Consider the following 61,477-nt stretch of genomic DNA (forward strand, 5'->3'; position numbering starts at 1 on the left):
AAAACTTTGTTACAATCTGGAAACTGTTCCATATTATGAGTTGCTGAACAAGATTGAAATATAACTCGACAGACATTGCCCACTATCTATTCTATGCTCTGTGTTCAAGGGTCATTCTCAGTGGTGATCAGAAAACAGCTTGTATCAGGGATCAAATGGGGTCAGCAAGCAAGTCAAGAGACTTCATTAACCCATGTACTCCCTGTCTCTCCCAGGTTTGGTATCTTACAGTTTGTGTTCATGTCACAAAGTTTTCAATAAAATATTGCAATTTTTCTGTGCTTAGTTTTCCAGAATATTGAGAGGTACCCCCAGTTTCAAGAAAACATCATTAGAGTTGTGGGATATACTTGAACTGATATGCAGTTTGCACTAATACTTAACAGATCTCTTGGGGAAAATAACAAAAATAATCTAACAGGTGTTTTTTGTTTGTCTGTTTTTTATTTTCATAACTGGGGCCAGAGAAATAGTAGATTAGGAAGGGTCTTGAGTCTTAAACCTTATACACGGCTGACCTGGGTTCTATCTCTGTCATTCTACTGGGTCCCCCAAACACCTCTACTAGTGACCCCTGAGCACAGAGCCAGGAATTAGCCCTGATCGCTGAAGAGTATGGTCTCAATCCTCCCCCCACAAAATTAAATCAGTCACTAAAAAAAGTAAATTACTGTTAAACTAAAGGAAGAACTAGAAACACCAAGTACACACACAAACACACACACACATTTGCTTCTGCATACTTATAATGAACAGTTTAGTAATTTAGACTTCTGACTCAAGAAACATTTAAATGACATAGTTTTAAAGGTTTAGCCTTTTGGATCATTTTCAGCAGATTATTCTAACAAGCAATACAAAATAAATTATTTCAGTTCTGCTTTGAGGACTGGATTTGGGGTTCAGGATGGGAACATCCAAAATATGGTGGTTGGAAGATGTAATGGTGGTGGGGTTATGTGTAAGCAAATATTGTGAACATCTTTATAAAAAATGAAATTTAAAAAAAGACAAAAAAGACACATGTTTAGAAATGTGTTTCAGAATAGCTTCTAAATTTAGAGAATACAATCATTAGGAAATAAGCAGATGAATAGTTGTTTGATTTGGAAGGGGACATTCCCCCCTTATGAAGGCAGTATACCTAGGAGTATCTGATATTTACACCATTGTTGCTCTGTTCCTGCATTTGTGAGCCAAAATCTGATACAATGGTTTCAGCAGAAAAAGAGATAATGATTGGATATCTACACAATATGACAAAATGGAGCTCTTAATAGCCATTGGCAGTGAGGAACAGAGAACAGAGGCTCAAACAACCATTTTACTAATCAGCTGTGCTTCACGCATGCCAGACTTTAGATCAAATTCTAGGGACATGCTTAATATTTTCTTGAAATTATTTATTTGAAGGGAAAGGTTGGGCTACGTCTGGTTATGTTCTGGGCATACTCCCAGTTCTGTGCTCAGGAATCACTCTGGCAGTGTCTGGGGAACTGCACCTGCTGCCTGGATCCAATAGGTACTGGCCATCTGCAAGGCAAATGCCTTAATCCCTCTCCTGTCTCTCCGGCTTATGCATTTAAAAGACGTTTATTAATTTCCAAAGAAAATACACATGCCTTTTGTCAAATAAAGGGACTTATAGAACAGATGGCAGAATCTTGCATGCAGAGCATGGCAGGCTACTCGTGGTGCATTTGATATGCCAAAAACAGTAACAATAATGGGCCTCATTCCTCTGACCCTGAACACGACGGGGACGAATGAGACTTTACTGGTGCCCACTCCAGTAAATCAATGAGCATCAGAATGACAGTGATACAGTGATGCAACACATAATATCTTACATTGCCAATATCTTAAGAAAGTTTCAATTTTTCACTCTATCCTCTTAAAAAGTAGGATAGCGGAGTCTCAGTTTTACTCAGCAAATTTAAGTGGTACAAGTCAACTTTTCTCCCGTTCCTCTCTCAGCTCATATTTTAGGTGATCAATCAGATCCTAATTATGGTGCTTAAGCATTTCATATGAGTTGTATATAAGGACAAATTATTTTCATTTAATTGATTTTGTGTTATTTGCATTTAATTTAACTTTTTTTTGGTTTAACACAGTAGTTGGGCGCATTCGCCTTTCACTCGGCCAACCAGAGTTCGATTCCTCCACCCCTCTCGGAGAGCCCCGCTAGCTACCTAGAGTATTGAGCCCATGCGGCAGAGCCTGGCAAGATACCCGTGTGTATTGGATATGCCAGAAACAGTAACAATAAGTCTCTCAATGAGAGATGTTACTGGTGCCCGCTCAAACAAATCAATGAGCAACGGGATGACAGTGATACAGTGATACAGTGGTTCTTGGGCCATACAAAGCAGGGCTTACCCCTGAATCTGTGCTCAGAAATCACTCCTTATTTTCTTGGAAGACCATATGCGGTACAGGGGGTGGAACTCAGATCTACCACGTGTATGGCAAGCACGATGTCTGCAGTATTCTCTCCAGCACTAGTTATTCTTATTTTTCATCCTTGGAATATGCGTTATATATGTTTGAATGTCAGCAAATTTATTTCAAAATCAATATAGTTTAGACTGAGAGCTCAAATGTCTGGGTAAATGCCTCGCAGGGAGAAGGCTCTGGTTTGAACCCTGGCACACACATGGTTCCTGAACCCCACGCAGAAAGAGTCAAGAGTAATCCCAAGCATCATTGGGTATGGCCCCTACACTAGGGAAATAGTTTTCTAAAAGGCAATAGGACAATACGTCATTGTCATAAGTCATTTGGAAAATTCTCAGGAAAAGAAATTTGTTGCCTCATTTATTTTGTGAACTAGTTCAATACAAGTGGTGCACTTTGATAAAACTCATGATCTGTTCTGAACTGTCATCCAAGAATTCACTTTTCCAGACTTGAGTTCACAATTGCTGAGAGTTGCCTTAGATAAGAAAGCCGATGATTTCTCAGTGATACTGTTCTATTTGATAATTTATAACAAAATATTTGCTTTCAATATATTCATACCACTGAGGGAGACGGTGAATTTAAAAACAGATATGCAGGGGCTATAGATATAGTATAATAGGTAAGGCTATATCTCTGCATCTGGCTTATCAGGGTTCAATCCCTGGCTTCCTATTGGTTCCTGGAGCACCACTAGGAGCAATTCCTGAGTGCAGAGGCAGGAGTAAGACCTGATAAAAATCTGGGTGTGGCCCCCCAACAAACAAACTGACAAATAAAAGATATGCAGTAGCAGTATATAAAAAATTACTGAGTAGGAAACTTTTGCACAAATTTATCTCTCTTACACTGAACTGAAAATTTCTCACTGTTAAAATATTTTTTGAAATATCCCTTTCAAATATGTCAGTACACTAATGGAACTAATAGTACCTATAGCCGAAATGTCTCCTCTGTTTGCTGAAGCCATATTTTACCCATCTGTTCAATATCTCCACATGGATGTTTTACCAATTCCAACATCCGGTTCATTCTTGTTCAATCGTCAATACTTGAGAGACAGAAATTACTATAGTGTAAGAAAAGCAGATAGATCCATAGGTCAACATCCTAGGAAGATAATGGAATTGTCCCCCAAACCAACTTTGGGTTATTTCTGTCTTATTAAGAAAGTAAGGTAGAGAAATACAGGTATACTGAGCAATGCAGAAATAGTGCAAAGGACAGGGCATTTGCCTGGAATGGTCTCCTAAGCCCCCCCACGAGTAATCCTTGATTACTGCTGGGTGTGTTTCCCAAACCAAAAAGCTAGGTAGTGATTTGGGGGGATAAAAGGGGCTCATGCATCTAATTCTCCAACTGTCAGTTATTTGCCAAATCAACAGGCCTGACAGTTGTTTGCTTCTTATAAAACCTTGAGATAATGGAACATCTGCCTCCTTTAAAATCTTCATTGCAACTTTCAGGTGACATGGCAGCTGAACTTTACCATTTATCCATGACTAGACCAAATTTTTCATTGAATGTACAATAAACAAAGATATCCAAGGTCCAGGGTGGAGTGAGAGGTTATAAGAAGTATGTCTGTGGAGAATATGTTGGAATGTCCAGTGCTCACTCACTCACAACTCCCCACTCACAACTGCCTCTTTCTGTTTCTATGTTAATCACGCCATTGAATCTAGTCTGGCTACTTTTTCACAAATAGGGATGGTGTGTGTGAGTAGGGTTTTGAATGGAAGAAGTTGACATGATGAGAGATGATGAGTTGACACGAAGAGATTTTCGTCTCTTGCCATGGGGGAATTGAGCATCAGAGGCAGTTGTTTATCATGACAGTCTTCAATCTTCCCTGTTCTTTTTCTTATGCATGCAACATGCCAGACCGAGTGAAAACCCAGGATATCCCAAAAGGATTCCCATAAAGCTGAGGAGACCTAGTTTCAATATGCCTTCCAATCTGGATTGTGTCATGACTAGTATCTATGAAAATAGAATGGAGAGCTAGTTCTAGCCACCTGCAAATGGGGATGTGTGATGTTCCAATGTCTTTTGAAGCCAGCTGTCTTGTCTGACTTTTTTAGGTACTGGACTTTAAGTGAGAGGAAGCATTTATATAAGAACAGCAAAAAGTATTTACACAGACCCCTGCTGGTTCTGGTAAAATATACTGTAGTCTGTTCTATTATCTAGGACTACTTGAGCTAAGAAATATAAAGATTTCTGTACATTGGCAAGGAATTGTGGGTGGTCATATAAGCGATTGCCATAAAAGTTTCAGCTATCAACCCCTCCAAAAAAAGCAAAGTGTAATCACCAAAGTATATCCATCCTCCCTTCAAAATGCAAGTTTGGCAGGCAGAAATTTTAGAGAACTAGCCCAATGTCTTGATTCTTTTGCAGGGAAAGAGTAAATATGATGATTGATGTGTCCAGAAAACACACTTTTTCTCCATGAAAATTCAGAAGGAAGTTTTTGTCTAGTATTGAGAACCAGCCATAGTTCCCTGGGATAGCATTCATAGAGTGTATTGGGTCAAATGTAGTAGTTAGAGTATCTCAAGCTATTTCATTAATTATTCTTAACTACCAGCATTCCTCTCAATGTGGTTTAACAGTATGAATGTCTTATTTAGGATTTGGCAGAGTCCAATTAGTCCAAATTGTAAAAACTTTTCAGTATTTGTTGTATGTATTAAAAGTTTCTCTGTTCAAAGCCTTCACTTAGTTTGATAATTATTGGCACTACATTCCTAGCTTTTCTGGGATTATTCTGCCCGAATTGATCTACTCATTCTTTCATAAATATTCTGTAGTAATAGTTCCTTTTGTTGTTTTATGTCCTGAGTGAGTAGCGTTTGAAATCTGTTGATGAGACTGCTGCCTTTCATTGTACAACGTCCCTTGACTGTTTGATTTACTGAATGGACCACATCCCAGTACTGTAATAGGACATTCTTGCATATGAAAAAAAATGTGACTAAGGTGTCCATTCCACAATTGACATTCTAGAGGTTGCATGACCATCATTTGTAGTTTCTCCCTGTGACTTCAGCAACTTGAAGTCTTTCATTACTACTCTTTACTCTTTGCATTCAAAGAAGGGTAAGTAGAGCGAGTGTGCAATCACCAGGCTACTGGGAAGTCCTGCAGCTCTCTCTTGCTGCCTGTGTTCTGTGGTCTTGAGCCACTCCCCCACCTGGAACAATTGATGCCATGGGCCTACGAAGGAGGAAACGAGGGCCACTGGTTGGTGATCACTTGCTGTTTGTTCCATTCTCTCCATGTGGCTATTCCAATCGCCCTAAGTCCCTCATCCCTGTCTCCTCCTCTCTCCTTCACTCATCTCTCCACACTCCACTCGCCACCTTGATCTCTATCCAGTCTCTTTCAACTCACCACATTGCAGGTAGCCACCACACCTCATCTGGTAGCACAACTTACATATGAAAGTCCTTGTTCTGCTCAAGGGCAAAATTCCACTTAAGGATGTTTTTCCTCTCCTTAGTCCAATAACTTAATTAACATCTTAATTCTACTTCTTAATATCAGTTATTTAGTATGGACACAGTAAGAGATACTGTGCTTGTAGGGTGGCTCTTTTGGGGACATTTTACTACAGATCTCAGACTACAGTGCTCAGGTCAGATTAGTCTTTCCTAACCTTAGCAGGGTCTTAATCCAGCTGTTACTTTTTGGATCGTGACAGAATTTGTCCATGACCATGCGTTTAATTTATAGTTAAGTATTTTGACACTTTGGCCTGGCCCATTTCAATGCCAGGGTAGCATACATCTTGCCCTGGGTCCATCCAGTCCTCATCAAGACCCTGCTTTGTGGGATCTAGGAAGTAAGAGTAACTGAGGTTTAAGTCAAGAGAACAGATGCCCTGGAGTGAGTATCATTCAGAGTCAATTAACTTCCAAGTTACAAAAGCACAGCATTAACTGTCTTCTTATACTTATACAAAAAAGAACATTGCTCTGAATTAACTATGCAAAGGACTTAAGGTGAAGAGAAAAGCAATATTTACAAGTTAACAGACTCTGATTTGGAGATAAGGTGATTGACCAGTTGGGGAAGCAGACCACAAAGAAAGAGGCTACAGATAAACATAGAGGAATGGGAACACTGTGATGGGAGTAACCCAATAAACCTAAGCACCCTGTGGCAAGGCAGAAAGTACAAACCAATGTTATCGTACAGTTAGTGTCTATCAAGAATTCAATCACTCTGTTACCCACTGTCATTTTTACCCAGGTTTCCTATGAGGGTATTAAAATAGACCTGAATGGATCAAAGTGTTTCCGTGAGCTTCCCAATCCATCAACAAGTAAAGACACTGAACCGAAACCTGCCTCTTTTCTTTTCAACTTCTTTATACTATTTTCCCCTTGCTATTTGGGGTATTTCTTTCTCGCCATGCCTTTCTTCCCCAGAATATGTGTATTTGTCATTAAAAGGTCCTATATTCCCTGCCATTTTTGGTATCTGCCAACCCAATAAGATTGCAGTTGATAGCAGTCTTTCTCTTCTCTAACTCTGTAAACCGTAAAGACAATTGAGATATTCATTCCACTCCTCATTTCTATTTTGTTTTCTTTGAACATCAGATGCACTGTTTCTAATGAAAATACTATTTACCTTCTTAGTAGTCTTGAAAGCTTCTGGGTCAACATAAAGATAGACTTGATACATTTGAAATATTATTTCCCCCAATTCAGAGGGATCCTCATTTTTGTATTTTCACAAAATTGCTTTATATTTTTTAACTTCCTGTTTGGGAGTTCTTTTTTTGGGGGGGGGCATACTCTGTGATGTTCAGAGCTTACTCTTCGATCTTTGCTCACTCCTGGCAGGCTTAGCGGGGTACATGGATTACCAATGATATAACCTGAGTTGTTTGTTTAAAAGGCAAATGCCCTGGTCATTGCACTATTGCACTTTAGCCATTGCACTCTAGTTTCAAAGACCTTTTTTCCCTTAAAACTTGCCAAATGTCCTTCTTATAATAACCTACATGATTTGTTCACCATCACTGGGGTCTTGATTTGACTGTGCTAAAAGAACAACTCCCATGGGTTCCAGGGGTACTTGGGGATCTTCCTGTGGGAAGGATTGTACATTCTAATTAACTTGACTGATAATTAGACTCTCATTCCTGCCCATTAAATTATTCATCCTAGCCTTAATATTCCCAAAGCTCTGTTGGTATATGGCAAAAAAAGAGGTAAGTAAATCAATCATTCTTTGAGAGTTCTGATACTGTGGGCTTGAACTTCTTCAATTTAACAAGTCAGAGGGGCGGGGGCGAACATTTTGTAGGACCAATGATACCCAGCTGGTTGCCCTCAATACTTTGGTTTCCCATAAGCATCTGGTATGGAGGATATTGTGCTAACCCAGTGCGCATTCTATGGTCTGAAATAAATATGATTCCATGCCCAAGAACATTTCAAAATCTCCTACATATTGGGAAGCAAGCTCCCTATAACCACCCTCATATAGTGACAGGACTACTTAGGAGCAATATGGAAGGAAAACAAAACATTTGGACTTTCCATAGAAATTCTGTTATCACCATTTTGGGTGGAATACAATCAGGGTGAAAGGTCAGCACCCTTCTCTTTCCTGTATACCACTGAGCAAGGTATGACTCCATGATTAATCATTGCACAAAAACTTAAATATCATATTTCATCCCATTTCCAAATCGCTAACAAAACCATTTTAGGTACCAGACAGTAATTTACAGACACAGTTAGGAGCCACCTTTTCTCAAATCTTAATACATCAGCCAAGTATTGGTAGTATAAAATAATCTCCTTCTTAACCACATATCCATAATTCGATGGGAATGACTCATCTGGGATATGCGCCACTGTACTTTGAGATGATATTGAGATTGAATTCCAGAGCTTACATACAAAACAAGAAAGAGAAAACTTAAATATCAAACACAGCTCTTTGCAATGCAAATGATTCACATAATTCATTGGGTAAAAGAAAATAAATTAGAAGGGCAGAAAAATAGTACAGTGAATAAGGAGTTTACCTTAATTGAAAGTGCACAACTGAGCTGGCTGTGATCCCTGGCACCCAACTTGATCCCCTGAGCCAGGCAGGAGTGATTCCTGAGTTCAGAACCAGGAGTAAGTCCTGAACAAAGTTAGGTGTGCAGGAAGAAGAAATGACAAAGAGGGAGAAAGAAAGGGAGAAAGGGAGAAAGGGAGAAAGTAAGAAAGAAAGAAAGAAAGAAAGAAAGAAAGAAAAGAAAGAAAGAAAGAAAGAAAGAAAGAAAGAAAGAAAGAAAGAAAGAAAGAAAGAAAGAAAGAAAGAAAGAAAGAGAGAAAGAAAGAAGAGAAAGAAAGAGAGAAAGAAAGAAAGAGAAAGAAAGAAAGAAAGAAAGAAAGAAAGAAAGAAAGAAAGAAAGAAAGAAAGAAAGAAAGAAAGAAAGAGAGAGAGGAAGGAAGGAAGGAAGGAAGGAAGGAAGGAAGGAAGGAAGGAAGGAAGGAAGGAAGGAAGGAAGGAAGGAAGGAAGAAGAAGATAAGAGAGAGAGAAAGAAAGAAAGAAAGAAAGAAAGAAAGAAAGAAAGAAAGAAAGAAAGAAAGAAAGAAAGAAAGAAAGGAAGGAAGAAAGGAAGAAAGAAAGAAAGAAAGAAAGAAAGAAGGAAGGAAAGGGAAGGAAGGAAGGAAGGAAGGAAGGAAGGAAGGAAGGAAGGGAGGAAGGAAGGAAGGGAGGAAGGAAGGAAGGAAGGAAGGAAGGGAGGGAGGGAGGAAGGAAGGAAGGAAGGAAGAAAGAAGGAAAGGGAAGGAAGGAAGGAAAGAAGGAAGGAAGAAAGGAAGAAAGGTAGGAAGAAAGAAAGAAAGAGAGAAAAGGAAGGAAGGAAGGAAGGAAGGAAGGAGGAAGGAAGGAAGGAGGAAAGGTAGGAAGGAAGAAAGATAGAAAGGAAGGAAGGAAGGAAGGAAGGAAGAAGGAAAGGGAAGGAAGGAAGGAAGGAAGAAGGAGAAGGAAGGAAGGAAGGAAGGAAGGAAGGAGGAGGGAGGGAGGGAGGAGGGAGGGAGGGGAGGGAGGGAGGGAGGGAGAAAGGAAGAAAGAAGAGAAAGAAAGAAAGATAGAAAGAAGAGAAGGAGAGGAAGGAAGAAAGAAGAAGAAAGAAAGAAAGAAGAAAGATAGAAAAAGAAGAGAAAAGAAAGAAAGAAAGAAAGAAGAAAGAAAGAAGAAAGAAAGAAAGGAAGGAGGAAGGAAGGAAGGAGGGAGGAAGGAAGGAAAGGAGGGAGGGAGGAGGAGGGAGGAAGGAAGGAAAGAAGAAAGAAAGGTAAGAAAGGTACGAAGAAAGGAGAAGAAAGAAAGAAAGAAAGAAAGAAAGAAAGAAAGAAAGAAAGAAAGAAAGAAAGAAAGAAAGAAAGAAAGAAAGAAAGAAAGAAAGAAAGAAAGAAAGAAAGAAAGAAAGAAAGAAAGAAAGAGAGAGAATACGGAAAGAAATAAAAGAAGGAGGAAAGGAAGGAAGGAAGGAAGGAAGGAAGGAAGGAAGGAAGGAAGGAAGGAAGGAAGGAAGGAAGGAAAGAGGGAGGCAGGGAGACAGGGAAGCAGGGAGGCATGAAGGCAAGGAAAAAGAGAGGGAGTGAGGGAAGGAGGAAGAAAAGAAAGAATTGATAGGTCTTAATCATGGCCTACAGATACTTGATTGTTATAGATTTTACTTACAGCTTCATTTTCAGTTAAGCTTTCATGACTTTTGGCAGCCTTCTCCCACACCCCTTTGTTTTCAATACTCTTAACTCCTTTATGTTAATTTTTTAGCTATGAACTATTTTATCTAATTTTCAGAAGTTTGCTTCCTGTAGTTTAAGTCTTTGGTCAAATCTACTCATGATATTTAATATTTCTTTTGTATTTATGTCCTTAATGTCTATTGCTTTGTATTAGGTTTTATGCTATGCATTTGGAAAGCTGTGTCTAGTTTTGCTTACAGAGTTATATCTTTACTGCCAAGTCCAACATCTGCTACATAGTAGACATTGCTTATAAGTTTTGTTGAATGAAAGAAGTCTAATTAAAAGATCCCAGCTATTCATTCCATAATGAGATTTAAAGCAATCGTTTTGCTTTCTTTTCAAAATTTAGCTCATTGGACACCAAGAGAGAAGGGAAGAGCATGTGCATATATATAAGATTAATCAATAGATTTGGGTGTAAAGCTGTCTTTGAAAAAAAGTATGATAGAATTTTAAAGGGCAATCAGACAGGTGCTTGCTAACTTGGGAATTGAGAAATCCAAACATATATGGAAATATTTACAATTCCAACGGGAGTCAGTAGTTCTATTGAAGCTCGTAGACCAATTCTGTCCTTTAATAGACAGATGGAACATTTAAAGCACTGAATAATTTTCAGCAGCTTTTATCTACAACTTATTGGGCCCAGTCGTTAGTCAATAGGGAAAGAAATATTTGCTACTTTTTTGAAGGATAATTTTAGAAATGAGAATGCCAGTGTTTTATGAATGCAAATAGTTTGGTTGTTGCTCTAAAACAGTATCTAATTCTCCTTGAAGGGGAATTGCCATTTTCTATAGAGAATTTAAATGCACGGGATTAAAATATGCTGTGTCACTGGTACTTAAATCAATCTTCTTACTAATCCATCAAGGGAATTAACAACTAAAAATGAAATTGAATAAACCCAGACTCTGACCATCTGGGTGCACTTCTTGGGAATGGTCAATGTAGGAATGAATTTTGATGATCCAAACAAGATATTCCATAGTTTATATTAGCAGAAAATCTAGAGTAGCCTTCTGAATAATAAAAACCTTTCCAAATACAATTCTGCTGTACTTATATATTCTTTTACAGCATTCTGTTTAATTTGAAATGCCCATCAGGTGTCCAGCATCATTTTTAAAATAAGATACACTATTATGTTACTAAATGTGATTGTGGAGAATCAGTGATCTTAGTTTTGAGAGAAAATATAGACACTTATTATAATTGAATTATATTATCGTCCTCTTATAGATAGTAGCATTTATTCTCTCAATTAGAAGAAACATACAACTTAAAGCATTAAAGTATTCTGGGGATTCTTGAAGAATGAGTTGTTATGAATATTGATTATTTTGATAAAGAAGTTGTTAGCACATTTACAACCGACTTTGTAGAAATCTTGCAGAAGAGAAGAAGATTCTAATTAAAGAGGATATTAAGTTGAGGTGTAATTATGAAAATTGCTCTTATTAAAACATTATTATACTTAATACGGCACCTTTGTAAAGCATGACTTTAAATGTTGAAGTGGAAATAATTTCTCTTTATCATTCAAAATATTTTTATTTTTCATTTATTCATTTATGCTGAAATAAATATAGCAATTAGATGACACGTGAATCTATAACATAAAAAACATTTCTAGTCTTTAATTTGATGCTAGAGCTTAAATATCATTTAGCCTTTTAAATAGCTTTTTTTCCCAACTTTACTTGTATAAATATTTAGGTAGAAAAATATGTTTGAGAATTATTGTTATGTGGTCCACATGCCTAGTTCTGAGCACTTAAGTATAGAGAGCTGACCATAGTGAAACAGGAGAAACAAAGGAAAAATTAATAAAATTATTTTCAAAACAGCAGACACTGAAGTTCAGAATCTATAAGTTAAATCATTCAAATAGCGAATCATACGTTGACTAATGTTGCCCTTATTCAGGCTATAATAGATTCTCAAGCAGATTCTCTCCAGATATCAGACAGAATAATAGAGATGCTGATGGGATACTTGCCTTTTAAGAGGCCTGCCTGGATTTGATCCCTGGCATCTCATATGGTATCCTGAGTCTTTCAGGAGAGATTCCTGAGCTTAGAGTCACAAGTAACCCCTGAGGACCCCTAGATGTCCCCAAACCAAAAACAAGCACACAAAACATCTGAAGACATGTGGATGAGACAGGCTTCAGACAACCAGAGTCAAAGCAGCCCCAAGAAGTGTGGAGCAGTAAACTCTTAGAGAAGGATGCTTCTCCTCATCTTATCTTCATCTCTGTCCTCAAACATAAAGGTTGGGAAAAATTCCTCATTTTGTCCTTATTACGTGTAAGTTTGTTTAGGACCAGCACAGGAGGGGACTTTTTTGTTCATTTTGACACCCATTGGTTTACAGCCTACACTTTCTCCTCTGCTTTGTCTCTCTCTCTTTCTCAATAAATAAATGAATAGCACTGTAGCACTGTCCTGCCTTGTTCATCAATTTGCTCGAGCAGGCACCAGTACCATCTCCATCGTAAGACTTGTTGTTACTGTTTTTGGCATATCTAATACGCCCCGGGTAGCTTGCCAGGCTCTGCTGTGCGGGGTGGATACTCTCAGTTAGCTTGCCGGTTCTCCAAGAGGGAAAGAGGAATCTTTCCTGGGTCAGCCACATGCAAGGCAAATGGCCTACCCGCTGTGTTATCTTCCAATCCATAAATAACTGAATAAGTTGATAAATCCTTAATAAATAAATCCTTCCTACAAATAAATAAAGAAATAAATCCTTCCTATGACTGTGAAGACAAGATAGTTCCCTTGAGAACAAGAGTTTTGTTTTCCAACTTGCCAACATGTTGTCAATGAAATTCTTACTCTTGACTCATTATATGTCTCTCATTTGATTTGTCACCGTGTGGCAGTGGAAGTGACTCAGATCAGAACCTTGAATACAGTAAGAGGCTGAACACCAGAGGTTGGAAAAATAGAAACAGGCTACATTTTCCTATATGAATCTCAAATTAGGCATAAGAAACATTTCTTCCTTCCTTCCTTTCTTTTTTCTTCTCTTTCTTTCTTTCTTCTCTTTCTTTCTTTCTTCTTTCTTTCTTTCTTTCTTTCTTTCTTTCTTTCTTTCTTTCTTTCTTTCTTTCTTTCTTTCTTTCTTTCTTTCTTTCTTTCTTTTTTTCTTTCTTTCTTTCTTTCTTCCTTTCCTTTATTGTGTCACCATGAAATACACAGTTACAAAGCTGTTCAAGATCAAGTTTCAGTCATAAAATGATCCAATGATCCCTCCATCAGTGTCCATTTCCCAACATCAGTGACCCCGGTTTCACTTCCAGAACCATGTCATTTATGGAAGCAGGTCGTTTATGGACAAAGAGTTTTAAGCAAGGAGTTGCTTGAAAACATACTTTACAAATGTACTGTAGGCCCATGACAACGATTTGCAATAAAATGCTTTCTACATCTGATTTATAGCTTCTTACTCCACTCCTCAGCTTTACTTTCTTTCCATATATGACATCTCACTTCCTTAGCAAACCAGTTTATCTTTGAGTCCTTAGATTCATTACATATGCACTATGATGAGCAAATATCAAATATTCATTAGATTCTTACCCCTATACACATGGCAATATTGTTCATTAAGCAGAGCACTCTCTCCTACTTGGCCTTCATGCCAAGAACTCTCTATATCGTGTTCCAGGCACGTTTGACTGTATTAGACAAATTCTCTTTACTATTGTGTGCTTACACTAATATTTCCAAACTCTTTTTCACTCTATCACACATTTAGCTAATGAAACATGTATACAAAGACACACAGTACAAAAAGCTATAACTTTATGTAAAGGAGCCCACTGAGAGTGAGTATGGGATTGTTACCAGTAGAGAGATCAAGGGTCTGAGTATATGTACTGGGAAATGTCCAGTGTGGAACCTTAATCAGCTCAAAGGCATGAAGGATTTTTAAGATACAGGACCTAGCTCAGGAGAAAACCATTGAGATGGTTTGTAGAGCCAGGGCCTGGCTGGGAGGAGATGCCCCACTTCTGGAACAAAGACCGTGCGTTCCCAACGCTCCCAACTGACTTCTCCCCCAGCAACTTCCAGCAGGGGAGTAATCCTCCCAACTCTTGTCTCTACTGTCCTTGGGAAAGAGAAGCAAGCAAGTCAATGATGGTCGGAGGGATCACTTGGAAGGGAGATGTGTGCTGAAAGTAGACAAAGGGCGGAACATGATGGCCTCTCAGTATTTATTTTGCAAACCATAATGCCTCAAAGTAGAGAGAGAGTAAAAAGGAAAGTGCCTGCCATAAAGGTAGGAGGTGGGCTGGGGCAGGGGTGGTGGGAGGGATACTGGGACATTGGTGGTGGGAAATGTACACTGATGGAGGAATGGATGTTTGATTACTGTATGACTGAAACTCAATCATGAAAACTTTGTAACTGTATTTCATGGTGATTCAATAAAATGAAAAAGAAATCTAAAAACACCAAATCAAAAAACACAAAGGCCGTGTTAAGAATGTCAAAAGGAGCAAGCAGTAGGTCCAACCCTTTGCAGCTATCCTAGTGCCAGACTTTGGGGGCAGTTTGAGTGAACTTTATATAAACCTTTCATATTCTGATCATGACCTTTGGATTCTTTGAAGTTTCTCCTTTCCTGAGGGGGGTCCCTGTTCTCTGGAAGAAGCCTCCTTTTCCCCATATCCAAAGAGCTCAGCATTCCCATCTGAAAAGGATGCTTGCCTTTGAGCTACTTCAAGGCCAGTGATCAAGCAACTTCTTGGTTTATTTCCTCACAAACACACTACCAGAGCTTTCCTGTCTTTCTGTCTGCAATAGCTTCATAGCAATATCCACCTTGCTGCTGGGAAACTGTCTTTTCTGGTTGCTAACTTTGGGTGATGGACATACTATATCTTCTATTCAATTTATTCAAATTAGCTATTATGATCTGATACCCATCTTGGGTTCAGACCTTGAAGGCATTTCTTTCTCCATTTCAATTTAATTGAATATTGGTTCCACAATTTATGTATCATTTCCAATATAGAAAAGCTGTCATTTAAACAAATTATAATTCCTTGTGAGGCAGATATTTTTCAACTGTGTTGATATCTACTTGTTTTTATTTATTTATTGGTGCTTAGTGTGTGTGCCTCCTCTAGTCAACCAATGCCTGGAAGGAAGAACCGGTGACTACTGAGGGAGAAGGTTATTTCAAAAAGGAAACATTGAGTCCATTTTCAGATTTTGTTTTCAAAATAGGGACAGTGTTCATAAATGGGTAACTTTATTTTTCTTCTCCATGACATGTTGCAGGAGAGGCAGTTTGGCAGAATTCCCCATGAAAAGCAGGCTAGAAAATCACTGTCACTATCACTGTCATCCCATTGTTCATTGATTTGCTCGAGCATGCACCAGTAACAGTAACGTCTCCATTGTGAGACTTGCCATTACTGTTTTTGGCATATTGGATACGCCATGGGTAGCTTGCCAGGCTCTGTCGTGCGGGCGGGATACTCTTGGTAGCTTGCCGGGCTCTCCGAGAGGGGTAGAGGAATTGAACCCGGGTCGGCCGCGTGCAAGGCAAACACCCTATCTACTGTGCTATCGCTCCAATAGGCTAAGGGAATTCAAACTTAGTAAAAATGTTCCCATATTAGCATAATCAAGTGCCTCATAGGATCATCAAGTGCTTCATAGGTGGAAACTTAGAAGTGCCTTAGGAAGATATCCTGGATGTGGGTTAGGAATAGACCCAAACAGCCCCTTACATATCAGTGTCCCAAGGAAAGTAATATTTCTCAGGTTTTAGAATATTGAATCAATTAAAGAAGCAGAATTTATATGGGAATGGTTAAAAGAAGTTACAATTAGTTTGGTTGGGCGTCTCAGAAGATTCACTCCAATTTAGGATATTTTTTTCATTTTTACATTTTCTTTGATTTTGCTATCCCTGCTTCTCTCTTGGCTTACTTTTGGCTTTGTGCTCAGCGATTACTCCTGTGATGCTCAGAGACCATACATATGTGGTGTCAGTGATTATACTCAGGTGAGGTGCATGCATGTGTGGCAAGCTCCTTGACTTCTGTTGATCTCTACAACATTTATATATATATATATATATTATATATATATATATAATTGCAGGATTCAAGAATTTCTTGTTTATTTTCAAAGCAGTGGCCAGCATCATCAGTCCTCTGAGGATGAAGTGTGAGATGAAGTCAGATAAGTTAATGCAATTAAATGGTAATTGATGGAAACAAAGCTTCAAATTAAAATTTAAATGAATGTAGGCCTTAGAAGTTAGCCCCCTGCCCCCTTTCCAAATTTGATTCCTTTAGGCTTAGAAAGGCAAGGGGGAGAGTGCAAAGGGATATCCCCCAGCCTCTATTCTAAAGAGTATCCCCGCCGGCCTCTGGTCTTGGGGCAGAATCATTACCTGCAAATGAGGCTTTCTTCACTTAAAGTTGGAACTTTATAAAGGGCATCTTCTTTTTTTAAGCTTTTTTCCCCTTTTATTTTATTGAGTAACCGTGAGATACAGTTACAAAACTTTCATGTTTGTTTCAATCATATAATCATCAAATACCCATCCATCCCTCCATCAGTGCAATTTCTGCACCACCGATGTCCCCAGTATCCCAGTATCCCCCTCCATTTTCCAGACCTACCCCTGCCTCCATAGCAAACAATTTCCCCCATACTCTCTCTACTTTCGGGCATTACGGTTTGCAATACAGATACTGAGAGGCAATCTCATTTGGTCCTTTACTTTCAGCACACATCTCCCATCCTGAGTGATCCTTCCAACCATCATTGTCTTAATGATCCTATAAAGGGTATCTTCTCTGCTGGATCCTGGGCTAGGTGAGTCTCAACAGGCACCCCTTTAAGAGGTTCCATTGTTTACTACAACCTTGTGGGTCTTCTGACCTAAGTCCTGGTTTTCTAAGTGAGAAATTTAGAGACTTGACTGTCTCAGGCATTCCGGAGCCTCCAAGTGGGTGCATGGTGTTTATTTTGTTCCACAGTCTTTGAATTCCTTCCCTACTGGGATTCAACTAATTGGAGGTGAGATTTATGGCTAGAGTGTATGTCTTAGTCTCTCCTGTTAAGGTGGTTTATTTTCTCTTTTAACATATACAAACTCTTCATCTAATTTTAAAGTTCTTCTTTTTCCAGATAAATTGTTGCATATATAACTGTAGATTTGGGGTATCCATGTAAGACCATCTTGAACCACAAACAAATGCACAATTTGGGGGCTAGGAATAGGCTATTGGGATGTAAAAAAAGCTTTTATGGATAGATCTCCATATTCCTGCTTAAAAATGTGAACCAAAATCATGAATAAGAATTACCATATGTCCCAGCAATACAATTTCTTGGCACCTTTGCCCCAAACACAAACACACACACAAACATAAATTCAAAAGGATTTATGCACACACATATTCATTGCCAGTCTTTGTACAATAACTAATATATGCATACAACTTAAATGCCCAATCATAGCGATGACTAGATCAAGAAATTTTGTGGTATATATATATGTATATATATATACATATGTATATTTTTAATTTTTATTTTTTTATTGAATCACCATGTGGAAAGTTGCAAAGTTCTCAGGTTTATGTCTCAGTTATACAATACTCAAACACCCATCCCTTCACCCGTGCTCATGTTCCACCACCAAAGACCCCAGTATACCTGCCACCTCCTGCCCCCATCCCTGCCTGCTTAGTTGATAAATTTCACTTCATTTTCACTTTACCTTGATTACATTCCATATTTCAACACAACATTCAGTATTGTTGGAGTTGTCCCCCAAGAAAGACAAACCTACTGCCAATGCAGCATTTGATAACTAGTTTTCCATTGCTGAGACTGGAAAGATATGAAGTCCCGTTGTTTCAAGTACATAGAATTTTTCCCCCCTCCTTCCCGTGCCACCAAGTTCATGCCTGCTTAATGAATAGTCCTCATATTATGGCTGACACCACGCCGCTCGACGAGAAAAAAGGATATTTCCAGTCCTGGCCAGCGTGGGGCTATGGCTTAGTTCAGTCTAGAGACATGGTTGCAGGTAGTTTCTGGAACCAGAAGTAGTCTAGTTAGGCTCCGGATTCTCGTTGATCAGCAGCATCGCGACCACACAAAAGTGTGGCCACCCGGGTCGAGTCTCGGCGGAGCATGCACTGGTATCGGCCCGAGACTTCCCAAGCGTCCCGCTGTTCCAAGTATGTAGTTTTTTTTCCCCTCCCATTCCCACGTCTCTAAGTTCATGCCTGCTTAATAGATTTCCTAATATGGTGGACACCACACCGCGTTTCTCCAAGAAAAGGGAAAAGAACCGAGAAAGAAGGATATTTCCTCACCTCGGCCGGCGTGGGGCTTTGGCATAGTTCACAGTCTAAAGAAATAGCTGCTACTTTGATTACCCTCAATATTTCAACAAAATACTCAGTACTATTGTTTGGGGTTTCCCCCCACAGTAAGACCTGCTAAAAAGGAACCTTTTCACGTTGCTGACAATCAAGAGATATTAGGTCGCGCAGCTGCTGTTGCAACCGCGCAGTTTTGGATTTCTATATGAAGTCCAGGGAAAATTCTTTTGGTAATTGCATCACTGCGATCTTTTACTTCCCTTTTTTGGTGCTCACATGATGGAGGAGCCTGGAGAGAAGAACCATGCCCCGCTGGCGGCGCATGGGCCAGTAGCTCCGATCACACAGTTTGGAGGCATTTTGGGGGCGCTGCTCGTGTCCAAAGTAGTTCAGTTGCCTCCGGGGTCGAGCTCGCGAGGCAGCAAAAAGCTATACATATATATTTATATACATGGTATACTATGCAGCACTAAGAAAGAACAAAATCATTCAATTTGCAGTAACATGGATGCATCTAGAGGATATCATGATGAATGAAGTCAAAATAAAAGGGATAGGTACATAACAATCTCTCATATATAGGACATAAAGGTACACAACAAGGTAACAAAAACAGCTAAAAGGAACATAATGAAAGAACTAGTTCACACAATTGAGTTGTGAGGGGTTGAGAGAGAAGGATATTGGAATCCTTAGGAGAGGGAGGTGGGTACATTGGTTATGGGAGTGTGTTGGAACGATGTGACTGAGAAACCATTATTAATAATATTCTTAAACATGGCATCACAATCAGTAAAAAGAAATTAATATTGGAGATTTTTGCCTTCTAATAAAAAGCACTGATGCATATAAGAGTGAGATGATTGACAAAATGAACAGTATATTTATCAAGAAGTAGAAGTAGGCAGCTATAGAAGAGGTCACAATCCGTGGACACTGGGTGTGAGGTTTCTTCCCTGCTCTAATAAAGGGGTATTATAATTCACTGGATGATTGGGTAGTAGGTGGTCTTTGCTGAAAGTCCTTTCACTGGAATTGGCTTTCCACCTATTTTCTACTATTTTATAGGAAACTCAGTACTGCCATGACAGATTTTATGGTGGTAAAATCTGCGGCCTAAAGATAAGGGGGGCTGAGACTCTCTGCTTTCCTCAGGGTTTCCAATTGTACTGTTGATAATGGAGTTGAGCCAAGCAAACAGTTCTTCTTGTTGTTGATGTTCTTTGGCTTTTTGAGGAGGGAAGAAGTGTTGGAGTTGCATCAGGAAGTGTCCAGGGATTACTCCTGACTCCGTGCTCAGTGATCACTCCTGGTGTTCCTCAGGAAGCTATATGTGGTACCAGGGATGTATTAGGACTGACCACGATAAAGGCAAGTGCCTTAACCACTGTACTAACTCGCTAACAGTTTTGTAGAAGACAGAAGTTGGAATTTTTTCTGCTAAAAAGCCTATAAGTTGACATTTCTGCGACTAACAGAAGTGTTTGGAGCCTCTTCATTCATAGATATTTGATGCCTTATTATTAAAATTTTTTTACATAGTAAAAAGATTCTCCACCCAGCTGGCCACGTCTTTTCCCCTTCATGATGACAAATGTTCATTTGAAAAATATACAAATCTTGCATGAATATTTTCACCTTAAATAAATATAATATTTATGTCAATTATACTTCTATCTAGAGACAGAGAGAGAAACTGGAACCTAAAACTGGAAAAATATAATTCAGTTATAAAACTTTTCAGTCACTATATTTTGTGTATATATATTTATATATATATAGCTACAACATATAATAATCATAATACATGCATAAATATATGAATGCCATGATAACCTTCGATAAAAATAGTACTTGCTTAGACATTACTTTATGAATTAACTTAATAATTTGTTCCATTATTCATGTTTATAATTAATTGGTACTCAGGTCACAAATTTAAAAAAATTTGTCTTTTTCATAAAATAGTTGATAGTCCAGAATACAATCAAATAATTACACCATGCGATCATAAGCACTATGACAGACTTAAATCCTAGAATAATTTTATCTTTTTCAGTAACACAATATATTAATGTTATAGACATCCAAGTTCCTTGGCTGACAAGAAACAACCATTTAAAGGCCAGTGAAATAGTACAGCAGGTAGGACTGTTGCCTTGAACTCAGCAAATTGGGTTATATCCATTGAGCACCATGAGGAGTGGTGAGATATCTATACCTGAAGTGTAGAGCCAGGAAATATCTTTGGTGGACATAGCCAGAGAGAAAAAAAAAGAATAAAAAGAAAAAAGGAAGGAAGGAAGGAAGGAAGGAAGAAAGAAAGAAAGAAAGAAAGAAAGAAAGAAAGAAAGAAAGAAAGAAAGAAAGAAAGAAAGAAAGAAAGAAAGAAAGAAAGAAAGAAGGAAAGAAAGAAAGAGAAATAGGAAAAAGAAAGAAAGAGACAAAGAGAGGAAGGAAGGAAGGAAGGAAGGAAGGAAGGAAGGAAGGAAGGAAGGAAGGAAGGAAGGAAGGAAGGAAGGAAGGAAGGAGAGAGAAAGAGAAAAGGAAAGGAAGGAAGGGAGGAAGGAAGGAAAGAAGGAAGGAAGAAAGGAAGGAAGGAAGGAAGGAAGGAAGGAAGGAAGGAAGGAAGGAAGGAAGGAAGGAAGGAAGGAAGGAAGGAAGGAAGAGAGGGAGGGAGGATCAAGGGGTGAAGTGGGAGAAAAGAAGTAGTAGAAGAAGAAGAAGAGGAAGAGGAAAAAGAATAACAATAAGAAGAAAAGTAAAAGAAGAAGAAAAGAAAAAAGAAGAATAGAAGATGACAAAGAGAAAAAGAAGAAAAGAAGTGGAAGAAGAAGAAGAAGATGAAGATGAAGAACAAGAAGAATAAGAAGGGGGCTGGAGAGATAGCACAGCGGGTAGGGCGTTTGCCTTGCACGCGGCCGACCCGGGTTCAAATCCCAGCATCCCATATGGTCCCCTGAGCACGGCCAGGGGTAATTCCTGAGTGCAGAGCCAGGAGTAACCCCTGTGCATCGCCGGGTGTGACCCCAAAAAAAAAAAGCAAAAAAAAAAAGAAGAAGAAGAAGGAAAAAGTAGGAGGAGGCGGAAGAGATGATAAAGAAGATGATGAATATGAAAACCCAGAATATATGTTTATGAGAGGCAAAAACTCTTACTTCAGATAGTTTTATTGGGCAAAGGGACTGGTGGAAGGATACAACCTTGAGCCTGAGCACAACTACATAGCACAGGGAGGAGAGTAATGCTTGGTTGCCCAGTAGGGAGCATGGTTAGGGGTTTGAAGCTTACTCACCCGTGAGTGATTTGAAAGCATCTCTCTGTCTAATTGTAACTCCATTGTTGGTTGCCCCAAAACACCACACTGAACTTCAGAAACTATATGTCCCTAATTGTGGACTGCTATAACACATGGCACTGCAGGTGACACAGGGCTGGTGGGATTAAGGGCACAAGCATGGCCAATGATAGCAAAGTAATTCATTACCACATGGCCTAAGATGGCTGCATTTCTCATTATCACTATCCCAGGAAGGTCAAATAATGAACAGGTTGCTTGCTATAATGCAAGCATCGTGGCTAGGAATTCTTGAGAGGATATTTGTAATCAAAAAGCCTAATTAGTTTCCCCTGAATGATTTGTAGGCTGCCACAGTGTTTTGCCCTAAGCCAAATTTTCTGAAGAATTTATAGTTTGGATTTCTCTATTGTATGAGGGGCCAGCTCCATTTCCCATTCCATTTTGTTATTATGAAGTTATTATTACTAACCTCATTGTTTAAGGACTCTGTAAACTATAGCGATTATAGTAACAAACACGGTGGGAAGAAAACTTTGAATCTCTCTCCTTATCTTACTAATGACAATCTCCATTGTCATATAGCTAAATATTTTATAAGATGCACATATTTTTCAACTTATGATGGGGCAATGTCCTAATAAACACATCACATGTTAAAAATATACTGTAGAAAATGTTTTTAATATACCTCATCTAGCAAATAATACAGCTTGGCCTAAGCTACCTTACATGTGTTTAAAACACATTAACAGATGGGTAAAATTGTCAACTGAAACTCCATGTTATAATAAAGTGTTGAAGATCTCATGGAATTTATTGAATACACAGATGGTTGCATGGTTCTTACTGTTAGTACTTAATGCTGGCAAGGTAAAGGTCTGGAGCGATAGCATAGCAGGTAGGGCGTTTACCTGGCACGCGGCCGACCCGGGTTTGATTCCTCTGTCCTCTCAGAGAGCCCAGCAAACTACCGAGAGTATCGCGCCCGCACGGCAGAGCCTGGCAAGCTATCCATGGCATATTCAATATGCCAAAAACAGTAACAACAAGTCTCACAATAAAGACATTATTGGTGCCCACTCAAGCAAATTGATGAACAATGGGATGACAGTGCTACAGTCCTGCAATTTCTAAACGGTTTTCCTAACTTAGCCCCCTCTCATCCTTGTTTCATTCCTGGGCTCCTTCAGGCCCATTTTGCAACTTGACACCTAGTCTCATACCATGACCCACTGGCCTCCTTCAAATATCCTGAGGACCCAGATCAGAGACCACAAGTGTCTCAATTGAGAAATATTGTGTTAGAGGGTTGGTTTCCTATTTGGATGATGGGCTGACTGAGAACTATAGCTTGTGAGTCTGGCCTACTATCATGAAATAGGATGAGAAAGTTGGCTAGTCTCAGAAATAGGGATATTCAAAATTCAAAGTACTGTTTCTACTCAGCACATACCTTGTGTGTATCATTGTTACATTAAAATATAAGCTTTGGACCATAACTAGAGAGGTGGTTGTATGTGGACTCGTGTTTGGTTCCTTTTTTTATTTGTTTGTAGAATTTGTCATGTGTATTCAACCTGTGAGAATTTATTAAATACATGATCTGTTATAAATGCTGCTTAAGTTCTTTAATGCCTTTAGGATTAGAAATTTCACCTTTATGACTCCTCATAAAATGGTGTTGCCATGCAAGAATAGGAGGAATTTGACTTCCTTTTGGTTAGAAAAGTCATAGGAAATTTTTAAACCTTTTATGAGTGATGTGTTACAAATTTTGACTTTGAATTGTATTTGTCTCTATTTAAATATCATTTCTAATTGTTTCAAGTTCATTGATTTGCTTTATCTATCTCTCTCCCTGTATTTACAATGAAGAATGTATCATCTATGATGTCTTATTCAATGGAAATACCCTTTATAGTACAACCTCATTGGGAGTTTCTTTCTGCAACTTTTAACTGATGACTTAATGTGCTTAGCTCACCTGCACAAATCATTCCACCCTCTCAACCATACACATATCTGTCATCAGAAACAATAAAAATTTCTGCCTATAGGTAACCAACATTTTATTGATTCACTCTATCACTGTGTCATTGTCATCCTATTGATTATCGATTTGATAGAGTGGGTGCCAGTAACATCTCCCTTTGTCCTAGCCCTGAGATTTTAGCAGCCTCTCTTTACACATTCTTCCCAGCAGTGCCATATTGGAGGCTCTTTCAGGATAAGGAGAATGGCATCCATCATTGTTACTATATTTGGCATATTCAATATGCCACGGAGAGCTTTCCAGGATTTGCCTTGCAGGCAGGATGCTATAATAGGTTTTGTGGCCACATTTGCGGCTGCACTTCCAAAAGCTTCTTTTATAGTCTCTGGATCTTGGCCATTGATGGGATTACACGGTGCTGGGGGCAGTTTGTGGTTGTGGCTGCCAAGCTACTGGAAAATGGGGGATCTTGGGTGGAGGAGGCCCAGTCCCAATTTGAGCACGCTTGGAGATCTCAGCCTAATTTTATTAATTATGCTGAATTAACTAAGATATTTTGGATCAGAAATAAGTAGGAAGTTTTATTACTTAGGTTTCCACACCACGTCTTTGGAGTTTAATAGCCTGCTGTCAGGTTGAAGGTGAGACATTTTCTACCATGTTTTTCTTCATATTCTCTCAACTCTGAGATAGGCGCTGAGGCCAAAGCATCAAATATCAGCTCTGACTGCTGAGCTAGCTGATTTGACATATCAGATTTGAGGTTGGCTTGGGTATCATCATGAGTTTGCCTGCTTCTTGACCAAAGTTTAGACTGTATGGGTTGGGTTGGAATGATAACCCATTGGTTTGGAGGGTCCTGGGACATTGCACATTATAGTGACAGGAGCAGATGGAAAACAAAAGGGCGTATCACCTTTCTCCAAGGTTAGGTTAAATGATTTCAGAATTAGGTTATCAATATCTATCCAAACAGATGAAATGCTTCTCATGTGGGAAGAAGCTTGTGAGAAGTGGCCATTGAGTGCTGATGTGTACTTGCAGAAGTAATTCTCCAGCTGTCTGTCAGATAGATAGAGGCAAGAACAGCATTTCTCCGATATTGGATATTACAGTGGGTTGAGAATGTGGAAAGCACAGCATATACTATTGCCTACATGGCATTGGCTCAATCTGAAATCTGAAATCTTTAGGGAAAAGAATTATTCTTGGTTGCAGAAAGCCAACGTCTTCAAAGAGTCAGAAAAATGAGCAGATTAGCGGAAGGGCCACAGAAATGTCTAGAGTCTCAACCTCTCTAGAGCTCTGAGTTACCTTAGAGGTCTTAGGATCAATTTTCACTCAATTTTTAAGTCTAAAATCAAGAGGTTGCCTTTGGTTTTCTTGTCTGTCAACTGGGTTAGCCTTTCTCTTCATGCAAGAATGATCTAACTCCTATGTGGGTCCGAGAGATACTGTATATGAAGTAAGACATTTATGAAGTGGCCATTCCCCCACATTCTTGGGCCGAGCCTCACGCATGATTGAAGTCCTATAAAACCCAGGTAACACGGAACTTTGTGACCTTGGACTTTGGGATCAATAGGACCGGCACCAGAGACCTTCTGCTTGTTTTCCCCCAGTCTCCAGTGACCCAGGGGTCATGCCCATAAACCACCTCCTGCAGGCGGCATATAATCTTCTCACTGGCCACCATCCAGATCACATGGCTTTTTCTCCCGAAAGGGAGCAACATGAGGCCTCCATAGCCATGCCACAGGACTCTGCACCAGGCTATTTCACTTGGGGAGCCCCAGAGGAAGGTGAGTGAGATCCCAGCCTGCCTCAAATGAACCAGTTTCGGCAGCAGAAAACTTCCAGAACCCAACCACTGCCACACTCAAGGCTGTTCCCCACATGCTCGGGCTGAGCCTCATGTATGAATGAACCTATTCCTGGACACATCATAAGATGGTTTTCCATAACAGACCATACAAAATATATTATTTCAGTTGTGCTTTGGGACAGGGATTGGGGTTTAGGATGGAAACATTCCAAATTGGGTGGTGGGAAGGTTTAATGGTGGTGGGATTGGTGTTTGAATATTAACTGTAATCAAATATTGTGAACCACCTTTGCACTGTTGCACTGTCATTCTTTTGTTCTTTGATTTGCTCGAGTGGGCACCAGTAACATTTCTATTGTGAGACTTGTTACTGTTTTTATCATACAGAAAACACCACAGGTAGCTTGTCAGGCTCTGCCATGTGTGCGAGATAGTCTCGGTAGCTTGCTGGGCTCTATCAGAGGGATGGAGGAATCAAACCTGGGTCAGCCGTGTGTAAGGCAAGCACCCTACCCACTGTGTTATCGCTCCAATCTGAAGTGGAACCACCTTATAAAATAAAAAAATAACTATATATAGTTATTTATTGAATGACTTTAAGAAGGTAGCTTTGCAGGATGAAGATTTCTCAGAAAGTTATGATTGAACTGCCTTAGACCCAGCAATTCCATTTTTTGGCATCTTTCCCCCCAAACACAAAAACATTTATTTGAAAGAACACAAGCACACCATTACTCATTAATACACTGACTAATACATTCACTAGGATTTGGAGTCAATTCAGTTGTCCAAAGACAGATGACTGGATAAAGAGTGTATGGTATATATTATAAAGTACAGTACTGCGCAGCTGCAAAGCATGATGAGTTCACACAGTTCAAGGTAACTTGGATTGAACTAGAGGTTATAATATTAAGAGAAGTAAATCAGAAAAAGGTTGAATAACAGATGGTTTCAATGATCTGTGCAATATAGAATATAAGGCAAGGGAATGTAAGATATCAAAACGGGGGTTCCTAGATTACCCTTATCCCCCAATTACAGAAATAAGAAGGACAGGGAAGGAATGAAATGGAGGCAAGGAGTAATAAGAGGCAGAGAGGAGGTAACAAGGAAGGGGCCAGGATCCTCAGATATGTGGGTTGTGTAGAGGAATTGTGTATGTATATGTTAAAACACAGAATCAATAGCACATAAGTGGGAGACATTAAAATATGCCTGTTAAGGAGACAGGCTGAAAGCTGGGAGATACCTGGGAATACTGGTGAAGGGGAGTTGACCTTGGTGTTGGGATTGGTATTGGAATGTTGCACTCCTGCTATTCTATTATGAACAACTTTGTAAATCACAGTGCCTAAACAAAAATGTTTTTAAAACTATTTAAAGAAGGGTAGTTTTGGCTCCCCAGTGTCCAATGTCTGGGCTTCATGCTAAATGCTCGTGGTTCAATGTATATTATCTGTGGTCCATGCTGGCTCCTCGCTGGTGCTATCTTGCTGCTCCTCACAGCCCACTGCTCTGTTCCTGATACTCTGTGATCTGCGTTTCCTGGCTGGTGCTTGCTGTTATTTGTCCCTTTAGTTTTGCCTGATTCTCCAGCCCTGTCTGCTGTCATCCGTGTCAAAGAGAGGTTGCATGAGGAAGTTGCCTATTCTGCATTAAAGTGTTCTTATTCCCATAGGCTGTCCCTGATGTTGACGAGATTTAACATGATCGAATATAGGAGATGGAGGGATATACAGTGGGTAAGGTGCCTGTCTTGTATATGGACAACTTGGGTTCTATCTCTAGCACCTCATGTTGTTCACTGAGTCCTACCAGGAGTGATCCCTGAGTTTAATAGCCAAGGGTAAGCCCTTAGTACCACCGGATATGGCGCACAAACCAATATTATAACAATTAAAAATGAAAATGATGATTGTATGAACTAGAGGACCTGCTATCCCACCTTTCCCCCTTTCAGCTGCACCATATCAATACTGTCGGCATTGTTGGCACTGTCATCCTGTTCATCGATTTGCTTGAGCAGACACCAGTAATATTTCCACTGTGACACTGGTTGTTACTGTTTTTGGCATATCAAATATGCTATGGGGAGCTTGCCAGGCTTTGCTATGAGTGTGGGATACTCTTGGTAGCTTACTGGGATCTCTGAGAGGGACGAAGGAATACATATATTATATAATATATATATATATATATATATATATAAAACAACACTATCAGATGAGAATTCTCCCTAAATGTTTCATGGTTTCCTTACCACAGGCTGACTTTTGAGTGGGAGCTGTATCGCAACAAAACAGGGAACTGCTTTTGATCATCTATGCTGAGTACCTCAGTATTTTATTCTAATTTCTAACAGTCTCCTTTAAATTCCTAGAATCTTAATGAGAATAGCCAAGATCTAGAGGGAGCACTTCCCCGCTGTCTGCCCACCGCCTTTTTGAAATGTCAGAAGTTACAAAGGGGGACTGTCTGAAACAGAAGAACCTCAGTGTTATTTCTGACTAGAAAGTAGAGATCAGAGCTGTCTGGGGTATTAAATTATTCTCCTTTTCTAGCTTGCTTATCCCTTCAAAGTCTAAGCGACGTCATGACTTTCCAAGTCTGTTAACAGAAGGCAAAGCTGGAGTTCTTTGTGACTGTTGTTTGTTTTCTTTGTATTTAAAAAAATTAATAATAAAATTGGATAAAGGATTATGTTGTCTCTGATTGCACATAAAACAGCCATAAAAGTTGGGAATGGGTCACTTGAGCTCAGTCTTTCCCCACAAGAGGTGGGTGTTTTGTTCATCTACTCCCGGACTCTGGAACCCGTTTGCAAATGTAGACTGTTCATGCCACATTCTTGGTTACCTAGGTCAGAAGAACTGCAGACATTTTAAGGTTTTGAGTTTCCATGTCAGCAAAAGTATCAGCATTAAAAGTGCAGATATTACCAATGCCCTGTTTCTGCTTTTCATTGCTAATTATACAATCAGTGTAAGTGTTAGAGATGTGACTCCAAGTTTTGAAAATGTCTTTTAGGCTGCTTTTACATTGAAATCCAAGCCCACTGCAGCTGTCTTACTGTCTTAGAGATGGTGTGTTTTGTGGTCTTTTTTTTAACTTTGGAGTACCAAGGATCTAACGTGATGTAGAGACTTTTAATGCAATACCCTCAAGGACAAATTTCATTTTGATTGCTACCTGTAAGCTTCTTTCACTACTCAGAGGTCCTTTATGGATGATGTTTGCTTCCTGTATAGCATGCCTCCTCATCCTGAATAAAGAAAGAAAGAGCCATTTTGCTGTTCCTTGCTCACTTAAATGTGAGTTACACAAGCCTTTTTATTCCATCTCCTCTTAGGAAATGTTTTATATATCTAACTCCTTTTCCTTGGCATCTATCCATAAGAGTATATTTAGCTCTTTGTAATGCATTGCCCATGAGACTAAGGGTTTGTTTTTCCCTTGCAGGATCTCATTTCATTGAGGACAAAACTCCCTTTAGATCTCTGATATATTAATGTTATAAAAACTTAGGACTCTCTAATACCTGAAGTAACCCAGATTGCTGTGTGATTTACAAAATCATTGGGTACACGATAAAATGTCTTGAACCCTTATGCCACAGCTTATGGTCTTCTGATACCCTTTTGAACATTTGACAATTTGTGCCAAATTTATGATGTTTTTATTTTGTTTCTTTATGCTGTGCTAGGAATTGAACCCAGGATTTCATAAGAATTTATAACCTTCAAAAGATTTTTAATTTGGGCATTATGATTTACAATGTTGTTAATAATAGTTTCAGGCATACAATGTTCCAACTCCAAATACAAATGCATGATCAGTGACAGCAACCTTCCATCAATTGCCCATGGTTGCTTTCCTCCTGCTTATTAAACTTATTATTTTAGGGGCTGGAGAAGTAGCACAGAGGGTAGGGCGTTTGCCTTGCACACGGCTGACCCAGGTTTGATTCCCAGCATCCCCGAGCACCACCAGGAGTAATTCCTGAGTGAAGAGCCAGGAGTAGCCCCCGAGCATTGCTGGGTGTGACCCAAAAAGCTAAAAAAAACCCTTATTATTTTATTTAATTATTATAGTTTGAGAGAACCATCATCCCCTATGAAAGAATATGGAGGTTTCTCAAAAAAAGAGATAAAATAGAGCTCCCATATGACAAGCTATTGCACTTCTTTGTATTTAATACCTAATGACTAAAACAATGTTTCAAAAATATATGCACATACCTATGTTCATTGCAGCACTTAGTACAATAGCCAGGATATGGAAACAAGGCAGACCTTCAAAAACAGATGAATGGGTAAAGATATGGCATATATATATATATATATAGTGAAATACTATGTAACCACAATGAAGAAAGAATTTACAATCTAAAGGTCACCAGTAACATTGGAATTCTGGTACCGAGTCATATCTCTTTTCCTTCACAGTAGTAAACTAAAACAAAACAAAGCTGCTCATCTACTTTTCATTAGAAACTGAAAATCTTTAGAAAATGTGGTAGACTTTATTAAAAATTGAGGGAAATGTGAGAATCAGAGTTGTCACTGTCACTGTCACTGTCATTGCTCATTGATTTGCTGGAGCGGTCACCCATAATGTCTCCATTGTGAGACTCATTGTTACTGTTTTTGGCATATTGAATATGCCATGGGGAGCTTGCCAGTCTCTGCCGTGAGGGCAGAATACTCTCAGTAGCTTACTGGGCTCTCGGAGAGGGGCAGAGGAATCAATCTTGGGTTGGCTGCATGCAAGGCAAACACCCTACCCACTGCACTATCACTCCAGCCCAATTATAAAATAGTTCAAGCATTGAGATAAGAGAACATATATATGTATCATGTGTATATGAGAGCATTATCATATATATGTATAGAAATATATACATATATATATGATGTCGCTAAAACCACCACACAGATCTAAAAAGTGAACATTTTCCATGCATATTCCCAAAGGTGCTAGAATGTGCTAGAAGGCATCACTGAACACCCCCAACCTCAGCTCTCTTTCTCTGCCCCTCCCCAACAGCATTATCCCAGTGGGGGGTTTTCTCTCATGCTTTTTGTCTTTTGGCATGCATACACTTAAATTTAGAATTGTTTTGTGTATTTATCTTTGACATAAATAGTATCATATCATACATTTTCTTTTGCAACTTGCTCTTTTCCTCTTTTTACACAATATTGTGTTTTTGAGCTTGAGCCAAAATGTGAGAATCAGAGTTATGGAGGAGAAATGTGTGTGTTGAAAGGACCCAACAATTTCACTGTCAATAATTAGATATCCCTAGTTTTCAAATGTATACTTGCCTCTGAAGCATTCACATAGAACTTATATCCTTTAGAGTGTCTAACCTCACAGAGCCATGCCACATGGGCTGTGTTCACCTGCCTTCCTCCACATGATTCACCTCATGTCCTCTGGCTATAATTTCATTGAGACTTCCCCAATTCTTCACCTCAGTCAGAATTTTTATTTTTCTGTGTTTAGTCTTGAATCATATGCCTACATATATGGGCTGGAGCGATAGCACAGCAGGTAGGGCGTTTGCCTTGCACGTGGCCAACCCAGGTTCAATTCCTCCATCCCTCCTGGAGAACTAGCAAGCTAGGGAGAGTGTCCCGCCCACACGGAAGAGCCTGACAAGCTACCCGTGGAGTATTCCATATGCCAAAAATAGTAACAAGTCTCACAATGGAGATGTTACTGGTGCCCGCTCGAGCAAATCGATGAACAATGGGAAGACAGTGCTACAGTGCTACATATATAAACCCATAAAAATAGTCAGGAGTGTTGGTCAAGAGAGATAGCTCAAAGGGCTGCAGCATATGATATGCATGCTAGAGGCCATGGAATTCGATCCCAGGAAATTACATGTTTTCATGAGCACCTCCAGAATTAAACTCCAAAGGACTGGGTTAATAGTAACTCCCAAGCAATGTCAGGTGTATCCGTAAATAAAAACATGAACAATTTGGGGGTGTTGGGCCACACTCAGAAATGCTCAGGGCTTACTATTGGCTCTGTGCTCAGGGTTTACTCCTGGCAGTGCTCAAGGCCCATATGTGGAATTAGAGGGATTGAACACAAATCAGCTGAATTCAAGACAAGCATCAAACTGCTGTATTTTCACTCTGCCACTTCTCACCCTCTGCCCTAAAGAATAATTGTTTTAAAATGCATTCACTATGGAGAAATATTTTTAATTTTTTTTGGCTTTTCTGGTCATACCCAGTGATGCTCAGGGTTTACTTCTGGCTCTCCACTACTCAAGAATTACTCCTGGTGGTGCTCTGGGGACCATATGAGATGCCGGGATTGAACCTGGGTCAACAGCATGCAAGGCAAAAGCCCTACCTTCTATTCTATTGCTCCCTAAAGAATAATTTCTTAAAAAATACTCAGAAAAATCAAAAGGTTTTCATTTGGCAAGATCTATTTCTCAAGGGGGTAATTTGTAATTATCAAGAATTGTTTTACTTTGTATACTTGCATCAATGTATACTGTGATATTTTTATTCATTCATCAAACACATATTCGATGCCCACAATGTAGCAAATTTCAGTGAAGTGCTATCAAGATAAATTTCACCCTATCACCCTATTAATATTAAGCAGTATAACATTGTTGAAGATAGGCTTGTTGACATAGGAACATGATTCTAGTTCTAATTCCCCCCCAAGTTTTCAATATTGTACTTTATATGATGTGCTCCTTGGAGAGTAGAATAAAAATGAAAGAATTCCTTTAAAATATTGTTGACTCTTTTTTGCCTTTAAAACTTAATTTTATTTCATTTTTATAAAGTTGTTCACAATGGTTCATTACAGATGATATTCAAACACCAATCCCACCACCAAGCACCTTCCCATCACCAAAAGAGAAGTGTGTGAAAATTGTTATATTTCACAATGGAGCCATTTAAGCCCTTGTATGACAAATTACAAACATATAGGTAAAACCCAGACAAATGTTTGCTCCTTTTGGTACATCAGTTGACTAGAGTATAAGAGGTCATGTGGCCGCATTTGCTTTCCATGTCCTGGCCACCCAGGACCGTCTGTGTTGCTCTCTTCTTTTTTTTAAATTTATTCTTGAATCACCATGTGGAAAATACAAAGCTTTTAGGTTTAAGTTTCAGTTATACAATGCTCGAACACCCATCCCTTCACCAGTGCACATATTCCACCACCAAGAATAACAGTATACCTCTCCCCACCCCCCCACCTCCCCAGCCCCCCACCTTGCCTGTGCAACTGGTAAATTTCACTTTACTTTCACTTTACTTTGATTACATTCAATATTTCAACAAAAAACTCACTATTATTGTTTGGAGTTTCTCCCCCCTAAAGTCGGACATGCTGAAAAGGAAGCATCTGATAATTTGTTTTCCATTGCTGAGAATGAAGAGATATGAGGTCAAGTGGCCGCACTAGCAGGCACATGGTTTTGGATTTCTGTATTTTAGTATTTTAGTAACTAAGTCCAGTGACTCTTAAGAAACTTGAGTGTTTGGGATATTGGCCAACCATGCTGTGGAAAATCTGAGTATAACTCACACTTGACTCTTCTATATATGTGGGTTCTAAATCCTAGGATTAAGTCAAACTGGCATTTCCAGTTGATTGAATTAATAAATACACAATTCACAGACTGAAAATCAATCTGCCTATAAATTGACTTGTGCATTTTAATTCCATACAGCCAAGGGTCAAGTGTATGCCATAGGCAGGAAGTTCAGTGAAAACTATTCCCACATTGGAAAATGGAGAGGTATGTTGGATGACACGCATTCTCAGTTGAAACTAGTTTCTGCCCAACGTTTAGAGGAAATAAGACAGTTCAACATTAGCAAAACCCAGACCAAGCACAAATACACTAGGTTGACATAAAAGAACTAATGTTTGTTTCCCACTCCCAGAAACAGATTAACTGCATATAGTCAACAAAGCTTCAAGGGATGTCTCCAATTATCCTGCCTTGTCATCATATACGAGTTCTGAGAGTTCTCTCTGCATGGGATTCAGAGTTTCCAGGGGCAAGTCACTGAAAGGAGATGCTTGAGGTATAGCTGCAGAGTGAGAAATTGGGCCTGTAGGTAAATTGAAGTCAAATATCTAATGAATTCCTTTTTAGAACCTATGTTTGCTTTTTGATTGTTTCTTTTAGTGAAAGACTACTCTTAGCTCCGTGTTTGAGGAAGGTCACTACCAGTGGTGCTCAGGGGTCCAAGGGGGTTCAGGGACCCAACTGGGCCTAACATGTGCATATCATGCCCTCCAGCCTCTATGCTTGTTTTTTGACAAGATAAAAGTTTTACTAAAATTGAAGTTTTATTTTATCAAATATTTGGGAAAACTCAAAATAACGAAAAGGTAAATGACTTAATGGGACCAGGATAAATATTTATGTTTTGTTGTCAAAATGAATGAATCAGTTTTGTTTTTGTTAGCACTCAATATGTCTTGTTATTAATAAGAAACTATTTTGACCTCAAATATCTTAAATCAAGATTGAATGCACAATTTATTTGCAAACAATAAAATTGCTATTTTAGAAGTTATTAAACTTTTGAATCAATGCAGTTTTGTCAGGATTATTTACCATTGATTAAGAAATAACCTAATGAATCATTTGAAGAACACTTTATTTTTAGCTCTGAGTAGCAGACAACAGCAAGTTGCATTAGTGTTGAGCTGAAAGCTATAATAATTTATATGAAATGCCTTGTTTCAGTGTTTAAGTACTTACTATTCATATAAAAAGTTATGGATTTGTACTAGTTGGCCTGTGAATAGTAGGCCCTTAGTTGGCCTCTAAACAGTATGAGTTTATGAGCTTGAGAACAGCTTTAGGTTAAAGATGTGCTAGAATTTTACTAGTTCTTGGGTTATTAAAAATACATCTGATGGAGTAGCTTCATTTAGGCTGGTTTGTAAAGACATCCAAACATGGACTGTAAAGCTCTATCCTGTCTCAGGTAGAATCTCAAGCTACGGCAACTTCTTTTTCTTTAACATATTTTAGAGGAAATATGCTCACTTAATTCCTTCTTTCTCAATTAAAGCTCTCTATTTAATTCATTGAGGTACTTCCTAATAATTCTCCAATTTTGATTTTCCCAAATAAAGCAGGCTGCTCTATATTCTAACTGGAAGGTATTAGTTTGTCTCCAACAATATGACACCCTGTATATGAGCAACCCTGTATATGTATGTATATATATATATATATATATATTTAAAAATTTGATTTATTGGGGCTGGAACGATAGTACAGCAGGTAGGGCGTTTGCCTTGCATGTGGCCAACCCGGGTTTGATTCCCAGCATCCCATATGATCCCCTGAGCACCGCCAGGAGTAATTCCTTAATGCAGAGCCAGCAGTAACTCCTGTTAATTGCTGGGTGTGATTAAAAAAAGTGCAAAAAAAGAACCCGGCCATGATCCCAGAGGCACACAAACCAATCTTGGAAACCAGTGACTTTTGGCAGAAATGCATCTAGGCTGAGCATTAAACTACAACACCATGCCACCCAGGGTGGGGAAGGGTGTTTGTCCCTTCTGCCTTTTCCTTCTGGCGACGTGGTGGCTACCAAATTTTCAGAGCCTCTTGTACAGCCAGCTATGAGACTGCAGTGACAGGACTCGGGCCTCATGGGATTGAGGGTGGAACCGACCTCTCTCCCCTCCCAGAAGAGGCCCCAAGTCGCCGCCCACAAATGGCTCCTCTGGCTCTTAAACAGCCATGATTCCAGAAGCACACAAACCAATCTCGGAACCCAGAGGCTTTTGGCAGAAATCTCTCCAGACTTATTACTAAAATATCAGAAATTTAAAATTGCATGGCCATTTTGCAGCCATGTTATATCATATGCTCTTCATAATCAGCAATAGAAAACAAATTATCTAATGATGCCTTTTCGGCAGGTCTGATTGTTGGGGAAACTCTAAATAATAATGGTGGGTCTTTTGTCGAAATATTGAATGTGAACAAAGTGGAGAGAGAGTATAGTGGAAATCAGCTCCCACACAGGCAGGGGGAGGGGTGAGGTGGGGGATATACTGTGGTTCTTAGTGGTGGAGGGTGTGCACTGGTGAAGGGATGGATGTTTGATCATTGCATGACTGAGACTTAAACTGGAAAGCTTTGTAACTGATCTCATGGTCATTCCATTAAAAAATTGATTTACTACTAGTTTACAACATTACAGCATTTAAAGGGCATATATAGATCGTGATTTATGTGTGTAGGATTCATCACACATACCCCCAATTTCACTGTATTACCAGATCCATAAAGTCTCATCTTGTTGATCATTTACCAATCCCACTCTCCTCTCCCTCAGTCCTTCCTCTCTATTTGCTAAATGCTGATTTTACTGAGTCTCAGCACAAATTTTCTGCATCTGTCCAAATTATTCAATGTAGTTATTTTATTCCATGTATAAGCAAACCATCTGGCAATTGTTTTACAGGTCCTTATTTCATTTATATACACACATCGAGATTCAAAGTGCATAATTTCATCATTTAAAAGATAATACTAGTATTCTATTCCCTTGTCACAGCTTCTTTATCTAGTGAGTCATCTAAAAACGGGCATTTTGACTGCACTCATTTGTGGGATATAAAGTAGCAAATATGAGACTAACACCTAAAGGCAGTAGAGATAAGGGCCAGGAGGATCACACCATGGTTTAGAAAATGGCCCCACATGCTGGGGGAAAAGGCAGATGGGATGGAGAAGGAACCACTAAGTAAATGATAATTGGAGGAATCACCAGGGGTGGGGGATATGCGCTGAAAGTAGACCAAGGACCAAACAAAATGGCGTTTTTGTATCTGTATTGTAAACTGTAATGCCCAAAATTAGAGAGAGAGTAAGAAGGATAGTATCTGCCACAGAGGCAAGGAGTGGGATGGGGAGGGGGTGGCGGGTGGGACACTGAGAACAATGGTAATGGAAAATGTTCACTGGTGGAGGGATGGGTGCTTCAGCATTATGTGACTGAAACATAACCATGCAAGTTTGTAACTGTATCTCACAGTGATTTGATAAAACTTAAAAAAATAAATAAAAAAATGGACATTTAGGTGGGTTCTATGCTTAGATTACTGTGAACAATTTTGCTATAAATGTAGGGGTACAAATATCTTTTTGCATTAGTATTTTCATGTAACTTGGATATGGTATTTTCATTTTGATGTTTCAGAAATCTCTCTAGCATTTTTAATGTAGATCCACCAATTTTCATTCATACTAACAGAGCAGTAAGACACCAAATTTCAGACTTCCTTTTGCTCATCAAACAAGGTAATGCATCTTATTCACCATGTACTTAAGTGTCTTTTGACATTTTCAACATATATGACTGAATGGAATTTTAATAAGCAAGTAAATGCTCATAAATTATCACCTATATTATGTTTATCTCTTTTCTGAGGTGAGCAATGCAAATGGGAGAGCAAGAAAGTGTTTTTTCAATTTCTTTTTTAAAGTTTTTTATTAGTGAATTATCGTGGGGTACAAGTTACAGATTTACGTATTTCCGTGCTTGTGTTTCAATCATACAATGATCGAGTACCCATCCCTCCACCAGTGCTCATTCTCTACCACCGCAGCTCCCAGGATCCCTCCCACCAACCCCATTCCATCCTCCCACCCCCACCCCACTCTTCCTCTGTGGCAGGGCATTCCCTTTTGTCCTCTCTCTCCTTTTGGGTGTTGTGGTTTGCAATAGAGATATTGATTGGCCATCATGTTTGATCTATAGTCTACTTTCAGCACACATCTCCCATCCCAAGCAAGTCCTCCAACCACACTTTACTTGGTGTTCCCTTCTGTATCTGAGCTGCCTTTTTCCCCACCATGTGAGGCCGGTTTCCAGGCCGTGCAGCAAACCTTCTGTTACTTAGCTCTACTATTCTTGGGTGTTTGTCTCCCATTCTGTTACTTTATATTCCACAGATGAGTGCAATCTTTTTATGTCTGTCTCTCTCTCTCTTTCTGTCTCATTTCACTTAGCATGATACTTTCCATGTTGATCCACTTATAAGCAAAGTTCTTGACTTCATCTTTTCTAACAGTTGCATAGTATTCCATTGTGTAGATGGACCAAAGTTTCTTTAACCAGTTATCTGTTTTCGAGAACTTGGGATTTTTCCAGGTTCTGGCTATTGTAAACAGTGCTGTGATGAACATACAAGTTCAGATGTTATTTTGACCATACTTTTATTCCTCTCTAGGATATATTACCAGAAGTAGTATAGCTGGATCAAATGTGAGCTCAATTTCTAATTTTTTGAGAAGTGTCTATATTGTTTTCCAAAAGGGTTGAACCAGTTGGCATTCCCACCAGCAGTGTAGGAGTGTCCCTTTCTCCCCACATCCATGCCAACACCAGTTTCTTTTGTTCTTTCAAATCTGTTCCAGTCTCTGTGGTGTGAGGTGGTATCTCATAAACAAGTAAATCATCTAATCATCTATATAATGTTTATCTCTTTTCTGAGGAGAGCAGTATAAAAGGGAGAACAAGAAAGTGTTTTTTTTTAATTTCTTAAGGACTAGTTACATAAGGAGCAAGGTCACTTTAAGCACCTACTCAGTCATTATATATATAGAAATATAGGATTGCTGAGAAGTAGACGTTTTATAATCATCACGTTCCCACTTGTAGAATTAGGGCAAAATATAAATATATTGTATAAGGAGTCATCATGAGCATTATATGATACCTTATCTTAGAACATGGCATTGAAACCAGCTGAAGTGAATGTAATGCGAAAACAAATTAAAAGTTATTCAATCTTGTAGGTAATTTTTAGAGTGCTATATTTCATAGTACTTTCCTCTTTTTTTCAAAGAAAACCTCAATGAATGTGAAGTTTGGAGTTTTGCAAAACTTGAATCTATTCCTGGTGATCAGTGCATTTCACAGATGAAAAGGCTAAGAGGTTAGAGATGAATCCAAAATTTCAGAGAAATATAGTGAGAGGGAAAAATGGAAATAAAGCCCTGGACAGATTATTCTTGGTTTCTGTGAAAAAGAATCTATATAAATTTATTTGACTCAGAATTAAACTTAATTTGAAAACAGGTCACTTTCTAGCTGTTAGTCATTGATATAGTGAAATCTCTTTATTTGAAAAATATAAATTTAAACATTAAAAGGTTGCTTAGCTGTTATAGTTATTTACTTAAAAGTGCTGGTACATGTACAAGAATCATAAAGATATAATATCTATAACTTTTCAGGAAACATGTTTCATTTTTTATCTGGGCTGCTGTGGAAATTTCAGCACATCATTTGCATATTTTTAGCATTTTTTTAAGAAAATAAGAGAAACTTTTACTTAAAAATATCACCAAACTTCCAAAATAATAGTAAGAATTTTGATGAATCCATGAACACTGTGATTCTACTTTCGATTTTAGGGCTTAGGTGTGAGGATGATCGAAGTACTTTTTCAACAAAGTGTAATTTATCATCTCCATAATAAGACATAGGGTAATTAAGGTAGATATATAGTTGGAAATTTACTAGAAGAGACTTTAGAATTACTAATTACTAAATGCCTGTCCGTGTAATAGAGCATTCATTCATTAGATACTGAATCATTGTGCACGTTGACCAGTAAAATGCTTTGAGATTTCACAATATTTGCTTCTTTCTTTTTTTTTCCAATTTGAAAGCAGTCATTTATTAACTGACCAGATTATAAAAATACGGTAGCTACCTTAGTTCATCCGTCTAATCAGCCAGTTGATAGTCTTCTCTGTGGCCAGCATCTCCACCTTCTACAAAATGGTCTTTTTATTCATCCCACCCCTGGGAGAAGATATTTGAAGGGCCAGAGGAAGTTATTTGCCTCTTTGAAGCGTTTTCCAGGAGTATAGATCTCATGAATCAGATCCTCCATTCAGAGGATGCTGTTCACGCTATCAGTTCGTGATATCTGTGAGGGAAATTCGCTTCTTGTGGATTTTGCCATAACCACGCTTGTAGATCAATTCATTCACTGACTTCAAGTTTGGGTATCCCCAAGCAATAAAGGGTTCCACGATCCTCAGCATCTTAATCGAAGCCTTGTTGAGTTTAACAAAGGTATCATTGAAGATTTGGCGAAGGCGGAGAAGCTGTACCACCTTCCGGACCTTGAGGCTCACACCATTGATACATCTGATTCTGATCAGCTTCCTCCTCACCTTCCTAAGCATTTTTTTAATTGAATCACCATGTGGAAAGTTACAAAGCTTTCAGGCTTAAGTCTCAGTTACACAATGCTCGAACACCCATCCCTTGACCAGTGCACATATTCCACCACCAAGAACACCAGTAAACTTCCCTTCCCATGTGTGTAGCCGATAAATTTCACTTTACTTTCTCTTTGCTTTGATTACATTCAATATTTCAACAAAAATATCACTATTATTGTTTGGAGTTCCCCCCCCCCCCCAAAGTTGGACCTGCTGGAAAGGAAGCATTTGATAATTTGTTTTCCAGTGCTGAGAATGAAGAGATATGAGGTCTCATCGAAGCATCTTTTGAGCAAAATTCCTTTCTCTGGTACTTGATCTTCAGCTCTGCAAAATTCTTTCACGTTTTCTTCAGCGTTTCTGGCACACCAGGAAGCTTCTTTTTCTTCTCTCCGGTCGCTGCTGCTGGCTTAACAGGGACCGTCTTTTTCTTCTTTTCTGTGCCCTCCATGATTCCAGTTGGAAAGGAGGGCTGCTTCTTTCATTTTTTTCTGCTACAATATTTCTTGAAGAGAAAGGGTTATGACTTGAGTAATAAAACACAAAGCATCGATGTTTTATTGTCATGAAACTCTAAAATTTAGTTAACAGGACTTACACATGGCGTCAGAAGAATTGAGTCAAGGTCAGATTTGAAACCCCCAGTGTTCATAAATATAAAAATATTTTATTTTTACTCTGCTCATCTCCAAGTCTTTTGATTTTTTTTACCAAATACATAATAGAAATGAGTGACAGAAATGTAAAATCATCATGAGCTGGAGATGATTTGAGAACACCTTAAATACTCTTAGGTGATACAAATGTGGTCAACTTACACAAGCTTTTTCATGTTCAAACAGAGATGCATATACAACAACAAAATTATTAACCATATTTGTATTAGTTCAGCTAGCATTTCAGGCTCATGATGTGCTAGGTGTGGTGCAAAGCATTAAGAACTCCCATATACACCTAAATCACATATTCTTATCTTTTACTGGAATCTAAGAAAGATCTTGTATGAATCCAGTATTATGTTTTGAGAAGACTATGAGCATACACTCATAATTTCATATTCCATAGAAATGTTTTTTGTTTTGTGGGAAGGGGAATTTTAGTCACACTGAACAGTAATTGGGGTCTCTTCCTGGCTTGTTGTTCAAGAGTCATTCCCCACAATGTTTGGAGGACCAAGTGGTATTAGTAGGGATCAAACCCAGAACTCACACCTCCAAAGCATATGTTGCAGTTTTTTGAGCTATCTACCTAGCCACAACAGTACCTGTTGAAAATTAGTAAAATTGCCTTGGAGTTTCCTATGCATCTCCTGGTATTAAGTAGGTATTTCACTTCATTTTAGTTAGTATACTAATTAGAAAATAATTTTGTTAAAAATGTATTGATTGAGAATGATTTGGAAATTCTTTGAAAACAAAGTTTTCTCTTTGTTTTAAAGCCACAAAATAGCTAAAGAAATATGAGCAACAAGTGCAGTTCAAGAAATGTTCAGTTTTTATTTAAAATGGGAATCCAGGGGCTGGAGCAATAGCACAGAGGGTAGGGCGTTTGCCTTGCATGCAGCTGACCCGAGTTCGATTCCCAGCATCCCATATGGGCCCCTGAGCACCGCCAGGAGTATTTCCTGTGTACATAATTCAGGAGTAACTCCTGGGCATCACCGGGTGATGTTTGGTTATGGTAGGTTTTTTTCTTTGGAGAGCCCGTATTTTCTTGTTACCGGGATAAGGATAACTTATTTATGATAGATGTGCATATAGTCACAGAAATCCAGGGTACTTCTATTTACTAAATGTGGAGAAGGAAGATATTTCAGTATTTATTTAGAATAAGCCACAATGATTGAATATTTAAGTTGTAAATAACTTGGGAGAAATAAAAGAAAAGAAGGGAGAAAATGACAGAAGGAAAGAATAGGAAAACAAAGATAGCAGAAGGAGTTTATGAATGAAAACATTTAGGCATTACTCTTTTTTTCAATTTTTTTATGTTAGCTCAAGGAGATATTAGTGTGGATTAAGAGAGGAGTTTCACATCAGAAGATCAGTTTATGTTGATTACTAAATGTGGCCAAGGAAAGTGTGGGTTAATAATTTATAATCTATCATCAGGACAAGCCTTTACTATTTATAAATTATTAATAGCTGTCTGTTTGCCTTCTTTGCCTGCTTCTTTAATCAATTTAACTCTCATATAGTTGTAGAAGAAACTTACAAAGCCAGTTGACCTTTAATCATTTTCCCTCTTTAATTTGAGTAGAAAAAGCTCTTTACTGAGATGCTTTCATTTGTTCAACAAAATTTATTTAATCACCCATACCTTTTGCTGCTCAACATACAGGAGAGTAACCAAATAGAAAAATATCTCTATCCTCTTGAAGGTTATGTACTAGCAGGGAGGACAGATGAAACAAATAAGTGAAATATTTAAATGCCACACAAAGATAAATTTTTTGTGCACATAGGGCACAAAGATTGAATGTCTGTAGCATGCAGGTGATAATATTTCAAACAAGCCTGTCCAAAAGGGCTTTGTGGACAAGATAGCTGAGCAGATACTTGAGAGAAATAAGGTACATGAAGTATCTGAGGTAAGATAATTCTGGGGGAGGGAGTAGCAAGCACGAAGACCCTTCTGTGAAAGTGTGCTGTGTTTCTGAAGATCAGAAAGGAAACCATTCTGGCTAGAGAAAGGTAGTGGGCAGGAGACAGAGTTGGGGAGGTAGCAGGAAACTATGTTGTAGGTCACCTTAAGGACTTTTATCTTTCGTGCAGTGAGATGGAAAGTCATCAGGGGGATTAGGACAAAGGACTGATAGCATCTGACAAGATCTTACTTTTTCATTTAATGATCCTGGGTGCTTCATTCAGCAGAGACAGAAGGGAGACAAGGATTAATGTCAGATGACTAGTGAAGAGGTTTTAGCAAGAGATAATGGTGACTTGGGCCAATATAATAGCTGCAGAGGTAATGAAAAAATATGTATCACATATGACTTGGAGGTTTTTGCCATAAGGAAATGGAAAATGTGTTTGCTGTTTGCTGAGATATGTAAGGTCAGAAGGAGCAATTTTCTGGCATGCTGGGGGAGGGTAAAAAAATTGATTGTGCCATGTTAGGTTAAGATGTCAAAATTTTATTCGTTATCTCTAAGATTACCTTAAAACTACAGACATATATATATATATCTGTATATGTATACACACTGTATATGTGTATACACATGGTGTGCACACTATCTGTATATGTATACACACAAACATATATATGAAGCTTATTTAATTGGATGAGACACTTGTATCAAAAAACATTTCCTAGAAACATCTATAAGAGCCTATTAGGAGGATGGAACCCTCTCTTCATGGAAGTGTTGATTTCAGGGTGCATACATATCAAAATTTTAATAAATTATACATTTCCTATGAGGGCCGCTTATTGTATGTGATATATACTCTCAATAAAGCTATTAAATTGGGGCTGAAGATATAATACAGCAGAAAGTCATTTGCTTTGCATGTGGCTAATATGTGTTCAAACCCCAGCACTATTTATAGGCCCCTGAGCTCACTAAGCATGATCCCCAAGTAGAGAGCCAGGAGTCAGCCCTCAGCACCTTTGGGTGTGGTCCCCAAACTACAACAGCAAAATACCTATTTAAATATGTGGTTCTGAGAAGGTTTGCTGAGGGTTCTTCTCTTGTTTTCTTTTTTATTGCTTTACAACACAATATAGGTTTCAGTTTCTCATCAAGATAACTGTGTGTAATCATACCATACACATCTTAAATATTAACCATCTGCCTTAAGAAATATGGGATAATTCATTCTACATAATATATTAAATATTCAGTCTGAAAAATATTTGGACAAAATTTCTAATGTTTTTAGTCATTGTACATGAAACTTTAAAATATATTTTTAATGTTAGCAGCAAACATACTTTTAAAATGTTTTAATTATTCAATGCATTTAAACTTTATTAGTTTTATGGTTTTGTTACTGTATTTGCTTCTGCCATCTTAATTTCATAAATGTTCTCAGGAATTTCCATAAATATTTGTAAAGAAATAGAATTCCCCTTATGCCAAAGTAGCCATCATTTTTTAGACTCTTTCTGAGAACTTTAGTGTTTACTCACAGCTCACATTCATATATTGCACAGTCAGGATGTACCTGAGATTCCACTAAATACTTTATGTGCACTGGGTCATTTAAATCACAGAATAACCCTTTCTCACTCAGGCTTCTTTCTTGCAGAAAACAAAAACCAAACTACTTCATTCAAACATTAAAAATAAAAGCAATTTACGCATGTTCCCTTGCTTAGCGATTCCACAGATATGTTGGAGATTAAAGCTGTGATGTTGCACAAAAGAACAATGTCTAAAATTCTAGCATATATTTGGTCTAGTGGGAACTTGACCATGGCTTCCAATGCAACAAACAACATACTCTGCCCTGCTGACTCTCCTATGTTTGCTTCTGTACCACATCTGCTTTCTAAGAACACCCGTTTGTCCCAAATCATTCTTGAATATAGGCAACAGGTCAAAAGATCTTGACAGAAATATACTAACAGGCTTCTAACACAGCCTGTGGGAAATTGTCACCCTAACAAAAAAATAAACCCAAGATTGGGATATTCCCCTGGGTAAAAAGTTTTGGACTTAGAACAGAATGAGTGGCAAGAGGTTGCAAATGCCTGCTCAAAAAAAGAAGAAAAAAGAGCATAGAATCAAACACTTTAGGATATTTTAGATGTAGAAGGCAACATGTGCAAAAATAGAATAGGAAATTGTCATGACAGCAGATTGACTATGTGAAATACTACGTGAAATTGTTTAGGTACCTACTGAACGTTGATGTGTTTACTGAGCATCCTTAACGTCTCTGTCAACTTCAATAGAACTTCATATGTTGGGAGCAATATGCTGCTGAATAAATGGTCTGTAAGAACAACTGAGGAACAGCTCAGGCTGCCGCAAGGCTTGGAGAGTCCTTGTGTGGGTGGATTTGTTTATATCATTCTCTGTGACCAGCTCCTCAGGCCAGGGCTATAGGGTCAGTTTTGCAATATTCATGGCACAGCCTACCTCTTAGGCAAATCAATAAGAAATAATTATCTCTTAGATATTAAAATCTTCAGATGAGTACAGCACAAAAGACAGAGACTAACAAAATAAAACGAGCCCTCAACGAGCAAACAAATTGGGAGAACAGATCCTAATTCACTCTTTCCAAAGAAGGACAATTTACATGCTCATGACTTTTGCTGTTTGCACCATAGTTCTGTGATCTCCAGATGACCCCCATTACTCCGTCAATTCTATTGCATTCTATATGAACTAAATTGGAGAAGTTGCAGCTAACAGTGAAATCCTTCTGAAAGGTCAAGTGATGTAGGCTGTTAGGTAGATAGGGGAGGCCCCCTCACTCAACGCAATGGCAATACATTGCCTGGGAAGTAGTATCAATAGCCCTGAAGTTGCAAACAGCTAACTTCGCAGAAAACAGGAACTAAGGCCTGATACGACCTGGCCAGCAACAGACCATGAAAAGGCAGGACACTCCTCTGAAAGAAGCTCCAGCAGAAACAGAAGGTCAGGAAAGGAATTTCAAAGAAGACTACCACCACTCCCAACCCTATATTCTTTGGCAAACTCCCTAGCAAGGGACTTTGACCTAGTCAGAAGCCTCATGTCGGAGCAGGTTGGAAAAACCCTATAAATGTAACCTTGAACAAAGGAAGGGTGTTCATATGCTGCCGAGTCCAGGTGCTGCTGTGCCCACATGGCCAAGCACATGTGTTGCTTACATCTCCCATGTTGAGATGTGGACTTTCCTATCTAATTCTGGGATGTGTGGAGGGGCTTCTCCACCTCTGGAGAAGCTTGCGCTCTCTTTTGAGCATGTTACTCTCCTTCCTCTTCTTTGAAGACCTCCAAATGAAATCTATTTTTTACATCATCTACTCCTGAAATTCTTTTTTGTGAGGTGAGACAAGAACCTAGTAACCCTGGGTCCCGGCATGGCAGAGGTGGATTGGGAGAAAGTGTCCATCTCTTTCCTCCCTGCCTCACATAAGTCATCTGTGGGGTCCACCAATATCATAAGCAAAAGGGAAAGGATGACAACCAATAGTGGGTATATCCAAGAACACATTAGACCTACATGGGCTCCATGTTGATTTGAATTGTGGCAATTATTTCCAATGTTCAGAGGCACTAGTATTAAGTAGTTATTAGGTTTTTAAACAGAAATATCAAAATTAATGACAAGAGAGCTGTAATTTAATTCATATTTATAGCCATGAAATTTAAATTCATCACTTTCTGTGATCTTGGATAAATTGTATTCCCTTAACTTTTTTGCCTCACCTGAAAAATAGGATTATCAACAGTATACTTTAGTTATAATGCTACCATTGAGGTCATATGAGATGATATATATCTTCTTTCTGTAAACTGTTTTATGAGTTTGATTTTTGCATGGGAATATCTGATTATCTGACTTAATTTGAATAGAACCAGGGTTGACTGTTTTTATTATCAAGTCAGAAATACAACAGAAAGAATACAATAGCTAGAACCAGATCAGTAATAATGCAATAGACACTCAACTTAAAGCTTATAGTATTATATATTATACATAATTCAGGATTTCTTCAGCAATAGCAGAAAGTTATATCTGTAAAAAGTAATGAAACAAGTACAAGAAAAAGAAATTGCTTGTGAAAAAATGAAAAGATACACTATAACTTGAATCCACATTTTATTTGTTTTATAGGTGGTGTTGAAGCAATGTGATGACCATATACCAATGCTACATAAGAATTGAAATAGTGATTATGTCCAGAAATTACTAAATAGCACTAAGGGCTCATATTATGTAGTGTCGTTTAAGTTACACAACTTTTTAAGGTATAAGATTGAAGATCCAATAATCTAAGTATCTTGCCCTCACATACACAGTTTCATTTGTTTTTTGTTACAAAAATTCAGCAAAATAAAATTCCCACTATTGTTGGACATAGTTTACATATACATAAAACATGCCTCAAATAAATAAATATAAATTTCATAAGCCACAAAGAAAATAAATTTAATACTTAGCCTTTTTAACCATCTGTATTATACAAACGAATACTTATTGTACAGGTAAGTATAGATGTACAAAAAGTTACTGAAATGCTTGGGAAAGATTGTTTTACTGTTGCTGTCTTTACAAGTTTTTTTCCCCTTTGAGATGATAATGAGCATAGTCTCACCCCAACTTAAGTCAGAGAAGAGTGGAATCTTTCAAAGCAGGTTGCTCATCTGAGATATGCACACAAATACAGAGAGTAAATGCAAAACTAAACACTTTTTTCTTTAAAGTACTTTTTAAAAAAATAAAAATAAAGCAGAACTTTGGAAGTTTTTTTTATTTTCTCCACCCCCACCCCAACCCCCATTACAAACGTGTGTGTATGTATGTGTATATGTGTGTGCATGTGTGTATGTATGTGCATATGTGTGTGCATGTATGTGTATGTATGTGTACATGTGTATACATATATATGTGTGCGTGCATTGTATGTTTGTGTATGTGTGTGTGCGTGTGCGTGCGCATGTGTTGGGTTAGATGAGCATGTGTCTGGGTAGCTTTGGGCTGGCATAACTCTCTACTCAAGGCCCAACTTTAGATTTTGAGACAGGAAGTGGAGGGGGCTAAGTTCTGGTGACCTTTTTCTCGAATTTGATGCTGGTGGATCCCTGGGGTGACTCACGTGACACAGAAAGGAAAGAGACAACCACTTTCTCCTGATCCATCTCTGTTGCCATGAAACAGGCTGGGAAGTCTAGAACTGACTTCCTAATCTTTAATTGGCCACTTCATGGCAGGTCCTGGAGTCCTGCCAGCTCCACTAGGTAGCCGTCAATTCACACCTGACATCCATTTGTTCTGCCTGGCATCGGAGTTAATCCCCACCGCCTGATTTCTATAGGAGCCATGGATTCAGGTTGCAGTGAGGGATTGCTCTTTGCATGAAAGGAAAGACAGCTGTAGACCTGACCCAGGCCTTTTGTTTCCTTGCCTTCTCATAGAAAAGAATTTCAGAACAAATGAGCAGTAGAGTAATAATAGATTTTATTTACAGGTTTTTGAGGAAGGGTAAGGAGGGAGAAAGAGAGAGTAACTCACTTAAGAGAGAAGTCAGGCATCTTCAAAGGCAGAGGGAGTCCTGGCACAAGTCCCAACATTAGATGTGAAAGCATGAAACTATACATCTCAGGATGGGAGATGCGGGAAACGCATGTGCTTGGCCATGACAAGCAGCATATGGGCAGCATATGAACGGGCTTCCTTTGGTCAGGTTGGATTTTATAGGGTTTTCCCAAGCTGCTTCATGTGAGGCTTTCTACATTGAGAAGAGTCTTCTGCTAGGGCTGTAGCCAAGGGGGTAGAATTGGGATTGGTTGATAATCTTCTTTGAAGTTTCTCTCTTTCTCTAATTTTTTAAATTTTGAATGAATCACTGTGAGATAGTTATAGACATACAAATTTTCGTGATAACATTTCAGTCATACAATGATCAAGTACCTATCCCACCACCAATGTTCACTGTATCCCTCCCTGCACCCCACCCTATCCCTATCCCTCCCCACCTCTGTGGCAGGCACATTCCCTTTTACTCTCTCTCCTTTCGGGTTTTATGGTTTGCAATACAGGTAGTAAGTGGTCATCATGTTTGGCCCATAGTCTACTTTCGGCATGCATCTCCCATCCCAAGTGGGCCCTCCAAGCATCAGTCACTTAGTTGTCTTGACCTTTGATCCTGATGGAGCTTCTCTTGGTGGAGGGGTGGGGAGAGTCGAACTTTCTCTGGTCCATGTTGGGGCAATCTCTTCCACTCTTCAACTCCTCCACAGTTTCTCTTCTATCCACAAAGATATGGGTGGTGATTTATGTCTCTGCCTGAATTCTGATGGAGCTGGGGATCTTTGGCACTGTTTAAGAAGGGAATGAAAGTTGGGGTTATAGGAATTCATCCCTCTAGCAAAAAAAAACCCCAAGGATAAGATAGTATGGATATTAGAATGCAAAGGATTTGCAAAATTACATACAGGAAAAGTATAATATAGTGAGAAAGAATAAAATAGATAACAAATATTTGCTGTCCAATGAACCAGGTATGCATAGAATAAGACTGTTTGAGGTCTTTTAGATGTATGGACTACATGAGCAAAAGTAGAATAGGAAAAGGGTAGTGGTGGGGGAGTGATATTTGATTGAAAAAAATGGGGGCCACTTAGTTGAATAAATAGGAGCCCAGTGATATCATTGATGGCTGCCCTGTCTACTAAACCTTGGACAGTCCCTGTGTTTGTTGGTCTATATGTGTTTGTTGGTCTCATTCTCTGTAACTGACCTTTGTTGTACAGGGGTCAAAGGTGCCAATCCTGTTAGCTATAGAAATGGGGACTCTTGTGAAAGTCAGCAGTTGGTAGCTGCTGGCATCAAAAGACTCTTTTGGCAGCAGGTGACTGTTGGTGGGTAAAGAAGGCTGGAAAACAATGCAAAGATGGTTTCTGATAGCAGCCAGTGGAGTCCAAATACAGACCCCACTGTAAGTGGCCCTCCAACTTTCATAGTTTCATGTTAAATCAAACTCCTACTCAACAAATATATACTCTCTACTTCTCTCCCTGCCTTAGTGAATTTCTATAAAGTGCAAGGCAAAGAGAATCATTGTAAGATGAATTATATTTTCCCAAAGGAGCGATGCTATTATTGGAGGTTGTAATCTTACCCAATAATTTGGCATTGAATATATCATATATATGAGCAATAATATGACATAAGAGCAAAGACACCATAACCATAAAATGTGTTAAGCCTAAAAGATATCAATTATATATGTGATGGACAATAATGTTGCTTTTTTTCTTTGAACGTAGAGAGGGTCTTGAAGAATATAATAGATGGATTTTTCTCAGAAAGGATCTCTCTTGGGGAAAAACTATTTTAATGCTCCTTTTCTCTCTTGATAAATTTCCTTTTATCTTCAGAGTTATTTGGAATTATTCCATTGACTTTCCTATTTCAAGAAAATGCTACTGCAGCATCTAAATTGAGGGGAAAAATAAAGTAAAAATATAAAAGTGATTCCTAAATCCGATGTTTTATCCTCATCTATTCTAGCAGTTAAACTATATAACCCATGCAGTAATGTTTCTTCCCTTTACCCAGGTTTTCCCATCTCTGTGAATACGTAGGATTAGGTTCATTTGAAAGGCCCCTTCAGGATTAGAACTTTCTGGAATCTCATATAAACTACCCCGTCTTCGGAATCAGTTCTAAGATGATGGTGAGCACAGTTCTCTAAATCTGTATTTTTTTAACTAATGCTTAATTTTTCTGCTATCCCCCCACCAACAAATCGTAAGGGAATCTTTCACAGGTTGTGTTCTTCCTTTTGGTATTTACAGTGGAAGCAACAAACACATAATACAATGTGCTGTAATTAACCCACAAGGAATAGAATATTTGAACTGATATCACCTTTTAAAATGTTATCAGATCAATAATCACTGTATGACTATCATCCCATTGTTCATCGATTTACTCAAGCAGGCGCCAGTAACGTCTCTATTACACTCAGTCCTGAGATTTTAGGAGGTTCTCCTTACTCGTCTTTCCCGACTATTGGAGGCTCTTTCAGGGTCAGGGAAATGAGACCTATCATTACTGTTTTTGGCATATCGAATATGTCATGGGTAGCTTGCCAAGCTCTGCCGCATGGGTGAGATACTCTTGGTAGCTTGCCGGGATTTCTGAGAGGTATGTATGTATCTATTACTGTATTTGGGAAATGAATATACCATGGGAGTTTGCCATACTCTCCCCTGCGGGCAGTAGACTCTCCATAGCTTGTCAGTTTCTCGAAGAGGGAGAATTAAGCTATTCGATGTTCTGGGAGCTTCTGGGAACTTAGTTTTATAGTCTCTGGGTGTTGTCCATTGATGGGATTACACATTGCTGGGGGCAGTTCCTGGGTGTGACTGTGTACCTACTAGAAAATGGAGGATCTGGGGGAAAGAGTCCCAGTCCCTATCCGAGCAGCTTTTGAGATCTTGGCCCCAGGTCCCGCACACCTGGGTTTCTCTGCCAGTTTCTTCATGTGTTAGGCTCATCAGAACGTGTGGAGAGTGGCCAAAATAAATAAATTCAGATCAATAATATGATCTGAAACTAGCCAATTGTTTATTTCTTGAATGATATTCAACTGAGTCACTTGGCCCCTTTGAGCCTAAATTTTCACCATTAGTACAAAAATAAAGAATAATTCTTTTGCTACAACTAAGTCTTTTAGCATTGTAAATATTCACTGTGTTACTCTATCATTGTCTTCCAATTGTTCATCGATTTATTCAAGCTGGTGCCAGTAACATCTCCAATCGTCTCAGCCCTGAGATTTTAGCAGCCTCTCCTTATTCATTTTCCCCAACGATTGAAGGTGCTTTTCAGGGTCAGGTGAATGAGACCTGTTATTGTTACTGTATTTGGCATACCAAATGTACCACGGGGAGCTTGCCAGGTTTTTCGTGCAGACGGGATACTCTCTGGAGCTTGTTGAGCTCTCAGAGGTGTGTGTGTGTGTGTGTGTGTGTGTGTGTGTGTGTACATATATATATGGGTGTGTATACATATATATGTGTGTGTGTTTGTGTATAAATATATATATAGTAAATATTAAGCAAGTTTTGTTTGTTTTTTACTTTTGTTTTGTTTGGGGCACCTCACCCATGAGTGTTCAGGGCTTGCTTCTGGCAGAGCTTTGAGGTGGTGGTGCCAGGGATCAAACCCGGATTGTCCACGTACAAGGTAATCTCCCTATCTACTATGTTTTGGCCCCCAAGCAAAATAATCAATGAAAAACTGCTATGCATAGCTTTATTCTTATTTTATTCTTGGACTAATCTAAAGACTTCAAAATCAAGGCATTTTGACGAATCAAGTCACTTCCCAATGGGGTAGCATGTTTAGAAATAGACTACAAAAGTGTTAACTATTTTCAAAGATTTCAACAATTAACTTGTAACTGAAACTAGTTATAACATACACAGACAAGGCTGTTATATATGTTCATCTAACAGTCTTATAGTTCTATTTCATTATTATTATGTTGGTTTGGGGGCTATACCTGGACATGCTTAAGGGCTAAATCCTGGCTCTATGCTAGGGGGTATCATTCTTGGCAATGCTCAGGAGATCAGGTGGTCCTTGAGACAGAATCAGAACATTTAGTATGCAAAATAGGCTCTCTAACCTATTATGCTAACTTTTGGCCCCATAGTTTTCTTTTTAAAAAGTAATGGATCAGGATGGAGAGATATTACAGGGGTCAAAGCGCTGGACTTACATACGGCACTGGTTTCATCTCAGATGCCTCACTCATGGTCTCCCATGAGCGATCACAGGGGTGATCTCTGAATACAGATTCAGGAGTAATCCCTCAACACTTCTAGATTCATTATGTATCCCCTCCCAAAATAAATAAATTCAAGGAAGCATTGTATTTGTTTCTAGAATTTCAGATAAAATTTGGCATACTTGAACTATAACTGATTAATAAAACGATTGTTTGTCCCCATCAGGAGCAAGCTCCAAGCAAAGAACTGGGACAACCATTGCTTTTAGGTGTGACCCCCAGAATAATTTCTTTCAAGGAAATAATCAAACAATGTCATAAAGTTGAGAGAATTGAATGTGACATAACTGAGAAAATGTTTATTGGCTAATTAGAAATATATGCTTTAAATATATATAATATGAACTTATATGCCTAAAATGATCACTCCAATCCTACAAATTTACAACCAAATAATTTTTAGCATGAGTATCCAGAATACTCAATGAGGAAAGAATAGCTTTGTCAAGTAAATGACACAGGAGAAGCTCAATACTCATTCATGGAAGAATGAAAGCAAATCCTTATATTTTGCACCTCTCCACCCAAACTAAAAAGATAGTGAAGACTTATAGAAGACCTGAAGCCACAGAATTCCTAGAAGAAAGTGTTGAAAGAAATTTTCCTTGACATTGATCATGGATACGCTGGGATATGGCACCAAAAGCACAGATGGCTGAGGAAAATATATACATATGGGAGTACATCAAACAGAAAGTCTTTGTATAAGAAAGGAAATGACAAATGAGAAGGCCACCTGTGGAATGAAAGGAAACACAAATCTATCAATGAAAAGTGATTAATATTCAAAACATATCAGATATTCATAGAAATCAATAGCAACAATAGAAAAAACAAAACTGAACAAAGGACCTGTTTTGACAGTGGTTCAAAGAAAAAACACCAATGAACTATAATCTCTTGAAATGATGTTCAATTATACTCATCATTAGGAACTAGTCAATCCAATGCACAATGAGAAATCTCACACCTGCTGAGATGGATGTTATACAAAATAAATCGATAAAAGATATCAAGTATTGGTTAAGAGGTAGAGACAAAAAAATCATTGCATACTATTGTTAAAAATGTTAAATGATCCATTTATTATGGAAAATTATATGGAGATTACTCAAAATAATAATAAAGTTATAACTATGATAGTATTCTGCAATCTCTGTTTGGGTATATGTATATACATATACACATATGTATATATGTACACAAATATATATCCAAGGAAATGAAGTTAGCATATTCACTGTGTTCCTATATTTAGTGCAGCATTACTCATACTAGACAAGATCCAAAGTATCTGTACTAAGATAATTGAATAAAGAGAATGTGATATGTTGGGGATATTTTTTAGCCTTAAGGAAAAGCAGTCCAGATAGCACAGAGGGTAGGGTGTTTGCCTTGCACGAGGCCGACCTGGGTTCGATTCTTCCATCCCTCTCAGAGAGCCCGACAAGCTACCGAGAATATCCCGCCCACACAGCAGAGCCTGGCAAGCTACACATGGGGTATTCAATATGCCAAAAACAGTAACAAAAAGTCTCACAATGGAGACGTTACAGGTGCCCACTCAAGCAAATCAATGAACAATGGGATGACAGTGACAGTGACAGTGAAGAAAAAGCAGAAAATATGAAGTGTTAAGGGCCCAAGGAGAGAGCTCAATGAAATCAGTGAGTGCTTTGCATGTGGAAGGTCCAGGTTCTGTCCCCAAACTTCATGGTGCCCTGAGTACTAGCCTCTTGTCACCCCTGAGTGAGGTGGCCAGGAATGGTACCTGAACACTTCTGAGTGTGCCCTCCAAAGCCAAAAAAAAGAAAAAAATCAATAAAAGATTTTTAAAAAGTGATTGGGGCATTTGGAACAATGTGAGTGAATCTGATGGATATTACTTCCATGAACTAATTCACATGCAAAAGCAAAAATAATGCATGATCATACTTACATGTAGAATAAAAAAACTTAGAAGAAAACAAGAAACTTGATGAGACTCCATTGCTATTTTACAAATCTTTATTCACCCCAAATGTGTGGGAAAACTTTAACCCTGGACATGTACCACAGTGGATGCCTACCTTAACAAGTGATCATTCCTGACTTTCGGGGAGCTTTTGAATGTACAGATTTCTCAACCGTCTATCTGAAAATTGGGATTCAATAGATGAAGTGTGGCTGCTATGAGTCTGCAAGTATACAAACATCCCTGGTGGACCCGAGTAGTAGTACAGGGGGTAGATTGGGCTTGTCTTGCAACTGACCCTGTTTTGATCCCCAGCATACCATATGGTCCCCCTGAACTCTGCCAGGGGTGATCATGCATGTAGAGCCAGGGATATTTCCTGAGCACTGCCGAATGTGACCTAACTCCAACCTCCCCAAATATATCCCGAGAGTATTATTGAAGAGTCAGTGTTCAGAATCATTTAGCTAGCCCAATCCCCCGTTTATAGGTGGGGAACATATAGCAGAGAAAGCTCTCAAAGCAGCAACTTGTACAATATTCTCCTTATACCTAACCCTTTGTTTTCATAAATTGAACGTATGACAGATTCCTTCTTTGGTCTTGCTGCTTTCACCATTCATAGAGACAGGCTGGGGCAAGTGAAGGGGAAGGAAACTGGGAACATTGGTGGTGGAAATGTACACTGGTGAAGGGACTGGTGTTGAAACATTTTATGACTGAAACCCATCACAAACAACTTTGTAACCATATCTCAAGGTGATTCATTAAAAAAAATTTTAAATAACACCATATGACAAAGAAAGATAAAGGAAGACAGCTGTTGGAACTTTCTGTAAGTCAAGGGCCATATTTGATGGTGTCTAAACTGTGCTAAACTCTGTTTGGGGGAACGCATTTTTTTTTGCCTAAAAATGCAAACTATATTTTTTCTTATTTTATTGAGAAATAATTGGCATACATAACTGCATCAATTTGAAATGCCTAGTGTGATTGTTTGAATTATGTATCTTGCAAAATGATTCTTACAGTTGAACTTAGCCTCATGTTCCCTGCAAGCAATGTGGGCCTCTTACCGGGAGCAATATCCCACAATGTCATGTTGGCAGCTTATCAATAAGTATACGCTCACAAGAGCAAAACTACCACATCAAAATGGAGCAAAATGACAAGGAGAATCCGGAGGTTATGTCGAGGGAATCAGGTGAAGGGAATCCAAAGGTGTGAGGTTGCAGTTATCACATAAATGCAATCTGGGGATGCCATGTGAAGTCCCAGAACTGGAGTGAACTATAGTATACTGTAAAACTGAAAGGAACTCAAAATCTTATACATTCTAAGAACATGAAAAAAATAGCCATGTGAGATAATGCGTGTTCAGTAGACTTGATGGTGGTGATGCTTTTATAATATATATTCATCGTTTCATTATGCTGTATGCATAGAACTTTAATTCTTTAATTTTATAGGTAAGCTCTGTCTCCTTCTTTCTCTGTCACTATCCTTACCTCTATATTTTGTATACCTGAATATGTATATTCGCAGGAAAAATAAGCAAAAGAAAGAACTGCTGGGATATTAGAGCAACAAATGAGTATTCCAGTGGTACATTATGCGAGAATCCACATTTCCAGCCAGGATACATGAGGCAGCGGCTACTTCATGGCCAAGATGCTCCTAATTCTTAGCTTCAGCTCCTTTGCAACCAAGTTGATCATAAGTTCTGTGTATTGTTGCCAATATGTTATGAAGGCAAGTAGAAAGAAGCTGCTATCACATCTAAGCACATCTACCTGATAAGTGTAGTATTAATATTAAGATATTACACATAATAAGATCATACGAAAATTCATAATTTGAGAGCAGTTGTAGGAAACAATTTCATGCATGAAGAAATCCTTTCCATTTTTAGGTCTGGTTAAATTCCTTCTCTGGTAATTGCCTCTTGTTAATAACTTTAAGAAAGGTCTCAATCGATTGTGCTATTTAATTAAATTTGAAATATTGGAATATTTAAAATCTGGGAACGGTAGTCCTGGATCGTAGTTTGTATTTTGCTATGCATCAACTCTGAATTTGCAAAAGTCCCTTTTCCCCAGATAGGTCCTAGGAATAGTTGATTTCAAAGGGCTCATCTGCTCTGAACCTTAGTGAGGGTGTCAGAAGGGGGAGGCAGAAATAAAAATACGATGATATGATAGAAGGGTGCATTTGTGAGTAGTGTGGAGTCTAGGCTGATTTTGATGCATGTCTGGAAAGTAGGAACAGAGGGAGCACACACACACACACACATCTCCTCTCTTTCTTCCTGTGTTCTCCCCAGGACCCCCTCGAGATCTTTTTTCCTCTCAATTTCTTTCCTTTTAACGTTGTGCCTTTTAATTCAAGCTTTAGCCTGTGAATTATATTAAGATTTTGCTAGCGTTCATAGATTTCATGCTAAAGATGTAGGAAGTTGTTAAGTCTTAAAATAAATTCTGGCAACAGATGATTGCAAATCCGGTGCTTCATACTGGTGGAGAGGAAAACCTTCAAATTTGAAACAATTGGGGAGTTGCACTCACTGAAGTGATGGGTAATCACAAGGCAACGTGACAAGCTTTTCTGATCCCTCACAAGATTCTGTTGTAGTCTTGCTGTTCGCAAGCTTATTGCTAATTCTTTTGTCCAAAAGTTTAAGCAGATTATTGATGGGAAGCTAGGGGTGGGAGTGAGAGTGAGGAGAAACACTGTGTTTTCGTTAAGTAAAAATTTCTATGGAAATTTGAGAGCATTCATAGGGGGAAAATAAATGAGGAAATCTGATAATTTTTCTAGGGCATTGCTTTCTCTTTTGTGAAAGGCATTGCAAGATTTCACTCAGCAGCATTTGAAGCACAGTTGAATACATGTATAATTTTTGAACCCGTCATTTAAAACCATTTGAAAGCCAAAGTACAGAAATCTAAAGGAAATGTGGTTAAAAACCTCCTATCATACATTATGCTATAATCGTTGTATATCTTGCAACATTTTTAAGGCAGTATTCCCATATGTAACTTGGGGAAAGCAGAGATATTGGAATCAGACTATCTAGGTTACCATGCTCTGACTCGTAGCAATACTAATTGAGTGATTTCAATAGAGCTCTAGCTACTTGCTTTATGTGAAGTTAAAGTAAAATATATGGGAGAGCAGTCCATAAAGTGTAGTACTGCAGCACTGTGTTCCCATTGTTCATTAATTTGCTTGATCAGGCACCAGTAATGTCTCCATTGGGATTGTAAAATATGGTGAAGTTTAATACTTCTTCAAACTTCCCTTGTTGGGACTGTACCTCTAATGTAGCCATTGATAGCATCTCTACTAAAATATTTCTAGGATTATGGCTAGGACACAATTCTGCCAGAACAGCCCAAATATTAGTTTAATGCATGGATATTGTTCTAGAAAATTTCCATTCAGATTTTGTGATGCATTTACATTTAGGTATACTGCATAATTTATTTTATTCTCTACAATCATGTCTTCCTTCCTTCTTCCTTCCTTCCTTCCTTCCTTCCTTCCTTCCTTCCTTCCTTCCTTCCTTCCTTCCTTCCTTCCTTCCTTCCTTCCTTCCTTCCTTCCTTTCTTTCTTTCTTTCTTTCTTTCTTTCTTTCTTTCTTTCTTTCTTTCTTTCTTCTTTCTTTCTTTCTTTCCTTCTTTCTTTCTTTTTTGGGGGTGGGCATTCCCAGCATTGTTCAGGGGGTTACTCCTTACTCTGCACTCAGGAATCATACTAGGTGTGGTATTTGGGGGAACCATACAGGATACTGGAATATCTCTTAGCTCTCTACATTTGTGTGTCTGTGTGTGAAGCAAAACACTTTTTATGGAAACTTACTCAGAAATACAGGAAAGACAGAGAAAGAGAGGAAGGGCAATTTCAAGAGAGAACTCTGGCTTCTCCAGAGTGTAAAAGCAGAGACATCCAGATAAGCAAGTGAGATACGTCTTCAAGGGAGAACAAGATCTTGAAGAGCACGTTTCTTTTCCTCTATTTTCATATGCTTATTATTTGTTCTTGCATCTTATAACTTAAAATACAATTCAGCTTCATCAAATATATGAGCCAGCTCAGATGTGGAAAGTATTCAAGGGGAATCTTCCTTGAAGCCATGCTCAGTGAGTACATTAAGCCGGCCATGTAGGAGAGATATCTCATTGATTCGTAACCCTTTCATTTTGCTAACAGTCTCAGAATTTCTCACTTCTTCCTCATCTCATAGCATAGGCTCTCTTGCCCTTGTCACTGGGTGTGGGGGTAGGCAGACCTGGTCCTGCTTGAAACATTTGGCTACTCAGAATTGATTTTCATATCTCTATCATTTTTTTTCTCTCAACACTGTCTTTGACACATGGGGAGAAAAAAGCTCTGGTTTTTCAAGAACGCATTCCTCACAAAAAGCTACTGAATGCCAGTAATAAATGTTTTGGTAGCTAAGAAGCTTACACTTAGAACTGGCAACTAAATACTATGTCTGCCTTATGTCACTATGTAATACTTCTAATAATTTACCGGACTCCATTCCTCCATCCCTCTCAGAGAGCCTGGCAAGCTACCGAGAGTATTCCTCCCGCACAACGGAGCCTGGCAAGCTACCTGTGGCGTATTTGACATGCCAAAAACAGTAAGAACAATCTCACAATGGAGATGTTACTGGTACCCGCTTGAGCAAATTGATGAACAATAGGACAACAGTGACAGTGACAATTTACCTGCTTAGGAACAGAATCCTACTAATGTATATCTACATCTCATGAGAGACATTTGACCTTGATGAAGTTTCATTGAAATAACCCTCTTGAATAGGAAAGGCGTGAAAGGTATGATGCTCATTGGGAAAACCTGATGTTGGTTACAAACTGTGGGAATTACTGTACTGACTTCATTTTTCCTTAAATGATGCTTTGTTTCTTTTATTTTAAAAAACTATACTTAGCATTTCTTAGAGGTTTTTCTGACTTTGTGTTTATGATTAACCCCTAGGGATGCTGGAGGAGCATATAGAGTATTTGGATCTATCTGGGGTTTGATGCATTAAAGGCAAGCGTCTTATCTCCAATTCTATCTCCCTAGCTCCTACTTACAATTTTTTCAGAATTAAAATGTAGTATGAGGCTAATTTCCAAGTACAGTGGAAACAAGAGCCAGTGGACTGGTCTACCATTGGAAGCTTGACAAATGTGTAGAGGGCGGCAGTTAGAATAGAGAAGGGACCACTATGACAATGATAGTTGGATATGATCACTCTGGACAAGAACTGAGAGCTGAATGTAGGTAAAGTGATAAACACCATAACCTCTCAGTACCTGTATTGCAAACCTTAATGCCCAGAATAAATAATAGAGAGGTACGGGGCAGGCTGGGGTGGGGATAGGGTGGGGGTTGCAGGAAAGAAAATGAGGACATTGGTTGTGAGAAATGTACACTGGTGAAGATATGGGTATTGGAGCATCCTATGACTGAAACCCAACCACGAACAACTTTGTAACTCTGTATCTCACAGTCATTCAATTAAAGTATTTAAAAATGGATTAAAGAGTTCTTTCAATTTATCAAAGGAAACCAAGAATAGGACTTTCAGAAACACACTTCTTTATCAATTTTTTGCCCACTGCTTTCAATGTGAACAAATCTTTAAAAGGGAGATTACTCTCCTTCATATGTATCTTATTTTTATTTAATGTCTTTTCAGAAGAAATACAATGCTGATTTGGTCATGATCAAGTCCCTTTTCTTTTATTTATATGCAAGACTGCAAGTACGAAGTGATGCTCAGGAAATTCCAGGGACCAGAACTTGCCAGAGCATTCAACTTCCAATGACCTGTGTTCATTTTATCCCCTTCTTTCATATCTTAAATCTTTGAGCTCAAAACTAAAACACAATTTTTGTTTCTTTTTAGCTCTTCTGTCTTTTTTCAAGCAGCCACCAGGCATATAGAAAATTTTGTTCCTTATATCCTTTAGAAACAGTAATAATCCAAATGTTCCAAGCCTAAGTGTAATTCTTTGGAAAAAATAAACCCAAAACCCCAACTTATCCTCTTCTTCATATTGAGGAAGAACTTGTAAGTAAAACAATGTTTAGCAATCCCCAGTTTAGTGTTCTAAAAAATAGCTATCTCATAACTTTGGCATTCCCTTTGTTTTTCATTGTGATTGAATAACTGTTATTGACTTCGCAAATTTAAATTGAAAGCAACTAAAAATAAAATTAGGTTACAGTAGGATTTCACAGTAGGATTTCAGACTGGAGTAATAGCACAGCAGGTAGGACATTTGCCTTGCATGCAGCCAACCCGGGTTTGATTCCTCCATCCCTCTCGAAGAGCCTGGCAAGCTACGGAGAGTATCCTGCCTGTACAGCAGAGCCTGGCAAGCTACCTATGGTGTATTCGATATGCCAAAAACAGTAATAAGTCTCACAATGGAGATGTTACTGGTGCCGCTTGAGCAATTCAATGAACGATGGGATGACAGTGCTACAGTGCTAGAGGATTTCACAAACTAGCCTTTCTCACTTGAGCAGAAGGACCTGTTTACATACAAAGAAATATTTTAGCCCCAAAATCTGAAGGGAATAATTCCAAGACTCAAAATTTCTCACAATGAGTATATTAAAAAGCTAACCTCAGTGATTATCTATACACAGAATTCCATTGAAAGAGAAGAAAATGGTAGGAAACTTCAACTTATTTATCAGGGAAGAAATGTCCAACTCCTGCCCAATCACCCTTCTATTATTGCTGGCCTCTATTATCATTGTAATTTTTGTTGAGCCCATACTATGGGCCAGGCATCACACTAGCTATTTTGTTCACATTCTCTCACATGTTTTCTGAGGATATAACCGTGTCACAGCCTTTAGTTAAGCAATTGTAAATGCTTAAGCTTACAGCATTTGCCATAGAAGTAATTACCCAACACTACTAGTAAATAGCAGAAGTAGCACTGTAGTCCCATTGTTCATCAATTTGCTCAAACGGGCACCAGTAACGTCTCCATTGTG

At 38.6% G+C, this 61,477-nt stretch overlaps 1 pseudogene; it reads right to left on the reverse strand.

Annotated features, from left to right (window-relative positions):
* Nucleotides 1–39,497: 39,497 nt before the first annotated feature.
* LOC101542220 (60S ribosomal protein L7-like) lies at nt 39,498–40,467 on the reverse strand (annotated as a pseudogene).
* Nucleotides 40,468–61,477: the final 21,010 nt, after the last annotated feature.

The sequence above is a fragment of the Sorex araneus genome, chromosome X, assembly GCF_027595985.1.
Source record: "Sorex araneus isolate mSorAra2 chromosome X, mSorAra2.pri, whole genome shotgun sequence".
Classification (NCBI taxonomy): domain Eukaryota; kingdom Metazoa; phylum Chordata; class Mammalia; order Eulipotyphla; family Soricidae; genus Sorex; species Sorex araneus.